General features: G+C 36.8%; 2 protein-coding genes across 4 annotated transcripts; one reads left to right on the forward strand and one right to left on the reverse strand.

Moving 5' to 3' along the window:
- Window positions 1-31,266: 31,266 nt before the first annotated feature.
- On the reverse strand, window positions 31,267-32,145 carry LOC148945799 (protein CFDP2-like). The gene has a single exon (XM_089097520.1). It carries the CDS (start codon window positions 32,143-32,145, stop codon window positions 31,267-31,269), a length of 879 nt encoding a protein of 292 aa, XP_088953646.1.
- Window positions 32,146-33,319: 1,174 nt separating this feature from the next.
- On the forward strand, window positions 33,320-55,988 carry LOC148945800 (uncharacterized). 3 transcript variants are annotated; one of them, XM_089098001.1, is made up of 2 exons: window positions 33,320-33,397; window positions 54,658-55,988. In XM_089098001.1, exon 2 carries the CDS (start codon window positions 54,675-54,677, stop codon window positions 55,506-55,508), a length of 834 nt encoding a protein of 277 aa, XP_088954127.1. In that variant the 5' UTR covers window positions 33,320-33,397; window positions 54,658-54,674; the 3' UTR covers window positions 55,509-55,988. The 3 variants fall into 3 exon arrangements, 2 of the variants coding, with proteins under 2 accessions (XP_088954127.1, XP_088954126.1); XR_016142535.1 differs by lacking the exons at window positions 33,320-33,397; window positions 54,658-55,988 and adding exons at window positions 33,985-34,113; window positions 52,266-52,490; XM_089098000.1 differs by lacking the exon at window positions 33,320-33,397 and adding an exon at window positions 34,038-34,113.
- Window positions 55,989-72,089: the final 16,101 nt, after the last annotated feature.

Genomic DNA, 72,089 nt, shown 5'->3' on the forward strand with positions numbered 1-72,089 from the left:
TAGTCAATGAAAAACGTTCACGCCAAACCTTATTTCGTTTCAGACGGATGGATAAACCCATCAAGGAGGCACACTTGTGCCTCTATAAAGAGGAGACCCACCACAATGTTAAGTGATTTCTGGTCCTAGCGGTTGCAGAAACACAGCGGTGATCGCATTTTGTAGCCTAGGTTCCAACTAAGAAACGTGCAAAATTTCATCCCCCTCCGACTGTATCTTCATGGGTAAAAGTGGACCGGAAGTTACTACTCTCAAAGCACAGCCCCCCTTCAACATTGTCCAATTGGGCGGAAATTTAGAGATTGAGCTTTCCTAGGGCCCGGGAGCTTATTCTTGAAATTTCAGCTCAATCCGATCACTTCTTTCCTGTTTTCCAAAAAAAACAAATATAGCCACTTAAAGTTCATTTCTCTTTTTTTTTATCAGCCACGCCTGCAGGCCACAGTTGGCAACGGATCCGGATGAATGAGGACTCATTCGAAGTGGAATTTGACTTGTTATGGCCTTTTGATATTTTCAGACCGAAAAAATTATCCCCCGAATTTACATTTACGAAAAACCTCGTTTTCCAATAAGAGCCCATGTTAATTTTTCCCACCACAGCCCCCCTTTAACGTTGTTCGATCAGGCTGAAATTTCGAGGATAAGCTTTCCTGGGGCCTGGGAGCTTATCCTCAAAATTTCAGCTCAATCCGATTCTTCATTCCCCATTTTCCAAAAACCAAATATCCAGTTTTGTGGGGATTTGCTTGCGTCAAAAATAGATACGAGAGACTAAAATAATATAACAAGTGTCTCTGTGGTACAATGGTCGCTGTTTCTGACTGTCAGGCGGAAGATCCGGGTTCGATTCCCTGTCAGAGAAAATTTCTTATATAGCCTACTGAATTTAAAGTTTAAAAAAGAAACTCAGTTTCTTTTTAAATCCAATCTATTAAATCCTTCGGCTCAACAGGCGTCTCCAGAAGAATATCACAGTCAGCCTTCAGGTTACAGGTAAGTCTCCACTGCTTTGATAACATGCCGTACACCATGCTCGAAAAAAAGTTGAAAAAAGAAAATCTTACTGTGCATTTGATTCGAGTATTCAGGAATTAAACGCAGCAAAACAAGAATCTTCAAAAGCAGGGGGTATGGGAGGTGGCATCCCCCCAACTTTAACTCCTGAAAATATCAGCTAACAGCTAGTCATGCAATAATAAGTAATAAACTGTAAAAAAACTTGCAGAAATTATTTGAAAAAAACTACGTTTTCTAAAGAGTTAAAGAGGCTGAGTCACAAGTTCGAACCTTATAACGTACAGGGATTAGAAGGTGCAGTTGGGGGGCTGCCGTCCCCCAAATCCCTGCTTCCGTATATGAAAGGGGCTGTGCCCTCCTAAAAGCCTCGCTCTTTACGCTAAAGTTTGACTTTCTCACAACTCTTTTTTTTAAACAATAAAAACTTTAGCGTAAAGAGCGAGGCGTTGAGGAGGGCACAGCCTCTTTCATATACGGAAGCGGGGGTTTGGGGGGTGGCAGCCCCCCAACTGCCCTTCTAATCCTTGTACGTTTTAAGGTTCGAACTTGTGACTCAGCCTCTTTAATTCTTTAGAAAACGTAGTTTTTTTCAAATAATCTGACAAAAATTTGAGGCGACTATTTTGTTAAAAATAGTTCAACCATCAGATATTCAAACTCCAGGGTCGACACAACCCCCCAGGGCCCAGAGACAGGAGTTGTAAGTTATACTCTGGGGATATATATGGTTCTTATAGAAGGGATACTCGTATAAACTTCAGAGAGGGCTCATATGATTGAAAATAGAAAGTTCTAGTTCACTTTTAAAGAATCAAAAGAGACCAAAGCTTAATTAGTCCCCACACACCCTTTTTCTCCAAACCTATCCGATAAAAATTTTAAGATGGGAATTCTGTTAAAACTAGATCAAACATGAGATAATAAAAACTCCGCTGTTGACACTGACTAATTTTTCCACTGTGAAAGTGTTGCTTTGATACCAGTTTGGATACTTTGATGAAAATTTGATTTTTTTTTAAGTATGATTTTTAAATAATGAATTTTTAACAACTTGAAATTTTTCGCAATCAAAAACGAACAAAAATTAATTTAAAAAAAAACTTTCCTAAAAATATGTTTTTCAAAGAAAAGTAAAGGCCATTTTAAACTTAAGTTCAACAGATACAAATACCTTTCAAAATTCAAGCTCAAAACGACCAGAAATTACCATTAAAGAATAAATGAAACCCAAAACGAACAGAAATTAAATAAACAATCATAGCAAAAACATACAACAAGTAATAATATAAATGAATAAATAGATCTTAAAGCGAGGAATTCTTAGACTGAATATGAAAATCGTCAGTAGGTTTTAGACTTTTACAGTGAGAGAAGAAGGTTATACCCAAACTCTTGTTTGTAGTGATTTTTGTTCGTTTCAAGGTTGATTTGCATATTCAATTTAAGTTTCACTCGTTTTAGAAATTTTAATTCATTTACATTAATATCTATTGTATGTTTGTTTGCATTGATTGTTTATTTAATTTCTGCTCGTTTTAAGTTTCATTTATACTTCAACTTAAGTTTCATTTATATATTTTTCAATACAAAAATATTTTTTTCGTTTTAAGCTTGATTTTCAAAGTTGTTGCAGTCACAGGTGCTAGTAAGTGCAAGCAGTCACAGTAGCAGTCTTACTAGAAAATGCATAAGCAGTGGCAGTTAAAGTTTCAAGTTGATAATCTTACCTGTTCCCTAGGCATTACAGATAGGCCTTTTTGATAACCTGTATGCACAAATTGTTTTTTAATTTGTATACAACATAATTTAGAAAAATAAATGCACCTGAGGGAAGTAAAGAGCAAAACTGAAACTTCTAACAAACAAATATTATTGCTTCAATCTTTATCTAACTTATATTAATAAAATTAGTAAACATAAGCCAACTAATTATATTTCCTTATGTTTGTAGGATTATAGAAAACTAGCACTTTACTGAAAACACAGAGCCTAGTATGAAATACCAGAATAATGATTTAAGAGTAAAATTGAATATGGAGCATAACACCAAACAAATCTATAAAGCTTTTCATGGTATTACACCAGCTTTGATACTAGGAACTTTCAGTACACAATTAAGATTAACCTTAAAAACATAAGCACGAAATAAATGTTTCAACACAAAATGAGCTCTCAACAATTTTTTAGCTATGTAATTTTCAAACTGTCATTACTTAGTTATTTTTTGGCAAAAAAAAGTTGGGATCAGCACTAATGCATCAAGATACATCTGATCTTCTGTAAAATGTAGCAATATTGGCTTTTTCTTGGTAAAATTAAGGTAAATTGGCAGCTAATTTTATATTGACAAAACTATGTTCCAAGTCATGAAAATTCTTGTAAGATGTAGTGGAATACCAGACTGACTAAAAATGTTCCTTCACCCAAATTCAAATGTAGATATTGGCTTTTATAATGAGATTCATTTCTTTTGAGAGTAACCATGTTGAAATTTATTACAGACAGCAACAGGCCCTGTTGAAATATAGGTGACTCTGTCAAAACTTCACTGAACATGTAAAACAGATGAGAAACAATGGGTATCGAAATTCAAGGGTCCTTTGACAAAAACATAGTTGTTGAATTTAAGGGTACTTTCTCAACATCAAGAGATTTTGATGATTATTATTTGTAATAATATTTCACATGAAAAAAATATTTTTAAAAGTTGTTTTTTTAATCATAGTTTTACTGATTTTATGCTAGATTTTTCCATCATTAGAGGAGCTGCCACTTGGCCTCATGCTATGTTCATATTTTTAAGCCTTTGACTGGGTTGATCACAACACCAAAATTCATCACTGAATAAATTTGAAGTAGACCCTCTCTTAATAAACTCTATACATGGTTTCTTTCAAATAGATCCCAAGCAGTAAAATACAAAATATTGTCTCTCCACCCCTCCCTAATTAGATGGAATTTCTATCCCACCCAAAATTTTAATGAAACATGTTAAACTCCTTGGTGTCACAAACTTCTATTAATCTTAAGTAGGACGTGCACATTTCAAGAATCCTGGACTTTCCAGACAAAGGATAGTCAAAACTAAAAATTTTTAAAGTGAATTAAACCGGTAGATTAACTTTGAAATGGCAAAATGTTAACAACACTTTAACAGTGAACAAAAAAGAAATCTTTGCTGGATCATTAAAGCTGAGACAAAGTGATCTTTTCCAGATATCAAGGAGGCACACTTGTGCCTCTTTAAAGAGGCGACCCACCACAATTTTAAGCGATTTCCGGTCCTAGTGGTCGCAGAGAGACGGCATTTTGTAGCCTAAGCTCAAACTAAGAAACATACAAAATTTTACCCCTCTCCGACTTTATCTTCATGGGGAAAAGTTGGCCGGAAGTTTCGACCCTCCCACCACAGCCCCCCTTTAACGTTGTCCGAGCTAAAATTTAGAGGATAAGCGTTCCCAGTGCCTGGGAGCGTTTCCCCGAATTTTCAGCTCAATTCGATCACTCCTTCCCTGTTTTCCAAAAACCAAATATAGCCACTTAATGTTCGTCAAGTTTTTTTTGATTGAATGTTCATCAATTTTTTTTAACACAATTAAACTCTATATGATTATTGGGTATATATTTGCACATTAGGGGAATGAGAGAAAGTTTAAACTTACCTCTCATTTACATCAGAAATAAAATTACCCCTACCCCCCCCCCCCCCCCAATGTGCAAATATAGATCAATTTTTACCAAATCATACTCTTGAGTTTCAAATAAACTGAATATACCATTCAATGCCTTTTTCTTATGCTGATTACGAATATAACAATCATTTCTAGGGTAAGACGCCCAGTAGTCGGACACCTGCCTATTCTCGGACAGAATCTTTGAGAGGAATGAATCATCGTCCAATTCCTGGCCAAAAGTCTCTAATTCCGGCCACCTGCAATGTATTAATCCCTTTAAAAACTTTTTGACATTTAAACTACTCTAATTACTGTATTATACCACCTAGAAACTTATTTTTTTTACCATTAAATTCCTCGTGCTTTTGTGAACAAGTAGGTTATTAATTCAAATAGTTTTGCTTGTACAGCGCTTCCTATTTTAAAATTTACTAAGAAGTGACAAATATACTAACATTCGGACATATAGGAATCGCTCATTGTACATAGTTATTACGCAATATTGCTTATTTCCGTTCATTGATTTCCTATTATCGGCCGGCAGCAAATGAAACGGGTTTTCGTCCACCTGTTGCTATAGGCAGAACTCAGACAAGATAATTTCAAAATAGCTACTGGTTGTTAATTCATCATTTGGCAAACGAAACATTAAATTTTAAAAGGTTTATTAATTTAACAAATTTTTTATTTAAATTTGATTTTCAGAGAAGTTAATTATTCAGATTAGAATTATTGAGGAAAGTGATTATCCTTGTTATTCAATGAGGGCAGGTGCGGATCAAGGATTTTTTTTGTGGGGGGGGGGGCAAAATAGGTTGATCCGATAAAAACAATTTAGGGGGCGCAAAATAGGTTGATTCGATAAACTTGCGTCAGGCGCAAGTTTAATTAACGCAACATTGAGTTAATTAAGTAAATTACACTACATCAGGCTACACTAGGGGGGCGTGCGCCCCTTCGCCCCCTCCCCGCTGGATCTACCACTGAATGAGGGGAACTGGTATTCCCCTGTACAATGTTTTCAACTATGCGAGATTTCAATGGTACACTTTTCATATTGATCTGACACTATTTTTGATGTTTTAGGCTTTGTTTTAGAAATCACCATAAACTTCTTTTCGGAATAAAATTTTACTTTTAAAACAAACCAAAATAATAGTTACCATTCCTGAATCAATTTCACATAGCAACTTTTTCTCAGTAGTAATTTTTTCAAAATGTTTTTAACTTTTTGTTACTCTGCGCTGTTGTTTGTTCTTTACTAGGTTATACATACCTCGGTAACCTTGACAGTGGTGGATCCAGAGGGGGGGCGAGGGAGGAACATCCCCCCCTAACGTAGTCTAAAGTAGTGTATTTTACTTATTTAACGCAAGCTTGCGTTAATTAAACTTGCTCCTAACACAAGTTTATCGGATCAACCTATTTTATGCCCCCCCCCCTACAAAGTACCCTGGATCCGCCCTTGAACCATAATGAGGGAAATTGTCTGGGTAGAAATCTCTACTGTGTTGAAGTTGTCTAGATTAACTCTAGGAAAGGAGATTTTTCACTGGAGAAATTTGCCATGGGAGTTTTCCAAGGAATAAATTCTCTAGAGGGAATTTTCTGCAGGAGCAAATTTGTACTAGGGGACTGTTTATGTGTGGGGAAACTTCTATAGAGGTTGGGATTTCTGGATTTTTTTTTCGTTGGGGGGGGGGGGGTTACACAAAGAAAAGCATTTAAAAATTGGGTACTTACGCCTTATTCGGGCATCACGAAAGAAGTCAAGTTTGGCTAATGCCAATAAAATAAAATAAAAAATGATGAATATATCATAGTTTAGAAACACATTTGGGCTCTATTTTCGCACATTAGGGGGGGGCCTGGGTAAAGCATAGCATATGTTAAATTCGTAGCCTAACCTAGGTACCTTTCCCCCTCCCCTAAGCCCCAAAAAACAATCGTTTAAATATCGAAACTCCATGAGAAACAACGCTTTGCAATCAATGTAGGTCTTGCAAAGAGCCGTTTGACGGGTTTTGTTGGGTGACTGTAGCCTTTTCCATTTGACATTTCACATACAGTATACCCGCATGATGCGTAAGTACCAAAATTTGTTTACATACATTTTTGTTACGTTTTACGAGTCAGACAAACATTTTTTGGGGGGGGACGGGGGTTCAACCCCCCCCCTCCCCTGGGTAAAGCCGTGCCCAAGGGAACAAATTTGATATTGTACAAGGAAACCAGTAACAAGAAACCTTTCGAATAGGCTATTTGCAAGAGACCGCTATAGATAAATGACTGCAAAGCCGTGTTTTCTCATTGAGTTACAATATTTACACAATTGTTTTTTGGGGTTTAAAGGGGGAAAAGGTACCTAGGTTAGGTTACGTATTTAAAGTTTTTTATTGTTTAAAAAAATAAAGTTGTGTGCCAGATTCAAACTTTAGCGTAAAGAGCGAGGCATTGAGGAGGGGACAGCCCGTTTCATATACGCAATAATTTCTGTTCGTTTTAAGTTTTAATGTCACTCCTTACTTTCAGTTAAAAAAAATTGTTTTTTTTATTTAATTTCTGAACGTTTTTGAATTAATGCAGCTTTGATTTTGGCTCACCGTACATGAATAATTATAACGAAATTTGCATATTAATTTTACTTTTTTGGCTAAATGGCTTTCTCGAAATTTTGTTCTGACATAAATTACGAATTAACTTACGTAACGAACTTCTATATTCGTATGATTTATAACGTATATTAGGGAGTTTGCCCCCTAGTCAATACCTTTCTTTACGCTAAAATTCGAGTTTTGTTTGAATCACAAACCCCTGAATCACAAAGGCCGGTTAATTAGAATATAGCTCTTTTGAAACTACTAAAGAAAACTTTGGCGTAAAGGGCGAGGCATTGACTAGGGGGTAAACCACCTCATATACGCAATGATTTCTGTTCTTTTTTAGTTTTCATGTTGCTTCTTATTTTCAGTTGAAAAAACAAGTTTTTTTTATTTCATTTCTAATCGTTTTTTAAATAATGCTGGGAAATCCGGCGCTCCCTTCATAGAAATGTCCCTTCGCCCAAGGAAACATCCTCCATGGAAGGACCCTCCCTCGTAACCCCCTCCTCCCACCCCCACCCCCTCATCAGAAAAAAATGCCTCCTGAAACGTCTTTATACTTCCCATTAACCAATACTATATGTAAACAGTGGGCAAAGTTCATAACTTCAGGCCCTTCCCTCGAAAACTGTGGGGGATAAAGTCATTCCCAATTACATATTTATTAGATTTTCGACTATGCTGAACAAAATGCATATCTCAACATTTTGATTGGGTTACTTTGCGAAAAAAATTAGCGTGTGAGGAGGCCAAGTTGCCCTCCAATTTTTGTGGTCACTAGAACTTTTAATTTCCGTTCAAATGAGCCCTCTTACGATATTCTAGGACTACTGGATCGGTACGATCACCCCTGGGGAAATAAAAAAAAAAAAATTAAATAAACACGCATCCGTGATCTTTCTTCTTACAAAAAATACAAAATTACAAAAAAATATTTGAGGTAACGATAATCAAAAGTGAAGAAGAAACAAAAAAATTTTGTTAATAGACATGCGATAATGAGGTTTAAAAGAAAATTGCAAAATGCATAAATATTGCGTTTAGATGGTAAGCAATATCGAGAATTTCAAGCAATAGGAAGAATCAGAACGTGTTTAAATTAGAACAGAAGAGTAAATGATTGTCTGGTTAACAGGCATGCAAAATCGAGTATCAGAAAATGTCAGATATGAAAGTGAAGAGCAAAGTTTGCTGCTTTAGAGGAAGAGTGGAAGCGATAATAGTAGAGATGACCCTATAACTCCCACGGGCGGACCATATATGGGCATAGAGTCCCTAGGGGAAATGGATTTCTGAGAAATTGATTGCGTAATCAAAGTGTGTCAATGACCTAAATTTCCAAAGGTGTTGATGTTGTTGTTGTTATAAGTGCACGCTCTCAGCGAATGTCAAGGTCGATGTTGTTGTTGTTGTAAGTGTACGCTCTCAGCGAATGTTATGAGTTTCCAGAAATAGAAAACAACATTTGTTGTTGTTTTGGACATGTACATGCTCGAGGCGAATGTCATGGTTTCCAAAAATAGGAAACAACATTTGTTGTTTCTGTTGTTGTTTCACGAGAAAAATGTTATGAGTGTCCAGGAAACGGATAGATCACGTGGGTCCTTCTCAGCCAATCAGAGGGCTGGTTACATATCCTCTCTAAGCCAATCAGAGGGCTTGCTTACATATGATTTCCCGTTACATAACAAATCGCTCTTTAGATTTCGTATATAACCGACATGTAATGTGATTCAATTATCAGAAAGCATTGTGACATAGTTCAAACAAAAATGGATAAATTTGATGAATTAGAAACATTGGCAACCTCAATTTACCATGTAAGTTCCGTTTTTATTTTCAAAATAAAATTATTTTCCGTGGTGACCCTCCAGTATATTCAGGTAAATCCCCCCCCAAACAATACAAACATCACTATACAATCTTTATAGTCGATAGAAAACATAAAAGGTGTTCTTTTACCCTCAAAACCTAACCCCCCTTCATCATTGTTTTTACAACCAAATTCTTGCAAAAAGAAATAATTATCCTTTCGAAAAATTTAGCTTTTCCATATTGCAATCTTTTCTCTATCAGAGACTTCCGTAACCGTTGTTATTAAGCGTTTTGTTTTGACATACCGCTCCTTTGCGAAGGCGATACTTAGCAATCTCTCTTTTCCCGTTTTTTCTACATTACCTGGTCTTACACAATCGAGGTGCTCTGTGCTTTTTCGTAATTCAGGGTTTCTCTGAAAATATCGATCAGCTAATTTTGTCTGCACATGAGTGCTAGACCTAGGGTGGGTTAATTTTCTTAAATTTAGGGGAGGGGGGCATGAATCCGTGAATTTTGTTGCGGAGGGGGTGAGCACGGTGAAGCGGGACAAAAGAGAAAGGAACCGAGAATGGGTTCTTACTTCAGTCTCTAACAATGTCTCTTAGAAATTTAGTGATTTTAGCTCTAACAATTTTCATAAAGTTAGGGGAGGGGGCATGAATCCAGTATTTTTGTTGGGGAATGGATTAACACTTTTTATTGTGATAAAATAGAAATGAAAAGATAATTGTTTCTTACTTCGTTGTGCGAACCATTTCTCTTTGATATTTTAGCGATTTCAGCTATAGCATTTGAATAAAAGGTAGTAAGATATATTGTTTATTGACATGCCTTTCGCTTGAATAAATCGCAAGATTAACTCAATGAGCTGGTAAACCAATATGCATTTTTACTTTTTGCTTTGCTGAAAAGGGGTGGAGGAGGGAGCTTCTTAGTGATAAGTACTTTTCTAGACAAAATTATATGGATGAGGGTACTAACTTTCTTTCTGTAAAAAGGGGGGAATTATTTTGATACTAACTTTTTTCTCTTCTTTAAGGCCAATTATGAAGAATGCTCGTCGCTGCCACCCAGTAAGAGAGCAAGAGAGGGTGAGGCAGCCCCATAACTGCCAGCCCCCATACAGTCTGGGCATAAACCAAAAAGAGAATGGGCCATAAGGACGGTGAACCCTGCTGGCTCATCTATGCAATCCCATAACATCGCAGTCCAATCTGCACAAGAACATAGCGACGCCACCCCGTCCGCCCTCCAACACGCACTACCTGGACCATTCGGCACCCAAGTGCAGCCAGGATTTGCAAATGTGAGCATTTTTTCCTCAAACTATCTTATATAAATACATCTTATATCTATTTCTTCCAATGTTTTTTTTTCTTTTCACTACTTTTCAAAACTGTGTAAAAGTGTATTTCTGAGATATTAGCCCCTCACCCCCCAACCAGGGTTTTCTCTGCTCCCCCCTCCCTCGGAGATATCTAAATATAATTTAATATTTGCAAAGAAACCGCTCCTCTATTTTATAATTTGTACTATTTTCTCTGTTGCTATTGCTTCGATATCTCATAAACGACTATTTTTAGGTACCTGTGAAACTCAAAATGCTATTCTTCACAATTGAATATCACATAGTTTTAAGAGAGAGATTATTCCATTTTATCCATCTGTCACATATCGGCGTTCTAATTTACACTGAATATTTTTAAATAGCTTTCAATATTTCCAAGATTCTAGTCAGGGGAAACCAGGCTAACGGTTCCCGGCATTTTCCTCGTCTGAAGTTCAATCTTTGGAAATTAGAACACTCGCGCGCAATAGGTTACAATAATTAAACTCATGAGTTCACTGAATCTGTGTGGAATTAGAGAGAGAAATAGCGACTTATGCAGTCTAAGCGAATATTTCAACTTTTGATGGACATTATGTAAAGGGAGGTCGGGGAGCGCTGTGGGAAGCGCCGCAGGAAGCGCTGTGGGAAGCACCGCGGGAAGCGCTGTGAGAAGCACCGCGGGGAAGCGCCGCGGGCCCGAGAAGCGCCGTGGGGATGCACCGCAGGCCCCGAGAAGCGCTGCGGGATGCGTCGCTGGCCAAAGGAGCGCCGCAGGATGCGCTGCGGGGCCCGAAACGTGCCGCAAAAAAAAAAAAAAAAATAAAATAAACTAGAACGTAATTATTTTAGTTTTAGTAGTTCAAATATTTGAATATCTCTTTTTGAAAAAAATGCTGCCTTCTATGTAAAGCTATGTTTTAGATTGTAAATATCTTAAGTTGGAAATTGTCTGATTTCAGTTGAATTAACCAAATGCTACTAAGTGTGTTTTAAGCAATAATAATCCAAATTTTAAAAACAGTAGTGATGATTTGAACACTTTGAAAATAAGCTATTTTTTCATTTATAGGTTGGAGCATTGGTCCCATATTCACCATCGAGTGAAGGAGAGGAAGAACTCATTGAAGGGGCAATGGAGTTTCAGGACAATGAAACATCAGCTATCAATGACTGGCATGGTATTATTAACTCTGATGAAATACCTTTTAATATTGATGAGTTTCTATGTAATTATTTCAAGGTAGAACCTAGCACAGTTGAACAAGGTAATGTTCCTAGTTCAGAGGCGGACTTGCCAGTGCTAAGTACCCAAACACTTTACAAATTTTTGAGGATTTTACAGGGAACCCTCCTCCCACTGATTACCTACTTCCACTTCAAACAACTGAAGTGGAGCATAGCCCAAATATTATTGAACAACTTGGGGGAGGGGGTAATATACAAGAGGGGGGTACGACTTTTCCAGACTTTCAATTATCAAATTCAATATTAAATAATATAGTTGTTTTCACTGCGACTTTTGGGGATCCTTTTAATTCACTTATGGGGGGGAAAATTGTTTTTGATCCCGTAGAAATTGTGCATGCATATGTAGATAAAATTCGTGCACTACTGGAGAAGCAAATTCAATTATGGGGAGGTAGGGATTCAATTAAAGTTTCTATTGTTTTAAAGTTTTTTTATTTAAATGAGGGGAAAAGTAAAGTTTATTATCATTATATACATTCCGAGATGCGCGTAATTTATCCAAATTTAGAAAATTTTGAGGGTGTTTTTAGCGAGTGGGTAGGGCAAATTATTGCGCATCTCGAGAACTATAACGAAAATGGGAGTGGGTCTGTAATTTTATTTATTGAAAATTTAAGTGTAAATATTTGTAAATTTAAGAGATTTTATTTTAAGAGGGGGGCATAGGGATGAGGGCATAGTTTTAAAATATAATCCAGATCTAGTAGGTTGTCGTGGTGTCCAGAAGATCTGTTTTGAAACAGATCAAAAGTGTTTCAAGTATGCTTTCCTCATATCAGCATTTCAGCCTCTAGCAGATGACGCTACCAAGACGAATTTAGATCATTGGGCTGTACATGGGAAGGAAGGGTCCAATTTCCCCATTGTAGATTTCTCGTGTTTAGAAGGAAAATACCCAGTAACGCTACGATCCATTGACATTTTTGAAAGGGCTAATGCCCATTTAAATATCGGCGTTACTGTGGTTCTGTATGAAACTGAATTTGAAGATGGGGTTCGTTCTAAAAAGAAGGGGGTGGTCTTCCCTGTAAGGGGCCCGTCAGTTGATTTGGTCAGACACTGGGTTTGGTTGTTATACACACCACCTAGTGAACCAACTGCACTTGGCCATTTTAATCCTCTTACAGATATTAGTAGAGTTCTGGGGAAGGGTAAAATGGGGCGGGGGGCATGTTTCTGCTGCCCAACATGCCTTTCTAGATTTTGGACTGAACTAAAGTTGCGAAATCACATGAGACACTGTAGACGGCATGGATATCAGACAGCGGAAACGGTTTCAGGGGATAAGGCCATTCTACTCTTTAAAAATTTCCAAAACACCCTCCTCCAATGCAACAAAATATCTTTAGACTGTGAAGCTAAGCTGGTGGAGGTGAACGATCCTCAATTTCCAAACCGTGTCAAAGGACATAAAGCCATTGCAGTGTCCCATGCACATGCGCAAAGAGACAGTTCTAACACCATGCGGTTGTTAGAAATAGTTGAGACATTGGATGAGAACGAGTGTATGGTCAAGGCATGTACTAAACTAATTGGCAAGGCTAATGGCGCTATTTCTCGTTTGAGAAATACGAATTATCCATTGGTGCTGTCTGCAGAGTATCTTCTCGCTATGAAAAATCAAAACAGAGGGGGGGTATGGAAGGGGGAGTGGGGCGCGGAGGATAAGGGGACTAAAGGCAACCGAGGGGTGCGTGTCACAGTCAGAGACCATAACCATTTGTGGCAGGAAATATACTCTGGGTGTAGTAATTTTAGGGGGGTAGCGCATCAATCGTGTAATTTAAATGTTAGCCAACAGTTTTTTATCCCTGTTTTTATCCACAACTAATTATGACTTAAAATTTATTTTACAGGCACTGGAACGTATGCATAGGGAGGGATGGGGAGTAGATATTCCATGGGTAATTAGTTCATTTACCTATAACATTATTCCCAAATCGGCCGAGAAGTTGTTGCTTCTCGAACTGAAATGGCAGGTAGTGGATAATGGACATACGTGCTGAAATAAAATCAGGTTTTTAGATTCTTTTAGTTCTTTTCCCAAAGCATTGAGTCAAGTGCAGAAAAGCGACAATTTTGATCGCTTTCCCTTGCTTAAACAGCACTTTCCACACGGTGAAATGTACGATCTATTAACCTGCAATCTCATATATGCAGATGACTAATACTGCCCCGGCATTCAATCAGGTGAAAATAACCGATAGTCGCTGGAAGCTTTTCACAGTTCACAGACCAGGAGTGAAGGAGCAGTCGAGCAGTATGAATTTACCCAGACGTTTTAGTCCATTATAGCTTGTAAAAATGGGTGGGATTTTTGTTGATTGTACTTGGCCAGATACATTCTAACTCTGTTGGATATAGTCTGTAAGAACACAGACCAAATCTATTCAGAGTTTGGGTTAGATATAGGCTATTATTTTTCTCCCCCCCATTTAGTGATAGATTTAATTTAAAATATTTGTTCGGAGGAAATAGGCCTAATCACAGATGTAGATCAACACCTTTTTGTAGAGCGTTCAATGAGGGGAGGGTATGTTTTTCACGGGGACCGGGTCTTATCAACCGATCCGAGCGGACAAAGCACCGGTGTAAAGTCAAATGCAGTGTTCTTGGACATGAACTCGTTGTATCCCTCGGCAATGTCCCACTACTCTTTGCCGTGTGGGGAGCATCAATGGCTTGAGAATCCTTGTGAGTTACCCGACATTAACACTGTCGAGGACAACGGGCCACAAGGAGGGCTCTTTGAAATTGACGGTCACATTCCGCTGGCACTTTACGATTCCGTCAATGATTTTGTTTGTCCCTTAATCAATTGACCCGTGAGCAGGGACTTGCTCAGTCTATACATTCAATCATTCGTTGTGGATATGAGGATGCACTCGGCCCCCTCTAAACACAAGCTGATCGCTGATTTGCACTCTAAGGAGAATATCGTTGTTCACCATGTGCTTTTGCACTGGATGGTGAACAATGGTTTCAAGGTCACCAAAATACATAGGGTCCTGCAGTTCAATCAGCGACCTTACTTGAAAATGTTTATCGACACTTTTGTCGATAAACACTCTAAGGAAAATTCAAAGGTAGAGAAGGAAACGTAAAAGCTCATTCGAAAGTCAGCGGTTGGCAAAAGGTGTGAAAGCGTACGTAACAGTTATCGCTGTGACATTAAGACTGACCTTATAGCGAGTGCACGAATTATTGCCGACCCCAATTTTACATCGTTCACGAGAATAGAGGCTGGCATGGTTCTTCTACACAGGAAAAAGCGAAATGTGGTACTGAACAAGAATATAGCGGGCGGTAGTTCAGTACTAGAAATTTCCAAAAAGATCATGTTGTCGTTTTTTTAAAAATTGTGCAAGGTGCAATAGCCACGGAAGGGGGCGGTTTAAGTTTAGTATGGTGATACGGATTCTGTGCTGTTAAAGGTAAATGAGACCAAAGATTTATTGGGTGACTTAGAAAAGGGGGAACACATCAGCTCGCGGATGGATTTCACCAACTGAAATCTATCCCTCTACCCCGAGTTGGTGAAATATTAAGCCCCCAACCAACTAATAATGTTAAAATCAGAGACGGGGAGTGATTTTACATCCAGGGGGTGTTCCCGGGTCCTAAAATTTATTGTGTTGAAACACTTAATGGGGATGAAAAGAAGACATGTAAAGGGGTGCCTACACATTTTGTAAAGAGCAATTTCAACATGAGCGTGTACAGAGACTGTGTAGAAAGTTGCCTAGTGCCGAGAGCACAAGTGCTTGCAATTCGCTCTCTACAGTATAGAAATTATACTATGAGAGTGGAAAAAAATGCAATGTCATGTATATCTGACAAAGTCTATGTGCTCGAGAATGGTGTGAGTGTCCTTCCTCATGGCCACTACCGTATTTCAGACCGAGTTGAATGCATAGACTATCGCAATCAACTTGGTCTGGATAAATTAACCTAACCAACTAACCCAACCACTAACCTAACTAGCCACCAACCTTTTCATAAATTAACTAACCCAACCTCAACTAACCTGTAGCAGTGACGACAACTATTGTTTTCACCTCCGCGGCCCCCCGGGGGGTGGGGAACCCTTCCCGCGGCCGGCTCCCTGGGGGTGGGGGCTGGGGGGGCCCTACCTTTAAATTCACTGTAATGTTCAACTGTGCTAGTTCATGTTCCAAGTGTATTTTTTGTTTTACAGAAAAGTGTTTAAAGACAATAACTCCTGTTGATGGACAAAACTGTTGTACAGAAAAGTGTTAGTGCTATTGATGGACAAAAGTGTTTATTTATAAAGTGTTATCATTGGTCATGTTGAACAAATACAGTTTTCATGTTCACCATGAAATTTTGTCAGCTTCTTGTTGAACAAGTGTTATCATTGTTCATGTTGAACAAATATTTGTTTTCATAGTGCCGTAATACATGCTGCCATGAAATATTGTTTTTGTTGTTCTTTAATAGACAGATCTATGGGAAAATTACTTCTTATTCATTGAGCACATATGATTTACAGTTAGTCATAGTCTGACTGTTGTCAACAGCATGTATCAATTTAAAACACCCTTCAAATAGTTTCTGTATGGGCCCTCAATATCGGGGAAAACAACGCTTTTAGCTAAAATAATTCAAAATTGCGAAAAAATGTTTTTGAAAAAACCGAAAAAAATCTACTATTCCTACAGTATTTGGCAGGAGTCCTATGATAAAATAAAAGCTATTGCCACAACCATACCAATACAATTCATACGAGGACTTGATGTTTTCAATAGTATTGAATCGAACTCGTGGCTGATCATTGATGATTTGGCTGAATCCATTGAACAGTTCTCACAGGAAATGCTGCAACTGTTCACTGTTCGCTCCCACCATGAACACATTTCCATAACCCTAGTTCTACACAATCTGTTTCATCAGAGCAAATGTATGCGAACCCTTGCTTTGAATTATACTAACTATATTATATATCGAGTCGTGCGGGATTACAACGCGCTAAAAACAATCAAAAATAAGATATAAACAGGTACCCCAAAAATTCTGTTATAAGTTTAAACACTGCCAACAATCAAGCCCAACGGCTACAATTTTCTAGATATTAATCAGAGCACGCCCGAGGATCAACGTGTTGTCACTGACATTTTCGACAACAAAATTACAGTATATCTTCCGGTTAACAGTAAAAAAGGCTATTATTTGCCATTATGACACTGAAGAAACTACATGAACAACGGCATTTGTTTTCCGTCTTAAGCACTTCAAAACCCTACCTTAGAAAGCCATACTTAAACTTGGTGTTGACAATTATTTCATTAATCTAATATCTGAAATTTGTTTAAATCTAAGTGCGGGCAATTTTCAACTGCCAGAAGTCGTTAGACAACAGACAACCCAACGTCTTTCCACTCTACGTGCCTTGGATTTTAAAAACGAGGGAAAAAAATTTAAAAGAAAACGGCTCCTTCAAGCAGGCGGTAGCTTTTTCACACTTTTACTGCCAATAATTGCAGGACTTGTAAACAGTTTTCTCTAGAAAGAGAATGACAAAACCCTGTAAATTGACACCATTTGAACGTTTTCTCTTGCTAGTCGAAGATATTGAAAAATAACTATGCAATTTCTTTAACGACGGGAATGGTCCCAGTGACAAAAACTAAATGAACGCCATGGTTAATTATGACGTTTGGAAAAGAATACAAAATGTCTCGAAAGGCCTATCGCTGATATTTCTCAACAATAAACATGTCCTCAAGATTTTATACAATCAAAGTAGAAGTACTTGAATTCGATTGTAACGAAATTTGGAAACCTAATACCACTCACCTATCGAGAACAGAGTAAAAGAATATTATCATATCTCATGTTGGAAACTGGTGATCAAGTTCAAGTCGACAGCATAATTCAGCGAATTATAATTCAGGGAAAGAGTTATAATCTAGTTCATGTAATTTGCGATATGGTAACAAATCTTAAAAGACTCTTATCATTGGACGATAGTCTAGACAATTATTCCAATGTATCAAACTTCCCAAAATCTATCTTTAGCAATAAGCAAACTATAAACATAATACGAGAATATAGACCTCCCCCAACGCCAACACCATTTAAAAAAGAAGAAGATTCAATGTTCGAAAATACTAGCAGCAGCAATGATTTTACAACACCTGTTGTTGCTAGTCAAAAGCGAAGACGAAATGATTCACCCTCCAGTGTGCACAAAGGGAGTGGACATTACACTACGTGCTTGCGTTCAAAATGGATGAAGTTCTGAAAGGTGTCTATGAAAATATTGGTGAAGCGGGAAGTTTAAGTTCTCCCAAAACACTTTCTGGAGTTGTCTCCGGCACCACATTGAAAAAATCAAAAGAGTATCCAGAAAATGAACCTAGTTATACCTTACACCAGAATCACAAGCTTCGTGGCAAACAATATCTACAAACTAAAGCCTTTTTCCCTCTGCATATAATGCAAATGGATCTTTTAACTCTAGATGCAATTCAAAGGTTTCACAAAGCACCCTACAAATATATTCTGGTGGCAATCAGTATCTTTAGTCGTTCTGCCTATGCAATTCCACTACGGTCAAAGAGAGGTGTTGAAGTTGCTCAGGACATTGAAAGTATTCTAGAACTGAATTCATATAGAAAAATTCAATCGGATCGTGTTAGGGAATTTGTTAATCCTCCTGTGCAAAGGGTTCTTTTAAAATATAATACGTCAATTTATAATAGTCACATTCTGATAAAGTTTGCATTGGCTGAACGATCGATACTAACGATTCGTAAATTAATGTCAAGATATTGCACTCTGAAAAATGCGTCGGCTTTAATTCATGATCTAGATAAAATCATGCAGATATATAACAGTCAACCTCATCAATCTCTGTCCAAATCAAGCCCTCGGAATGTTCATTACAGTGAAAACACATTTGATGCTTTTCTAAAGCAATACTCCAATGACAATGAGAAGAAAAAGAAGAAGAAATTCAATGTTGGTGATACTCTTCGAATTAATAGAACCACCAATATTTTTGAAAAGGGGAATTATTTATGGAGCACCGAACTGTTTAAAGTTTCCAAAATCCTGGACACCGAACCCACGACATATCGATTACGAGACACCAAAGATGACGAGATTCTCGGCGGTGTTTATGAATATGAACTGCAAAAAGTTAGAAACACTAGTGAAAGTTAGCAAATTAAAAATATATTAAAGAGTCGTACACGCAATGCTAATAAACAGGTGCTTTGTCACTTACTATGATATAAGTCAGATTTTAATTCTTTTATTATTGTTGAAGACATTAACAATTCCACATGATTTCTATTTGAACGTCATGTCCAATGTTTCCGATCCCCTCGACAACGATCTGAGTAGATCAAGGGATTTCTAGACAAAACTCTCCCCCACCACTAAAGTTAACAGGAGGTAAAAGGTGGCAATTGTCGATTGTATTCTCAAAAATACCTATTACATCCTGAGAAAGGATCGTAAATATGATATAAAAATTAAACCATATGATTGGCCACCACCACAATTTGATCAAGAAAAAATTCAAAAAATCAATTGGTTGGATTATCCATATATTGAATTACGCTACGAGGAACTCACCTGTATGAATGATTTATGTCGTACTATTAATAAAAGAATTTCCGCTCGTAAAAAAGGAGCTTTTCATTTCAACTAATCAATGGAGGAGGGCAAGATTTACATTAGTTCACCAATTGCCAATGAAAAGATTTTTGTCAATGATAATCTAAAGGATGTTCTTGGCTTTAAGCTCAATATAATCAATGGTAAAAGTGCCGGAAACACTAATTTCATTTTTGCTGACTACCCGCCTGCCTTCTCCACGGAGACTTGTATATTTCTCTACGCTTCATTTGTGGAAACATCCCTGGTCGGTAATTCAAATATTCCCCTCCTACGAGTTCTTGAACGAAAAAACAATCAAGAACATATTCACCACTACAATATAAAGCATTTTAAACATATTCCTTCAAGAACTCCTTATTTAAAACTCTATCAGTTAACACTATGAAACTGACATGGATGATCTTTTAACGATTTCAAAGGGTTTGGATGTGATACTATGTTTTCTCCATCGCCTCCTTCAAATTCAACCAAATGTCTAATAAAAAAGTGGTGTTCACTTGTCCTGATATTGACTGCTATGTTAATACTCTAGGTCCACGATAACAAGACACTGGAATGGACTGTTACAGAGGTTGCTAGTTAATGTCTGGCAACGGTCTTGGCAGTTGGTTTGCTAAGCTCTTTCGCCCTTCACTACCACTGGCTAGAAAATATCTTGTACCGGCTGCGACAGATTTTGCATCCTCTACGCTATACGATTGGGGCTCTGGCAAAGATTTTAAAAAAAGTGCTACGTAAAATCTTAGGTCCAGTGCGCGTACCCTTGGCGAGAAATTAAAACAAAATGGTAAAGGTTTAAAAAGGTCAAAAAACAACGCATCACTCATTAGTCTCTACTCAGGACGGAAACGAAAGACATCATCCCTTTTGTCAAAGAAAAGAAGGAAAAAGTCGACACTTAGTGTAAACAGAAGCCCCAGGAAGAATATTGTTAGATCAAAACTAGATTTCTTCTCCTAAGATGTCCTACCTGCCGCAAAAGGATTCCCAACCTTCAATAACCGCCTCATTGAATCTATTCAATGCTGAAAATGTTGATGTGAGTGTCAAGCATGGATACTATGAACAATTTTATCCACTACAGCCCCTCTCCGATGATATCCACTTCCAAATTTATTCAAATGATGACTAAATTATGGACTTGTCTTCAAAATTTATAGATTTACAAATGAAAGTCCGGAATTCCGATAACAAACTGCCTACTCGGGCTGATTGTATCTGCTATCAAAATTTTATATTACATAATTTATTTTGTCAAATTAGTGTCTACATCAATGGCACGCTGGTGAGCACAAGCAACAATCTCTCAAACTATGCAAGCTATATGCAATTCATGTTGATGACACCCAAGTCATACAAGGAATTGAGAGGCGCCTCCAATGGATATGAATATATTACTAATACTAGATAATTTCTTAAACCACATTGGCCTGACATCACATAAAGAAAGAAAATTCTTTTTAATTCTTTTAATTTTTGGCTTTTATTGATACATCGTTTCGTTTCGCGCTGAAGAAGAGAGGCGTTTGTCCTCTCAAAATATTCGCTTCGTTTTTTCAGTATCTTCATTTGGCCTATAAAAACCCCATTTTTGCTCGTTTTTCTTTCTTTATATTACTAATGCTGATAGTACAGATGCACTTAAAAATGCTACAACTCGTGAATTACATCTAGTTGGAAAAATATATCATGAAATATTTAATATACCCCAATGGCTGCCACCCAATGTTAAAGTGGATATAAAATTGAAGCTTGCACCCTCCAATTTCATATTGAGAAAAGAACTTGCTGCTATTCCTGATGAAAGTCTCTCCCTCACCTCAGCAATACTTCATGTACGCAAACAACAGGTCATGAGTTCTGTTGATTTGGCTGTGGAAAAGCTGAGAGCCAATGGGAATAATATTAAACTACTTTTTCGTCATACAACCACCAATCAACTTCATATTGCCACGGGGTCAGCACCTTCACTGATTCATCCTTTATCAATGGCGAAATCCCCTCGAAACTTGCATTGGCATTTGTAAAGAGCGCTAGTGCACTAGGATCATGGACTGAATGCCCACATAAATTCGAGATGTTTGGACTTTCATCTCTTGTGTGCAAAGTAAACGGCATCCCACTCTACAATCTATCTTTTGATAAATCCTATAGAACATTGTATGAGTTGACCATGCAAACCCTAGATCATGATTCGCAACTATTTGAAAATGGTATAACCGAAGATATGTTTGCTAAAACACATGGTATCATTGTACTGGATTTGTCTGGAACACAGGATATGAGTATAGTACGTAGGGGGACTGCGCGTTTAGAGTGTACATTTGCCGACCCATTGGCTGAGAGTATTGCACTAATCTCACTAAATCAATATGAAACCTATTGGGAAATCACTCCCGAAGACAGTATTCTACTAGACTTGGTACCATGAACACCAGTAAAATAATCAATGTATTGAATATGGACCCCTACATGTCCCACTACAAATCCTATTGTCTGCCCTCGGACTTTCTTGGAAAAATTCGAAGCGTGAACAATAACTTGATAAGTGTTAAAAGCTATTTACCAACTGAGTCTACTGTTTCTTGGCTGTGTATACATTTAGATAAGCGGGCAATTGAATTTTTTTACTGTATTGGCCTTCCAGACACATTTTATTCGTCCAACATCGACAACGACATCTCAAGGAGTTGGCACGGTCCTATTCAAAATCGAAAGAGGGTACAGAATCTAACGACTAAAAGCTGTGGCTTCCATGCACTACTATATTTTGTATTCCAACGTCGCGGCTATACTTACAAGCAGTTTTTCCACATTTATGGTGACAATCCCCGTCTGAACGACTTTCTAGTGGAAAATATCCTCTCGGACCTATATAGTATTGATTTCAGTGCCCTAAGAGTAAAGTGATTTAAAAAATTTTGTGAATTTATTTATTGATAAAATGTATATATATACAACAATGTCTTTACATCTCCACTTTTAGATTTTTTCTTCGATGTATAAACAGCTGTCATAAACCACTAACGCTGCTAAAGCATTTATATTCACTGTATATTGATATTGGTTGACGTCAAAGTCAGGGTAACATTTTCTACAGTACCATGTAACTTCTCTCTTGTCATATCTCTGTGTATAGTCAATGATACTATTTGCATTCATATTATGAAATTCACGAGTTTCAATCTGTCTATTTGAAGCAATATCACATACAGTGTTTTCAAGTGGTGAATCACATTCGGTAACTGCCAAATAAAAATCTTTTGATTTATAGTCATAGTAGGCAGTATTATCACAGCGATGACGTAGAAACCAGACTGTATTGTTACCCCAACAGTTGAATCGTAGACCAGATTCCTCTTCCCAGAATAATTTAAATCCACGACGATACTGATCTCGTAGAAATAAACTAAAATCACGTGTGGGATACTTTCCAATCATAGCAGGGTAAGTATTCTCCCACTGATCACATTTATCATGGTGGCAATTGTAGCACAGGTGCCTTCTAGGGTGAGAGTCACGCTGCTCCTCAAGACATGAATTACATCCTTTAATTTGTACTGCATAGCCTCTATGTAATTTGCAAGGATTACATAATTTACACTTTTCACTATAGTCATCAATAATTGTACAAGTCTCACATTGAGTCCAACTGCCAAGAGTGTACATGCACAATGGACATATATAGAACATTTTGGTTTCTAATGTCAACTCTCTCACAGCTAAAACGGAACTGATCATCCTCGTTCGATATATTCAAAGTAGAGGAAAGGGGGCAGGAGTAACTCTGTGATGTGACCTCTATCGAATGACGGATGATCCATCTCCATTGAATCCATTGGCAATATCTTCAAAAATATATTCACAATATTATTCCTTTATCGTCCAGTCAAACTGTACAAAAAATGAGTATAAGCATTCGATTCGCAATCTAAAAGTGTCTCGCACTAATACAATGGGGGGAGACTCACTTGTAATTATGATTTCAAGTACTTTCTGAGACACCACCCAATGATGGAGAGGAATTTTAAGTAAGCTGTTTTTCCAAACCGAATGTTTTTCCATAGAGAATAAGTTTTATCTAATTATCTCTTTTTCAAAGTTATTCATTTTTCGACCCTTTCACTCTGACTGCTGACTCTAGACTTACCCTGATTCGTCAGCCCTAACCAGAAAAGAAAGGGGGCATTTTCGATTTCGAAACAATTTTATTGAATAATTACAACATCAATAATACTATGCATGTACAATTAGCGATAGAGTTTATTGTCTTCGATATGTTCCACTAATGCACTTAAAGCACATTGAAGTCTATTCACATGTGCTATATCAACTTTTGCGGCGAAACATAATTGATCTTCCATTTTAAATTTGGTAAAGGATATCACATATCTTGCATATACTGCATCCCATTCCAGACAAAGCCGCGATCCTTTCGTGATTTGCACCGCAATGTTTGGTGCTCTTGTATTATTACCATCAACTCCACTATCAACTTCTAAGAGGGTAAACATTCCACTCATTATTACAAATATATATCCAAATGAGTATAGTCAAAACTGTTCTTCTCACTCCTTTGAATTCTATTCACAGACTAATAAAACTATAGCAAAAATCCTTTCCTTATATTCCCTCCGCCGCTAATATGTAAACCAGCCCTCTGATTGGCTGAGAAGGAAACACGTGATCTAACTGTTTCCTAGAAACTCATAACATTTGCCTCGAGCAACAACAACAACAACAACAAATGCTGTTTCCTATTTTTGGACACCATGACATTCGCCTCGAGCATGTACATGTCCAAAACAACAACAAATCCTGTTTTCTGTTTCTGGAAACTCATAACATTCGCTGAGAGCGTGCACTTACAACAACAATAACATCGACCTTGGCATTCGCTGAGAGCGTGCAATTATAACAACAACAACATCAACACCTTTGGAAATTTAGGTCATTGACACACTTTGATTACGCAATCAATTTCTCAGAAATCCATTTCCCCTATGGACTATATGCCCATATATGGACTCCCCGTGGGAGTTATAGGGTCATCTCTACCGATAATGAGAACAAGTCCAAAATGAAAATAAGTAAGTATATGTAAGTATGAAGGCACTAGACCCTTAGCGCCCAAACCAGCGGTCCTGATCTCTGTTTTGTAATATAACATAACAATAAAATATTTTTGGTACTTGTTAAATATTATCTTGTTACATGGGCGCCCATAAGGGGAAGGGGAAGGGGGGGGGCACGGGGGCGGCTGCCCCCCTGGCTGAATGACGGTGTCATATATTTGTATTAATTTAAAAAACTTTACACAGAATAAGTTTTCAAAGAAAAGTAAAGATCTCTTTTAATTCAAAAACGGGCAGAAATAAATTCAAATAATCTTCCAAGCGTAAAACTACCACAAATCACTATCAACAGCTAAACGAAACTAAAAAAGAACAGAAATTATTATAAATTGCCGAGTCGAACTGAAACGAGCAAAAATCCACCAGGGGCATACAATGAAAACACCCCCCGGGGGCATAACCTAAAACTCTTATCGCCATACTTTGGGGGATTGAGTCAAGCCCACAGGCCGTGGTATGAGATCTTTGGGCTATTATATAACCAATGGCGATCTGAGAAGGTCCATCGGAAACATGGGGGGAAAATACAACGGGGGGGGAAGGGGGTGGGGTTGTTGTATAGCTGCCCTCCGATAAATTTGACTCTTAAAAATGGCTCTTCAACTTCCGATTTCCACTCAAATGAGCCCCCTCTGAAGTGCATAGCCCGTTTCCATAAAAACCTTAAATGCCCTCGGCATAACTTACAACCCTTGCCCTGAGGACCACGAGGAGGTTCTCATCCTGAATGACATAATTTCTTAATTTATTTCAAAATTTTTAATTTATTTCACCTATTTTTGCATTTTCATTCTTCACTACCGAAAAAAAAAATGTGTTTCTTCAAACTGTAACAATGAGTTCACCGTTTTGCAAGGCCGTACCCAGAGGGCGGGCGGGGTTAGGGGGGTTTGAAGTAGTTGGTTGACCCCCCCCCCTCCAAAGTGTTTGTCTGACTCGTGAAAAGGTAACAAAAATGGATATAAACAAATTTTGTATGCGTTTTTTTGTGTAGCCCCCCCCCCCCCCCCCCAAAAAAAAATTTGATTAAAACTCCCTTCGGAAAAAAAATCCTGGCTACAGCCTTTCTGTATTGCAATGTCTAGACAACTCCTAATTAGTAGGCTAGTTTATGCAAAATACTTTTGTTTCCATGCTGTCTGTCTGTGTGATTCATGCTTTGAGTGACGACATAGTTCCGGTTAGCAAATCCTTTGAGAAGAGAATTCTTAATTGCTTTTGACAGCTGTTTTTGTTTGAGAAGTCTCAATTTGATTCTTTTTTTTCTTAATTTTTGCCGTTTATTAAATTGATGTGTGACATGTCATGTATTGAAGTGACATGTTTGACCAATATTGATGGGGCATGTGCACTTAATTTCGATTGAATTCCGATAATAAGAATGAATTTAAGCTAAATTAAGACATCAGGACGAAGGATTACGGAGTATTCTCTTCTATAAGGGGCTATATTTCAGTCACGTATACACAAGATTGAAAGCAAAGAAATAATAAAAGGCGCCTTTTCTAGGTAGAAAGCTCAATATTTGTCTTGAAGAACGCCAAAGCAAAAAAAAATTCGACATTGAAGCAAAACAAGCATATTTTGGGTGCAGTTGCTTACGAGGAGGGGGAGATTGAAACTTAAATTGGCCAGTAATTTCTTAACTTTTCTAAGTAATTTCAGTAAGTAAAAATTTAATCAACAGGCCCTCTCTAACGTTTGACTAGTTTCTGGTTTGACTAGTTTCTGGTTTGACTAGTTGACTGGTTTGTAGTCCTAATATTAATTATTCTAAAAAAAAAAGTTTTTCCAACGAAGTAAAGAACAAAGTTGAAACTTATAACGGACAAAAATTATTACTTCACAGCCTATCTAATACATATCAATCAAACTAGTACAAATAAACCAAATAATTATGTTTCCCTGTGTTTCTAGGATTATAGAAAACTAGCGCTTTACTGAAAACACAAAAATCAATTATTAAAAACTGGAATATTGATTTAGGACTGAAAAGTGAGCATGTAGCCTGACAAAAATGAACTAATCTATAAAGCTTTTCATAGTCTTACACAAGTTGTGACATCAGTAACTTTCCATATATAATTAATATTATCTTAAAAACATAAGCGTAGAATTAAATATTTTTTTAATAGCCGCAAAGTCTTTGAACAGCATACAGATTATTGGATTGATTTATCAGGTAGCATTTTGGAATAATATTCAATAGTGTCATAAGCTATAATATCAATAGTGACTAATAAACAATCTTCAAATGTAAGATATATGCTTTATTAGTACTTGAAATAAAGATCAAATAAGACATAATATGAATTCTGAAAATATGGTTATTTGTGAATTTCAAGCTGATACAAATTCTAAAGCAAGTCTATAGTCCTGATCCTAATGCTATCAAGATGGCTTTACTTCGAACTTGTCTACAAAGTAATCATGACACGTCTTTTTAAAACCAAAACGACAGCCAGGCATAGAAATGAGCCATCCTGCAGAAGTGATACCAAATCCAACGAGAAAAAAAACAAAGCAACAATCCTAAAATGAATTGTTATTATGCTTTTACTGTACCAAAGCTAATATTATTTTGTGTTTTAAGTAAAGCGCTAGATTTCTATAATCCTAGAAACACAGGGAAACATAATTAGTTGGTTTATTTGTACTAGCTTGTACTAGCAGTAATTTTTCTCCGTTTTAAGTTTCAACTTCGTTCTTTACTTCCTTGGAAAAACTTTGTTTTTTAGATTAATCTTTCCTCGTTTTTATTCAAATTTAATGTAGAAACAACCCTGCCATGATCTTTTTTATTTATATGGAATAATTTCTATTCGTTTTAAGTTTTAATGTCATTCCCTAGTTTCAGTTGAAAACTTATGAAGCTGTCTAAGGGCGCATTTAGAAGCTTATATTTATGCCTAGTCACTTTTTATAAATTTGACTTGATAGCACATTCCCATAAAGTACCTTTTTCAATGAAAGAACCAAAAAAAGGTGTTTTTCGAAACCTAAGGAGGAACAGAAACTAAGGGGGCAAGGAAGTCTCGTCATCTCAATTACTATCTTTAGAACTAGCACATATGCTTTGTCGCACAGTGAAGTTTGAAGACTTAATTCAAAAGTATTGATCATTCAAGCTTAACTTTTGATAGATTTTTAGTTGAAAAGCTTTTAGTTTGAGTTAATTTGTTTTCGCAATAATCTTTTACTTTTAAGATGAGTATAAGATTTATGAAACGTACACAGGGGGTTTGGAAGGGGGAGTATATGTAAGGGGTTCTTATAAACCTCCAGTTAAGGGCTTTGGACCATAATTGTTAAAATGGTACTGCCTTATGCTTCCAAACTCTTCCGCTTAAGAAGTGGCACCAAAAGTGACGTTTTTAGTGCTACATGGCACATATAGATGGTAAAATTGATAAAAATAACGTAGATATGAATAATAGCTCTAAAATGAGTCTTCCCGGGATATGCTTGGGAAAATGATGCATCACATATGCAAAAATAGTGGATTATCTAAAAAGTAATGCTCCCTAAACCCCCTAATAAGACTGCCAATGATTTGATTTTGTACCTTGCTTCCATCGTTCAAAGTCTCCCCCCTTTCACTGGCTCAAGTCCAACTATTCCTCCCAATACTTCCTTCTCCTTTGTTTCTCCCTCTGATGTAAATAAAATCCTAAAGCTTAGAAAATCGAGTATTGGTCCCTTGGACATCCCAGTTGACTTAATTAAAGCCTTTTCAGAAACAATTGCTGAGCCTTTATCAATTATTTTCAACCACATGACAAAATTTGGCAAATTTCCAAGTTGCTGGAAACAAGATTTTATTACAACTGTCCCAAAAAAATGCACCAGTCTGACTTTCGCTAACATTTGCCCCTTTACTCCCACTTCAGTTTTTTTTCCAAACTTTATGAAGGTTTCCTCTGTGACTGGCTTAAGGATAAAATTTGTCCGCGTATTTACACCCGGAAGTTTGGTAACTTAAGGAAAACTTCCACCACAAATAGATCTCAAGTTGTTAAATACAAAAATATTTTCTCTGACCCCCTCCCTATATATTGTAGAATTTCTCAAGGAACCTTATTGGGACCACTTTTATTTCTAGTCATGATTACCGATATTGGTAAGGATTTCCACCAAAGGTGGAAATATGTGGATGACTTGTCGATCCTTGAAGTATGTCGTAGAGATATTAAAAGAGATCCCCTCGAAATCCTAACCCACATTTTGGATGAAGCTAAGAACCTAATTATGAAAGTGAATTCCGCTAAATAAAAAATAATGACGATAAATTTCTTGCAATCTACTGCCGCTTTCCTTGACCCTATCCCCCAAAATATTTATGTGTCTTCCTTTAAATTACTTGGGGTTACAATTTCCTCCAATTTAAAGTGGGATATCCACGTGAAAGATATTGTCCATAGAGCTAATGCGTCCATGTCTCTCTTTAAACTCTTGAATAAATTTAACGTCCCCCTCATCCCATTCTTTAAGGATCTATACTTTCTTTGTCCGCCCGCATCTTGAATGTGCTTGTCTAGTTTGGCATCCTGGTATCTCCCGTGATGAATCAGAAAAAATTGAATCTATTCAAAAAAGAGCCCTAAGAATAATTTTTAAAGAAACTTTGGTACCATATTCAGTCCTTCTAAAAAAAGGCCAAGCTGGAAACTCTTGAGCACAGGAGAGGAACGCTGTGCCTCCGTTTTGTAAAAAATATAATAATAAACCTTCGCACGGAAAATATTTTTCCCAAAAGACACTCCCCATCCTGACACCGCCTGCCACGTACTGTTTCTGAACCAGTCCCTGTCTTGTCCCCCATCCGTTGCTTAACTTCCAGGTATGAAAAAACCTCTGTCCCCTTCATTACTGATCAAATAAACCACCAGTTTTTTTTTGGTACTTTTGATACACATGCTTGTGTCCATTAGGTTCTTCCGTTCCCTCCCCCTTGTTATATACTCTCTTTTAAACCTTTTTAACACTATTTTTATCTCAATTTTTTTGGTTTTGTTTTAGTTTTTGCCTTTTTAACTTTCTTACATTTGATACTTTTTTTTACTAATGAATGGCTTTTCCTTTCTGATATTGTTGTATTTGACATTGTTTAGCCAGTTTTTGTAGTTCTTGTGCTATTTTTATGTTTTTTTTATTATATGACCCCAAAATGTGAATTCGGCCCTTCGGGGCTTGTGATAGTCATTTTTTGAAATAAATATCTTATCTTATCTAATTGAGTGATACAAACGCACATGACCTGTTGGTCGAACGCGTCAAACCCCAAACAAACATAGTCAGAATTGCATTCTGAACACAAATCTAACATTCATTTGTGTCAGAAATGAACTTTACCCAGCCCCTATATATACCAATTGAGGGTATATATTTGTGCATTAGTGAGGGAGTAAAGTTAATTTCTAATGCAAATGAATGTTAAATTTGAATTCAGGATGTAATTATATCTATAGAAATAAAATTGAACTTAATCATTGCAACCCAGGGGTGTAATTTTGTCAAAATACTGGGAGGGGGGGCAAAGGTGAAGCTAATTTTCCCAAATCAAGTGAAAATGACAGTAAAAACTAAAAAAATAAGCTTTTTAGTGCCATAAAGGTAGTATTTAGTACTTTAAAAGTTTTTTGTCCTATATAAAGGTAGCTTATATTGCTATAAATGTAAATATGTACTAAAGAACCTATCTGTTTCTGTTGTTGCTTGAATTATGCAGGTTTATCTTAGTTTTTACAAAATTTTGGGAGAAACTAGATTTCAGCTGGGGGGCAAACTGGGGTTGGGGGGGGGGGGGCAACTAAGATGTGGGAGGGATAGTTGCTCCTCCCCACTGCCCCATAGCAAATTATGCCCCTGATACCCCCCCCCCTAATTTGCTAATATATAACCAACCCTGAATTAGTATACATAGGAGTGGGGGTAAAGTTAATTTCCAATGCAAATGAATATTAAATTTGGACTCAGGATGCAATCCGGACTATAGAGGTAAGGTCTTCCAGTCATCTGGGATGTATTCGTTGTCCCAGCCTTCGGTTATCACGCTATGAAGTTCATCCACCGCCACCTTGGGGAGAGCTTTCAGTAAATCGGCAGGAATCATATCTATTCCTGGGCTTTTATGTTTTTTTTTAAACTTGGATTGCCTTAATTACTTCATCCCTGGAGGGTGGGTCCGTACATACATTTTCATAAGCCTGATTGTGCGGGGGGTTCTGCGGTGCTGTAAGTCGTTGCTTTCGATTAGTATTGTCTCCTGGTCTCAATAGCTCTTGGAAATGAACTCGCCATCTTTCGATACGTTCCTCGCTGCTTGTGAGTATTTTCCCATCCTTCGCCTTAAGCGAGGGGATGGTAGTTTGGTTCTTCTTCCCACTGCATTCTCCAAGTATCTGATAGTTTTCGTGTATGGTTCCGTGATGCGGCTCTTTCCATATCACTGGCAACATTAGACCAGTAAGCTTTTTTGTCAGCTCTTGCTGATTTGTGACATTCTTGTCGTAGCACTTTGTATGTGGGGGACTTCTTGTTGATCATTTCTTTTTTCTTGGCAGAGAGTTTGAGTGTCTTTTCTAGGATCCATTTCTTGGTTTTACGCTTGACAAACCCAAATATGTTTGAGGCAGCTTCATTGATGTGGTCCTTGAATTTGCTCCATTTCTTCTCAATCTTTATCTTGGGAAACTGATCAGTCGGGATTGCCTCCTCAGTGTCATCTTGAAGGACAGCGAAGAGGTTTCAGAGCTCAAGGACAAATGCTCCTTGGTACTCATCTACTTTCAGCTTCGACATGTTAATTTTTGGCTCGGCATAGTAGTCTTCCATGAGTTAAGTCTGTACTTTAGCCTTGTCTTCAGCAAGAAGTGGTCAGATCCATTTTTCGATCCCGTGTCAGCACCTCTGTGCAATGTCGAGTCCAACACCATGGATTTCCATCGTCGGGATACAAGGAGATAATCTATTTGGGCCTTTACTATTCCATCGTGGGATTCCCATGTATACGTCTGACAAGGCTTGTGCCTAAACCAGGTACTAGCCATAGCGAGATTGTTCTGCATTGCGAACAGCGAAAGCCTCTTTTTATTTGTGCACCTGTTTCCAAGGCCGTGCTTGCCGGTCGCATGTTCCAAGTTATTCAGCTCTCCGCCGATTCTTGCATTGAAGTCGCCTCCAATTAGGAGGATATGTTTCCGGGGAATCTTATTGGTGACTGACGGCAGGTCGTTGTAAAACTGATCTTTTTGCTGTTGAGTGGTATCTCTTATTCGGCCGTAAACGCTAAGGACAGTCAGATTGTTTGTGCGACCTTTAATTCTTGCCCGTATAATTCTCTCAGACACAGGCTCATATTCGAGGAGCCCAGTAACTGCTTTGGGGTACAACAGGATACCTACTCCTGCTTTACCAGATCCATCCAATGGTCCACAGTCATAAAAAGAGACCGCCTTCCCAGCCGATGATTCAAGGGTCAAGATGTTACGTCCATTTAGTATCGTCTCAGAAACGCACAGAATATCAAGGTTATAAAGATAAAATTCATCAGCTACAAAAGCTTGTGTCAATGAACATTTAATCGAGCACAGGTTCCAGCAGCCGATATTCAGGCTTTGTCTTCTTGATAGGACGATAGCTAGCATACTTTTTGACGAGAGCTTCATTGTCGTCGCATCGCATAATACCGGGGATGCCGTAGCCAAACTTCATCATCATATTTGTCATCATCATTGAGCGTTTCTTGGGGATAGGGTACACCACAAGTTCCCCAGTCTTGAGGTCACCCGAAGAGCGTTGGCCATCACCTTGCTCGGCGTGGAGATCAGTGATGTTTACACCCCTACACCACTTTGAGGTGCGCTAGCGGATTTCCTATGCTGCCTAGGGACGTAGGGTCAAGTATCATTGCCTGGTTGCCCACCACCACCGCGGAAAATTCCAGGCTTAGCTAGCCCTTTGCTCCCACCTAAAATTAGCAATAGGCTTCAGAAGGGGAGTTGAATTGAGGTCTAAGAATGCACCGTCTACATAGTGGTGCATTTTGTCGAAACTTGGTTTCTGGGCAAGCTCAGAGCTTAGGAGTGCTATTTCAGAGGATATTTGCTTCACAAAACTGTCAACCCCGGCTATTAAGTCGTACAGTACTTGAATTTATGGAGACAGAGTTGGGGCGGGAGTGTTTGGTAGTCTAGTTGGGTTTTTCGCACCTTGCCGAGATCCCCCACTGGATGGAGTTGGATTTTTGCACCTTGCCGAGATACCCCACTGGATGGACTGTAGTAGTTAAGTGGGTTTTTGTTCCTGGTTTGTCTGTCGTTCATGATTTGTTGTTTATCTGAGGGGGACTCAAGTTATACAAAAGTAAAGTTACATACTATTGGTTAAAATATATAAACAAAACAGGGTAATATATACAATTTTGTTACTTACAAATCTTCCTGGGAGGTCCCCAATATATACAATTAATGTCAAAGCCAATATGCCTATATTTTTTTAAAATATATTTTCTCGGCCAATATGTTTTCTATTATTGTCTTGAAAATTCTCAAGGTAAACAGATGTGAAAAGTGTAATACTCAAATCACCTATTCCCAGCAGTTTAAGGATTAAAATCCAGCTACGAACTCGGCCTCTTGTTTGTTTGATATAGCTCCCTTCTGCACAAACTATCACCAAAAATCTGCAAAACGGATGAGCCAACGTAATCTGTTGCGTTGTTAATATTTAACGTTTAGTAACTGCGCACTATTGATGGCTGCAAATTCGGAAGAAGAAGAAAGACATTGAATTTAGCCTGGCTTTGTTTACAGACAACATCTGTGTTTTATTTGTTGAAATTATAATTTAAACTCTAAGCAGACAAAGGAAAAGTCCCTTGGGAATAAGAAATAAGAATTCACCAGCTTCAAAATTCGAGTAAGTTTTATTATCAGAAAAGGGTACAAAACTCAGATTTTCTTAAATTGGAGCATTTTCACGTACAAATTTGACAGAACAAAAAAGTTCCTGTTTTCAACATAAGTTAGTACCCAATTCAACACATGTTGAAATACTTTGGGAATACGTTTGGGTGGATCCTAGTGGATTTGACATGCCTATACTTTTTACTTTATTTCTTTGTTTCTCCTCAACTTTTTAAATGTGCAAATGTAAAAAGTATAGGCATGTCAAATCCACTAGGATCCACCCAAACGTATTCCCCAAGCATTTCAACATGTGTTGAATTGGGTTGTTGGTAGGTGAAAATGGTCCAATTTAAGAAAATCTGAGTTTTGTACCCTTTTCTGATAATAAAACTTACTCGAATTTTGAAGCTGGTGAATTCTTATTTCCTATTCCCAAGGGACTTTTCCTTTGTGTGCTTAGAGTTTAAATTATAATTTCAACAAATAAAACACAGATGTTGTCTGTAAGCAAAGCCAGGCTAAATTCAATGTCTTTCTTCTTCTTCCGAATTTGCAGCCATCAATAGTGCGCAGTTACTAAACGTTAAATATTAACAACGCAACAAATTACGTTGGCTCATCAGTTTTGCAGATTTTTGGTGATAGTTTGTGCAGAAGGGAGCTATATCAAACAAACAAGAGGCCGAGTTCGTAGCTGGATTTGAATCCTTAAACTGCTGGGAATAGGTGATTTGAGTATTACACTTTTCACATCTGTCTACCTTGAGAATTTTCAAGACAATAATAGAAAACATATTGGCCGAGAAAATATATTTAAAAAAAATATAGGCATATTGGCTTTGACATTAATTGTATATATTGGGGACCTCCCAGGAAGATTTGTAAGTAACAAAATTGTATATATTACCCTTTTTTGTGTATATATTTTAACCAATTGTATGTAACTTTACTTTTGTATAACTTGAGTCCCCCTCAGATAAACAACAAATCATGAACGACAGACAAACCAGGAACAAAAACCCACTTAACTACTACAGTCCATTCAGTGGGGTATCTCGGCAAGGTGCAAAAAATCCAACTCCATCCAGTGGGGGATCTTGGCAAGGTGCGAAAAACCCAACTAGACTACCAAACACTCCCGCCCCAACTCTGTCTCCATAAATTCAAGTACTGTACGACTTAATAGCCGGGGTTGACAGTTTTGTGAAGCAAATATCCTCTGAAATAGCACTCCTAAGATCTGAGCTTGCCCAGAAACTAAGTTTCGACAAAATGCACCACTATGTAGACGGTGCATTCTTAGACCTCAATTCAACTCCCCTTCTGAAGCCTATTGCTAATTTTAGGTGGGAGCAAAGGGCTAGCTAAGCCGGGAATTTTCCGCGTTGGTGGTGGGCATCCAGGCAATGAGACTTGCCCCTACGTCCCTAGGCAGCATAGGAAATCCGCTAGCGCACCTCAAAGTGGTGTAGGGGTGTAAACATCACTGAGCTCCACGCCGAGCAAGGTGATGGCCAACGCTCTTCGGGTGACCTCAAGACTGGGGACCTTGTGGTGTACCCTATCCCCAAGAAACGCTCAATGATGATGACAAATATGATGATGAAGTTTGGCTACGGCATCCCCGGTATTATGCGATGCGACGACAATGAAGCTCTCGTCAAAAAGTATGCTAGCTACCGTCCTTTTAAGAAGACAAGGCCTGAATATCGGCTGCTGGAACCTGTGCTCGATTAAATGTTCATTGACACAAGCTTTTGTAGCGGATGAATTTTATCTTTATAACCTTGATATTCTGTGCGTTTCTGAGACGATACTAAATGGACGTAACATCTTGACCCTTGAATCCTCGGCTGGGAAGGCGGTCTCTTTTTATGACTGTGGACCATTGGATGGATCTGGTAAAGCAGGAGTAGGTATCCTGTTGTCTCCCAAAGCAGTTACTGGGCTCATCGAATATAAGCCTGTGTCTGAGAGAATCATACGGGCAAGAATTAAAGGTCGCACGAACAATCTGACTGTCCTTAGCGTTTACGCCCCAATAAGAGATGCCACTCAACAGCAAAAAGATCAGTTTTACAGTGACCTGCAGTCAGTCATTGATAAGATTCCCCGGAAAGATATCCTCCTAATTGGAGGCGACTTCAATGCAAGAATCGGCGGAGAGCTGAATAACTTGGAACATGCGACCGGCAAGCACGGCCTTGGAAACAGGTGCACAAATGGAAAGAGGCTTTCGCTGTTCGCAATTCAGAACAATCTCGCTATGGCTAATACCTGGCTTAGGCACAAGCCGTGTCATACGTATACATGGGAATCCCGCGATGGAAGAGTAAAGGTCCAAATAGATTATCTCCTTGTATCCCGACGATGGAAATCCATGGTGTTGGACTCGACAGTGCACAGAGGTGCTGACACGGGATCGAAAAATGGATATGACCACTTCTTGCTGAAGACAAGGCTAATGTACAGACTTAACTCATGGAAGACTACTATGCCGAGCCAGAAAATAGACGTGTCGAAGCTGAAAGTAGATGAGTACCAAGGAGCGTTTGTCCTTGAGCTCTGAAACCTCTTCGCTGTCCTTCAAGATGACACCGAGGAGGCAATCCCGACTGATCAGTACCCCAAGATAAAGATTGAGAAGAAATGGAGCAAATTCAAGGGCCACATCAATGAAGCTGCCTCAAACATATTTGGGTTTGTCAAGCGTAAAACCAAGAAATGGATCCTAGAAAAGACACTCAAACTCTCTGCCAAGAAAAAAGAAATGATCAACAAGAAGTCCCCCACATACAAAGTGCTACGACAAGAATGTCACAAATCAGCAAGAGCTGACAAAAAAGCTTACTGGTCTAATGTTGCCAGTGATATGGAAAGAGCCGCATCACGGAACCATACACGAAAACTATCAGATACTTGGAGAATGCACTTGGAAGAAGAACCAAACTACCATCCCCTCGCTTAAGGCGAAGGATGGGAAAATACTCACAAGCAGCGAGGAACGTATCGAAAGATGGCGAGTTCATTTCCAAGAGCTATTGAGACCAGGAGACAATACTAATCGAAAGCAACGACTTACAGCACCGCAGAACCCCCCGCAAAATCAGGCTTATGAAAATGTATGTACCGACCCACCCTCCAGGGATGAAGTAATTAAGGCAATCCAAGTTTTAAAAAAACATAAAACCCAGGAATAGATGGGATTCCTGCCGAGTTACTGAAAACTCTCCCCGAGGTGGCGGTGGATGAACTTCATAGCGTGATAACCGAAGGCTGGGACAACGAATACATCCCAGATGACTGGAAGACCTTACCTCTATAGTCCGGATTGCATCCTGAGTCCAAATTTAATATTCATTTGCATTGGAAATTAACTTTACCCCCACTCCTATGTATACTAATTCAGGGTTGGTTATATATTAGCAAATTAGAGGGGGGGGGGGTATCTGGGGCATAATTTGCTATGGGGCAGTGGGGAGGAGCAACTAACCCTCCCATATCTTAGTTGCCCCCCCCCCCCCCAACCCCAGTTTGCCCCCCAGCTGAACTCTAGTTTCTCCCAAAATTTTGTAAAAACTAAGATAAACCTGCATAATTCAAGCAAAAACAGAAACAGATAGGTTCTTTAGTACATATTTACATTTATAGCAATATAAGCTACCTTTATATAGGACAAAAAACTTTTAAAGTACTAAATACTACCTTTATGGCACTAAAAAGCTTATTTTTTTAGTTTTTACTGTCATTTTCACTTGATTTGGGAAAATTAGCTTCAACTTTGCCCCCCCCTCCCAGTATTTTGACAAAATTACACCCCTGGGTTGCAATGATTAAGTTCAATTTTATTTCTATAGATATAATTACATCCTGAATTCAAATTTAACATTCATTTGCATTAGAAATTAACTTTACTCCCTCACTAATGCACAAATATATACCCTCAATTGGTATATATAGGGGCTGGGTAAAGTTAATTTCTGACACAAATGAATGTTAGATTTGTGTTCAGAATGCAATTCTGACTATGTTTGTTTGGGGTTTGACGCGTTTGACCAACAGGTCATGTGCGTTTGTATCACTCAATTAGATAAGATAAGATATTTATTTCAAAAAATGACTATCACAAGCCCCGAAGGGCCGAATTCGCATTTCGGGGTCATATAATAAAAAAAAACATAAAAATAGCACAACAACTAAAAAAACTGGCTAAACAATGTCAAAGACAACAATATCAGAAAGGAAAAGCCATTCATTAGTAAAAAAAAGTATCAAATGTAAGAAAGTTTAAAAGGCAAAAACTAAAACAAAACCAAAAAAATTGAGATAAAAATAGTGTTAAAAAGGTTTAAAAGAGAGTATATAACAAGGGGAGGGAACGGAAGAACCAAATGGACACAAGCATGGGTATCACCAGTACCAAAAAACAACTAGTGGTTTATTTGATCAGTAATGAAGGGGACAGAGGTTTTTTCATACCTGGAAGTTAAGCAACGGATGGGGGACAAGACAGGGACTGGTTCAGAAACAGTACGTGGCAGGCGGTGTCAGGATGGGGAGTGTCTTTTGGGAAAAATATTTTCCGTGCGAGGGTTTATTATTATATTTTTTACAAAACGGAGGCACAGCGTTCCTCTCCTGTGCTCAAGAGTTTCCAGCTTGGCCTTTTTTTAGAAGGACTGAATATGGTACCAAAGTTTCTTTAAAAATTATTCTTAGGGCTCTTTTTTGAATAGATTCAATTTTTTCTGATTCATCACGGGAGATACCAGTTTGCCAAACTAGACAAGCACATTCAAGATGCGGGCGGACAAAGAAAGTATAGATCCTTAAAGAATGGGATGAGGGGGACGTTAAATTTATTCAAGAGTTTAAAGAGAGACATGGACGCATTAGCTCTATGGACAATATCTTTCACGTGGATATCCCACTTTAAATTGGAGGAAATTGTAACCCCAAGTAATTTAAAGGAAGACACATAAATATTTTGGGGGATAGGGTCAAGGAAAGCGGCAGTAGATTGCAAGAAATTTATCGTCATTATATTTGATTTAGTGGAATTTACTTTCATATTTAGATTCTTAGCTTCATCCGAAATGTGTGTTAGAATTTCAAGGGGGTCACTTTTAATATTCCTGTGACATACTTCAAGGATCGACAAGTCATCCACGTATTTCCACCTTTGGTGGAAATCCTTACCAATATCGGTAATCATGACTAGAAATAAAAGTGGTCCCAATAAGGTTCCTTGAGAAATTCTACAATATATAGGGAGGGGGTCAGAGAAAATATTTTTGTATTTAACAACTTGAGATCTATTTGTGGTGGAAGTTTTCTTTAAGTTACCAAACTGCTGGGGGTAAATACGTGGACAAATTTTAACTTTAAGCCAGTCACAGAGGAAACCTTCATAAAGTTTGGAAAAAAAACTGAAGTGAGTGTAATGGGGCGAATGTCGGTGAAAGTCAGACTGGTGCATTTTTTTGGGACAGGTGTTATAAAACCATGTTTCCAGCAACTTGGGAATTTACCAGATTTTGTGATGTGGTTGAAAATATTTGATAAAGGCTCAGCAATTTTGTCTGAAAAGGCTTTAATTAAGTCAACTGAGATGTCCAAGGGACCAATACTCGATTTTCTAAGCTTTAGGATTTTATTTACATCAGAGGGAGAAACAAAGGGGAAGGAAGTATTGGGAGGAATAGTTGGACTTGAGCCAGTGAAAGGGGGGAGACTTTGAACGATGGAAGCAAGGTACAAAATCAAATCATTGGCAGTCTTATTAGGGGGTCAGGGGGATGAAAATCCATTTCGGAAGGGCTTTTTCCGCAAATTTCTTTAATTTTTCTGTACCATTGCTTTGGCTTGTTAGAATATAGATCTTTGACTTTACTATTATAATAATTAGACGCTGGTTTTCTTAATTTTTTCTTTAGGAACTTCCTTAGACTATTAGCCTCAGTAATACGACCTGCCTTGAAAATTTTTTTTTTCTTATAAGTTTTTTAAAAGATTCAGTAACATAAGGCTTATCTGTGGAACACGCTTTATGTGCCTTCTGTAATCACTAGCTTCCTTGGCTGTCACATCAGTCAATACTCACTGAACCAGATCATGCATCACTTACATTGATATGGGTACGGGGTTATTCACCTGCAGCTACTGCCTGCGTTGAAAAACGGGAAGCAAAATAATTATAGGGAAAAAAAAACTTATAGGGAATGAACCAAACCAGTAGCCTTAACAAATCTACCTAGAATATTTGTGCTTAGTCTTCTAGCCCAAAGAGGAGACGTATGATGTCCCAGAACAGAACGCATTGTGAAAGCCTATGCGTTTTCACAGCAATTCCTTAGTATTTCCCACTCTGTTTCATAGTTTCTACAGTTGAAGATGATGTGACGTATGTCTTCATACACTCCACCTGTGTTGCAGTTCGGGGAAGGGGTCATTTTCCAATGTAATAGTGTTGATTTTGTCTTTGCATGGCCACATCTAAGACAAAAGAGACAGGTTGAAAGGATGCGAGATGAAAGGTACATTTCTTTTGATGGCTGCTTATAATCATAGAGATCCAGGAGCTGGGTATGAAAGAAAGGAGCCAAGCCTCTTCTTCCTCCAAAATTTTTGAACTGATTGAAGACAGGGATTCAAGACCAGTAATAGGGGTTTGAATGATCAGACCAAGATGGGAGGCTTGTTTTGCAGCCTGGTCTGCTAATTCATTTCCTGTTATACTGCAGTGTGCTGGAACCCATATAAATAGGACTCATATACCCAATCTTGCAAGTTGTTTAGCCAAATTTTCAATCTCAATAGCGACATTTCTTACTTGGTGTTGCTGGTTTGAAAGGTAATCCAGAGCTGATAGTGAATCAGTGCACATAATATACTTCTGATGTTTGATCTCTGTTTGGCTTGATATGGCTTGAAGAGAAAATTTAATTGCAATGAGGTCTGCAAAGAAAATTGTCTGGTAGGGGGGTTAACGATAAGAAAGAGACAGGCTCTTGGAGGGTATAACTACTGCACAGCTGCATTTTGTTTCTATCTTTGAGCCATCTGTGTAAACTTTGATGTAGTCCTGATATTCTGCCAGCTTTCCCAGGAATATGATTTTTATCAGTCCTTGGGTAAGGTCCTCCTTTTTTCCAACGCTGATCTTAGGGATAATCAGTTCCCCAATTCCTTTGGAGGCGCTAGGACAATCATCATCCAAATTAACAGTCAGCCTGCCATTCTCTATGAACTCTTCCATGTCAGGAAAACAAAGGAATCTCTGGAAAGAGGGCATCCCTGTTGGTTTTTAGCAGACATCAGTGTTGTGGTGGCCAATGATTCCATTGTAGACAATGTGGTTCTTGAGTCTTATCTTCTTTGCAAAATATCTTGCAAGGAGATATTTTCTTATGGAGTGAAGAAACTGGATCCCTACTTTACAGTACATAGCTGCAATAGGAGTAGAATTTAGGCAACCAAGGGTTCTTTGTAAGATTGCATGGAGGGTAGTGTCAAGTTTCTTCAGGAGACATCTCTTAGCAGATCCATATATAAATGATCCACCGTCTATCATGGACATCACCACCGTCTGACTTTATAATAGTTGAAGCAAAGGCTGTGGGGGCTCCTCTTCTTCCAAGGCAGAGAGCATTAATGAAGTTTTGTCTTTGTTTGAGACTGCAAATCAGCTCATCCAGATGGCTTTTCCATGTCATTTTTTGGTCAAATACAACTCCCAGAAAGCGTGCTTGTTCTGCAACCACAATCCCTTGTCCATTCAGTTTTATGAGTGGTTTGAAAGCAGCCAGGTTATGCATTTTGTGGAAAAACACACTAACTGACTTATGGTTTGAGAAAACCATGTTATTACTTTTTGCCCAAATTGAGAGCATATCTACAGCTTTTTGGGAGGCTGACTGTAAGCATAAAGGATATCTCCCTACAACTGCAACAGCAATATCATCAGCATACAGAAAAAGCTCTGCTCCAAGGACATTTTTCAGGCTTATATCATGACAATAAACTGAGAAGAAAAGTGGAATTAGAACATCCCCTTGAGGCAGTTCAATGCAGGGGTGGCCTGAGGCTCATTTTATTTGGGGGGGGGATCTTCGTAAATTTTTCCGAATCACTACCTGATTTATGCTGAATCTTCTGCAGAAATCAAGAATTTTGCTTAATTTCTGCCGAAATTTTACCGAATACCAAAAAAGTTGCCCCCCCCCTCGGGACGCCCCTGGTCCAATGTCATAGGCTTTTCTCTCAAACCCTGAGTAGGAGCCGCTTAAGGAGGCCTGTACTCTCCTACCCATCAAGAATTGGTGGATCCAATTTACCACTAGGTCTGGTAAACCCATTATAGATAGCTTTCTCATTAGTTGCCCCATATCTACTCTATCAAATGCTGATTCCATATCGAAAATATTACATGAACTGCTTTTCCTTATTTGAAGCTTTGTTTTATCAGATGCTCTAGTCTAACTATAGCATCTCGGCTCTGGCAAACCAAAAGGCGGTAAGTGACATTTTGTAAGTTTTACAGGAGACGCGAAAAACGTTTTAAACAAATAACCCAATTTAAAACTAGGAAAATAAGTTGCTGGGAATCATTTCTAAACATGAGAAGACGTAATTTTTCGTGCTGAATCACGTGGTGCTTTCCAAAACCCAACTTTACATTTACTTTTGGCACTTTTGTCACTTATCTCCTTTTGTCACGTTTTTCAGCAGACCAAAAGGAGGTATGTGCCACTTTGTCGTTTAAATTTAAATGCGAAGAAAATTAAACTTTTTACAATGGTTTCAGCTATTAAACTTTTTTACCGACATTTTTTACTTACTCACTGAATAGATCGTGTTGAAAATTACCCTCTCTGATGTCACCCACGCCTGTGAAACGCAGAAAACAGGGGTCAAAATCGTGCAGAAACTTCTCCTATGTATTGCATTCTCAGAACCATAACGTCAACTATTTTAAGGTAAAAGAACGTATAAAAGGATTGCTCAGTTATTTGGAAACTGACCAGATAACAGGAACAACATTCGACTTCTATTAAACTTTTAGGAACTCAAAAAATCAAAGATCATTATAGTCCATCTTGTTCTTATCATCCCCCAAAAGTGAGATCAGCTGATGCTTTGTCTTCCGTTGGTATCTTTTTCCAGAATTCTCTGGATCTCTGGTCTCTCATGTGTGGTACCAGCTGTGTCATGATCTCACCTTTTTTTGAGGAATTTATTCCCCTCGGTCGTTTCAGAGACTTTGGCAATCCTTTACCAAGTTCTTTCTTCGCTGCAACTGTAAGGAAATCGTCAGAGACAAGCTCCTGATCAAAATCCTCACGATAAAACATAGAGGATTCACCTTTTTTTTATCACAACTTTGACTATTTTCTGTAGCGGCACCGGTTGGTTATTTTTCTTCTTTTTGGAGTACTTTTCGTTTTTCCACTCGCAAAAGTCACTGATGCAAGTCCCGGACGTGAGTATTTTCCCTGGAATCTTCCGTCAGCTTCTTGAAAGCGCCAAAGTTCTCAACATTTCTGTTCTTCCTAATTTTAGCCTCGATAAGTCCATGGAACCCATTGGCAGACATATGAGCATGACCTTTCGTCAAATACTTGATGGTGATCTTGGCGGGTGCCCAAGGTTCGTTCGAAATCCTCACTAGCATAGAAAACAGAATGTAATTTTTGTTTTGTCCACTACAGCTGTCGGCATAAAATATGAAATCATCTTTGTCCCTATGCTCGTTAATAAGTGCAGGATAGGCTGAAGCAACTGCGTCTGCACTTCTCTCGTATGTTGCCTCGTGCCAAACAATATAATATGCTGGAAGAGGAGCCGACCCTGTGGTTCGGCTTTTTGCAGGCACAAACGTTTCGTTGAAACATACCAAGTGGCTCATGAAAAAAGACTCCTTAACAGCAAGCATTATTGGGAGTATTAGAACTTTTTGCATATCGACAGTGAAAACCAAAGTTCTCGGTGCATAGCTATCCTTCACATCTGTCTGGAGCTGAATTCGTACCTTTTCAGCCATCTGCCGATAAAACTGATACTCCTTTTTTTCTAAATCTCTTGCGGAGCCTTCGCTATCCTTCAACTTAAAAACATCGCAATACTCACACACGTCTGACTTTGGCATTTTGTTGATCTTCATCGCTCTCAACATCTCTCCGTAACTGCGCAACGAACAATTCTCTTCTGGGAATCGCTCCCGAAAACCTTCCCACATACCTTTAACTGGAGTTTCTCTTGATATATACCTAGTATATGGTGCATTGTATCGGAGGTAATGAGCGACACAAAGCTTAGAGGACTCGATGTGCATCCTTAAAGACTCTTTATCCACATCTTTGTGCATGTTTCCACCCCTTCTTTCTTTTGGAAAGTATGATACACCGTCTCGAAGAATTCCTTCAACATCAACTTCGAGAACCTTGGTTTGCTTAAAGCCAAAGGTGGGTAAAAATGTTTTTTGACACACAGGGATCATATTTTGTCCATCATTGGTAGGTAACCTGTTCATAAGTGTTACTTTTTGTTTTTTCATCCCGTTAGGGTTTTTCTTTCTCTGGTTTGGTTGCATTGTCGTTTTAAATAGTCTATTTTTCTTATTTTCTTCAGACAGTAATGAAAGTGACGAAAACATCCCGGCGTGGACGACCAAAAGGCGCTAAGTGACAACTTGAAAAACTTGTTTTACTGGTATCCACGGCAGCCCAAAAGGAGATAAGTGCAGGATTTGCCCGTCGGTGAACTTAAGGCCTTTTGGCCTTCAAGACAGCCCGAGAAATGCACATAACGCCTTTTTAACGGATCACAAAGCTTTGAATATCTCGGGAACGAAATACGTACATTCTGAATAGATCAATCGAACGAGCCTGATCTGTTTGGTGGGGATAGGGATAAAATTAATTTTTCGAGAACATTTGAATTACTACCTTTTGGTTTGCCACAGCCTATCTGTGGTGCTCCTTCCAGGGAGAAAGCCAAGCAGTTCAATTGGGATGTGGTCTGATAATGGGGTTTAAATTCTTTGTTTTATTACCCTCTCAATTAGTTTTGCAACACAAGAGGTGAGTGATATGAGGCGGTATGAATCAACCAGCTTAGGGTCTTTTCCTGCCTTTAGAAGTGGGATTACTGTTGCTTTATTCCACTCAGATGGTATTGATGACTTTTATGACAGATCTGTTGAATAACTTTGTCAGTAGCTCAGAAAATGTAGGATAGACCATTAGCATCTCGGTGTGTACATAATGGTCATACAACTCGCTTTTGTCCTCATTTAAATAAAATATCTTTAAAACAATTGAAACCTTAATAGAGTCCCTCCCCCCCACAACTGAATCTGGTTTTCTAACAGTGCACTAATTTTTTCTACATATACATGGAAAATATCTATAGGGTCAAATATAAAATTCCCCCCCCCCCCCCATAAGCGAATTAAATGGATCCCCAAAGGTTGCACTATAGACGACTATTGTATTTAATATTGAATTTGTTTGATAGAATTCAGGTAGTGTTGTAAATTGTGTATTGTTACACTGACCCTCTTGTATATTATCCCCCCTCCACTCCTACTTTGTTCAACAATAGGACTGTGAGAATTTATCGAAGTCATTTCATTTGTTTGAATAGGAACTATGTTCATGTAATCCGAGGGAGAAAGATTTCAGTTAATTCACTGACAAAATCACATCGAAATTGCAATGTATTTAGACTTAGTAATGGTAAGTCCCCCTCTGAACTAGGTACATTACCTTGCTCAACTGTGCTAGGTTTTACATTAAAATAATTACTTAGAAAATCGTCAATATTAGAACGTATTTCAAGAGAGTTAACAACACCATGCCATTCGTTGATAGGTGATATTTCATTGTTCTGAATGGCATGAAACTCAATAGGCGCATCAATTTCTTCTTCTTCTTCTTCAACTGATGAGGGGGGAGACAAAGAATATGGAACCAATGCAATCTATAAAAGAAAATAGCTTATTTTCAAAGTGTCTAAATCACCCTATTTTTTTAAATTGGATTATTATTTACGTGTTATTTAAAACACGATTAGTAGTAGTAGTAGTAGTAGTATCACTATCTGTATGCATATAGTATTTCGTTTAATTGAAACTCCCCCTAAACATTCCCTAAAACTTTTACCTTAATACCCTTAGTGTCATTAGTTACAGTAGTTGTAATGGTAATATTAATACTATACACATAGTGCCTTCTGGATATTTCAAAATTTACCACAATTTTCCCTGAAAGGTCCAACTATGTCAACTTTCTGAAAATATACATGCTCATAGTAGGTTTTGCATAGTATACTGCACAACTGACGCCTTTGCAGGGGTTTTATCATTAATCCTAGCTCTCTTTTCAGGAGGAGGAGGGCATTTGTCGGAATCGTCCTTAAAATGGAGAAAAATAACCTTTTGTGTTGTTTGAGTAAAATATTTCTATAATTTCTCTTTGATTGATCTATTAAACCATTCACAAATTTAAGCCTTCAATTCACTTTCAGATGAGAACCAATGAATATCATGACTCTCAAAAAGTACAGGAACATTTTTCATTACAAATTCTTTATCTTTATCTGTTTGTAATTTCTTAGGTTTTCTATTTTTAAATAAATCCGTAGAACATTAATAATTTTCTTACCCATTTTATCTTTTAAAGGAATACACAAAGCATATTTACTAAGACAATCAATGACTGTAAAATATAATTAAAATTATTATTTTCACTTTTATAATGCTGCATATAAACAAATCTGCTTGCCATTGGTCATCGAAACTATGAATGTAAACGCGTCTTCTTTTAAATGTATGATAAGCTGAATGATGTAAAGAATAACTTTTTTGATTTAGCAACACTTCTTTGGTTTTAGTTTTTGATACAACCATGTTCTTTTAATTTTCTATTTAAATTCCAACCCCTGAAAAGTTTGAGTAATAGAGTTCTAAAAGTTTGTTTTCTATGCTACTCTTGCCAGTACAAACACCACTTCCTTTTATCCAGGGTTTTGCTCATTGCTTCTTTTTTTTAAACAATTATTTTTTAAAACAACAAAGGGTACAAAAACATTTAATCATTCGCACATCAGTTCTTTTTGAAACTTTCCGAGTTAGAGACTCGGTTGCAGTAACCTTTTTACATTGCATACAATTAATCTCCATTTATTATAGATTTACATTATTGAACAAATTTAAATTATTAATCATATTAATAAACACTAACAGATTTCCACGTTCTCAAGAACGTCTCAAGAAAAGTAAATAGAAAGCAATAACATTCCTCAAGCTTGACTGTTTCTTAAGATTTGGAATTTTGTTTAATAAAATCAGCTCCTAATAAATGACAAAGATTGAAGAAGTGATTAAAAGTCGTTTACAACGAAAATCCAAATTTGTCAGACTCAAACTCAAAATGGGCAGAAATAATTTGAGTAGGGTTCAAAACCCCGATGCTTTCTAAAAGCCAGAATATAACTTGTACTTTACTGGAAAAATTCAAATGAATTTTCTGAAAAAATGTGCATTGTCAGCTTAAAATACATATGCTGATATTTATTCCATAAAGTCTCAATTAATTTTTGATTTTGTAAAGTTATAAAAATGAAAACATTTAAAAGATATTTTTTCAGTAAAGTTCAAATTATGTTCTGGCTGTTAGAAAGCATAGGGGTTTAGAACCTTACTCATATTAATTTCTGCTCGTTTCGAGTTTGACTCTGTTATTTATTTTAATTTCTGTTTGTTTTGGGTTTCATTTATTTATTGATGCTGATTTGTGGTAGTTGTATGCTTGGTAGATTGTTTGATTCTATTTTTGTTCATTTTTGGTTTAATGGAGCTCTTTACTTTTTTTAACTTATTTTGTGGAAAAAGTTTTTTAAATTAATTTCTGTTCGTTTTATATTCTTTTTCGTGGAAAAATACTGAGCCTCTTCTAAAGTTAAACAACCATCCCTTCCATAGAAACCTTAAATACCCCTTGGGCATAACTTACAACCCTTGCCCCTAATCTCTGGGGTTTGTTTCAAACCCAAAAGCCTTGTTATATGATATTTAGACTATTTTGAATAGAATGACTATCTCAAAATTTCGATTAGATGTATTTCGGGACATTAAGACGTGTGTGTGCGGGGAGGTAGCTGCCATCCGATCACTTTGACTCTTAAAAACAGCACTAGAGTGTCTGATTACTAATTCAATGAGCCCCCTCCAAAGTTTATATGACTATGCTTTCTATAGAAACCTTGTGTGCTCCCAGGATATAACTTACAATCCTTGCCCTGAGGGCTGAGGGGATTTGTTATCCTTAAAGACATCATTTCCAGACTTTTTAAATACGTTGAACAAAATGGCTATCTCAAAATTTTGATTGAAAGTATTTGGGGAATGATGGACATGAGGGGAGGGGATTTTCCCTCTGATCACTTTCAACTAATAAAAGAGGCAGTAGTCATTTGAATTTTCAATCGAACAAGCCCTTTTTGAAGCTACTACGACAAAACTTCCTATAAAAACCTTATACTTTCTACATACATTCCAGACCTTTCAACTATGTTGAACCAAATGTCCATATCAAAATTTTGATCGGAAATGTTGGGGAAAATGATGGGCGTCGGGGGGAGTGATTTTCCTTTTGATTACTTTCAACTGTTAAAACGACAATAGCCCTTTAAATTTTGAATCGAATGAGCCCTTATTGAAGTTTTTATGACAACACTTTCTATAAAATCTTGTATGTCCCCTGGACAGAACTTGCAACCTTAGCCCTGAGGGGTGTGAGGGGAGGTTGTCATACTCAAAGACATAATATCCAGACCCTTCAACCATGTTCAACAAAATGGCTATATCAAAATGTAGATCGGAAGTGTTTGGGGAAATGATGGGCTTGGGGGGGGGGAGCATTCACCATCTGATCACTTTTGACTATTAATAAGGGCACTAGCCCTCTCAATTCCCAATTGAAGGAGCCTTTTTTGAAGTTTCTCCGACAACGCGCTCTATAAGAACCTTATATGCCCGCAGGCCATAACTTAAAACCTTTGCCCAGGGACTGTGGTGCATTTTTCATCCTCAAAGACATAAATTCCGGATTTTTCAATTACATTGAACGAAATGGAAATCTCAAAATTTTGATTGAATGCGTTTGGGAGAATGGAGGGCTCGAGAGGGGGTTAGTTGCCCTCCAATCTCTTTTGACTATCAAAAAATGCACTAGCCCTTTCAAATCAATCGAATGAGCCCTTTTTGAAGTTTTTACAACATTACTTTCTATAAAACCTTATATGCCCCCAGGGCATAACTTACAACCCTTGCCTTGAGGGTTTTAGGGGGTTGTCATCCTCAAAGACCTAGTTTTCAGAACTTTAAACTACGTTTAACAAAAAGGCAACTTCAAAATTTTAATTGGATGTGTATGAGGAAATGGTGGGCTTGAGAGGGGGGTTATTGGCCCTTCAATCACTTTTGATTATTAAAAAGGGTATTAGCCCTTTCAATTTCCAATCGAAAAAGCTCTTTTTGAAGTTTCTATGACATCACTTTCTTTGAAAACCTTAAATGTCCCCAGGGTATAACTTACAACCCGGGCCCTGAGGGTTGTGGGTAGTTGTCATCCTGAAAGACCTAATTTCCAGAACTTTAAACTACGCTGAACGAAATGGCTATCTCAAATTTTTAATTGGATGTGTATGGGGAAATAGTGGGTTTGAGAGGGTGGTTAGTAGCCCTTATATCACTTTCGACTATTAAAATTAGCACTAACCCTTTCAATTCCCAATTGAATAAGCCCTTTTTGAAGTTTCTACAATAACGCTTTCTATAAAAATTTTATATGCCCCCAGGGTATAACTTATAACCCTTAACCTGAGGACTGTTAGGGGTTTTTCATCCTCAAAAATTTAATCTCCAGAACTTTCAACTACGTTGAACAAAATGGCTTTAGTAGTAGGAGGGACCCAATAGATACGAACAGTACATAATTTATGCATGTTTTTGATCTGTTATTTGATGTTTTTTCATGGTTTTGTTCTGTTTGATGGTTATTTGATGTTTTTTTCATGGTTATATTGTTGTTTGATGGTGATTTTATGTTGATTCTGTTCTGTATGTTGATGGTTATATGGTTATTTCATGGTTCTATTCTGTTTGATGGATATTTGATGTTTTTTTCATGGTTATATGATGATTTCTGTTCTGTTATTGGATGGTTGTTTGATGATTATGAGTGTCGGTCAATTTATTTGTTGTTTTCATGGATGTAGACATATGTCCAACAGCAATTGCTGGATGTTTCTTGGATGTCAACATAAGTCCAACAACAATTGCTGGATCATTGATCCGCTAACGGGAACAGGATCACATGTCTCTTTCTAGGCCAATCAGGGAATGTTTCTAAATGTATTGATCCGCTAACGGGACAGGATCACATGTCTCTTTCTAGGTCAATCAGTGAGTTACGTAAGGTTTCCTTTACTTAACAATTCGCCCTTGAGATTTTGTTTATAATGGACATGCGTTGAAGTTAAATTATCATACAGTCTCAAGGCATCATGGAGAGTACATCTGATATTGATAACACGGAAGTTTTAGCTACATCAATTAATAATGTGAATTCTGTTTGGTAAATTTTCTTAGTTTATTTCCAAATAAAATACTTTTTGTAATCCCTCTCCAGTATATTCATATTCAGGGTATACCCCCCCCCCGAATACAAAAACTCCACTATGCGATGTTTATAGTCGTTAGAAAGCGTAAAATACGCTCTTTTTTTACAATGTAAACCTCCCACTGTTAACGATTTTAATTCTTTCATTGGAAATAATTTCTTTTTTCGAAAAATTTTTACAATTTTCATGCTTTCTGTATTCTAGCAAAAATGACAACTTACAAGTGTCAACTCTTAGATACTGATCCCCTTATGACATTAAGCCGCTAACTTGACTTAAACATTTCCGTAATGATTTAAATAGGGGTAATTATTGGCAGACCGTCAAGTGCACATCCGACATGCTAATTCTCATGAATTAGGATAGTAGCTTAGCAAAGGTTTCGCTGAAAAAGATACTTTTTTATCCCCGTCATATTGTCTAGAGTAAATCCTTTGAATTGCAAGAGGGGATGGGTGTTAGCTATAATAAATAGTTTCATATAGTATTAGTTTTCCATTTTGAGTACTCAAGTGCTTATATGAGCGGGAGGGGTAGAGAAAAAGACACACACGTACTATGAGAGGGTTTATTGAAGCGCAGGTCATTTTAAATTATATAAACCTTTGACCCTAGAGGAATAATGTGCAAGTACTTGCTATGCTTCTCCAGGCATGTTTTAAAAATTTTTTTCTAAATGGTAAAAATAAGATTTCTATGTTTTTCGGATTTATTTCCAACACGGAGTGTATTTAATTTTTCTCTAAATGGTAACAATAGGAGCTACTGACTGTCGCGGTATATTTCTCAAAAATTTTACTTTTTGCTTTGCTGAAAAGGGGGGAGGGGCTTCTTTGAAACAGTGGCAGATGCTTTCTAGACAAAATTATACCTTACAATAAATTCTGTAGAATTTATACTAATTTTTCTTCTGTATAAGGGGAGTCGTTATTTTTTACTAAAATTTTCTCCAATTTAATGAAGATTACGACAAATGCCCTCCTCCTCCTGAAAAGAGAGCTAGGATTAATGATAAAACCCCTGCAAAGGCGTCAGTTGTGCAGTATACTATGCAAAACCTACTATGAGCATGTATATTTTCAGAAAGTTGACATAGTTGGACTTTTCAGGGAAAATTGTGGTAAATTTTGAAATATCCAGAAGGCACTATGTGTATAGTACAAATCCAATCTTAAGTAAACTGATATTCAACCGGAATTTTGAATTATCATAGGCAGATATATATATACATATATATATATATATATATATATATATATATATATATATATATATATATATATATATATATATATATATATATATATATATATATATATATATATATATATATATATATATATATATATATATATATATATATATATATATATATATATATATATATATATATATATATATATATATATATATATATATATATATATATATATACTATAACATTTGCCTCTCAATTACTTCCACTATCTGTCTTGGCTTTTCTCTGTCTACAATTAGCCGTGTCTTGATGCAACCTACTGCAAAATATTTTTCTCCATGACCACACTACCTTTTCTATGACGAAATCAATAAGAATTCCAAATAGGGATAGGTCATTTTATTAGGCAGTGAAACGAAAATATAAAACAAAGACTCTAAATATATCGATGATACAGTCGGTCATCATCATCAGTAGAGTTACTAATATATCAAAATTCGAACAAACTGCTTTTATACTAAACAAAATAATCACTTCCGGGTCAAAGTAAGTTACCGGTCTTAAAAAGTTCACTAACTGTTCTTGAATTTTTAATACTGCGTTGAGTAAAGGTGGTACAATTTTCTTCGAAATTGCAGGTCACAGTAGGTTACCGGTCCATTGACTTAGAAAGTTCACTAACTGTTCTTGAATCTTGTAATATTGTGTTGAATATTCTTCTAATTAAAAATGAAATAATGCTGAATTTACAGGTGCTAAATTTATCATTTTATTCTTCGAATAGCAAATGAAATGTTGCTGTTTCTGAAGTTGGTCTCTCATCCCCGTATATAAGACGGGGAAATCAGAAGTTCTAGTGTCTTTTTCAATAGTCGAAAGTGATTTGAGGGAAACCAAATACATTTATTGAAAACAATATTAGATTTCAAATGTTTTAACTTTTTTTTACTTAATAAATAAAAAAATTCTTTAATTTGTGCTCTGTTTTTTGTAGAAGCTGAAGATGAATCCTCAAATTATGATAAGGATATATTTAGAAGTACACATACCATGCTATTAATGAAACAAGAAGCCAAACTTTCTGCTATTTCTACTGGCATCTCTGATGATTGTCATCATAATGCTGACCCGGTTAAACTGGAGTTGAAAATTGACGAGGGCGAAGGTATGCTTCAGATATTCTCATCTTATGTATATCCAAATTCAGAAGGTGTATCTCAAAGTTCTATTGAAATTGTGGCAGGCAGGAGAGATAGGTGTTTGTTGCATCTGATTGGATCTGATTAGATTGGTTGTATTTGAAAAACAAGACATTTAGTAAGTAATAATCCAAGATGGTTTTTTATTAATAAGAAATAAAATTTTATATCCCAATTAAACTTCTGAATAAAACGACAAACTGAATTTTATTTGGAACTTTTTCTTGCTTTTAGGACTCATTAGAACTTTAAAATTTAAAGATATTGGTGTAGGTATGCGGAATAAAAGTAATATGCCTTTTATAGCATATACACCTCAATAATTAGCCAATAAACAACTCCGTAGCTTAGTAATTCTTGTATAGAAACACCTTAATTTCCCTTGATTGTTTTTTGATTTTTGCTGGCAGTTTGGGAACACAGTCTCCAAAAAAGTGGTTAATTTACATGGAGCTGAATCTTCAAGGATGATTTCAAAATCTTTGCCTTCTACATGTTTACGACGGCTGTAGATTCCAGAATGGAATCCATTAACTTAATTTCCTGGCATACTTTCACTGATTATTGGATAGTCCTAACGATTTTCTTAAAACATTTACAATCAGATAACAATCAACATATGCTAATAATAAGGGTGTTCTTTTAAGATTATTATCATAAACCTGTAAATTGTGGCTTACAAACTATGTTTCAAGGGACAGTTAATAAGAGTATCAAATGATAAAATGATATGCCTTATTTCATATTCTTTTAAGGGTTCTTCTAAAAGCCCTCTTTGGCCACCCGCAGCCTTATGACTTTATGTTACCTGCAGTGTTTTGTGTAAACTATTATTTGAACAAACTGTTAATTGATAAAAGTAGGTGGTTTATAGTTCAATGATGTTACAGCATAACAATGTTTTTTTTTTGACAAATCCACCCTTAAGTAAACTGATATTCAACCAGAATTTTGAATTATTACAGGCAGATATATATATATATATATATATATATATATATATATATATATATATATATATATATATATATATATATATATATATATATATATATATATATATATATATATATATATATATATATATATATATATATATATATATATATATATATATATATATATATATATATATATATATATATATATATATATATATATATATATATATATATATATATATATATATATATATATATATATATATATATATATATATATATATATATATATATATATATATATATATATATATATATATATATATATATATATATATATATATATATATATATATATATATATATATATATTAAAGACTCTTTTGATTGGAAATTATAAGTTCCAGTGCCCTTTTTAATAGTCCAAATTGGTTCGAGGGTATCCAGCCCCCTTCCCCACGCTCATCATTTCCCCAAATATATCCAAATACAATTTTGAGATTGCCATTTTGTTCAGCATAGTTGAAAGGTCCAATAATTATGTCTTTGGAGATTATAAATCCCCCACCCCCATTGCACTCAGGGCAAGGGTTGTAAGTTATGTCCTGAGGACTTTTAAGGTTTTTTTTGGAAAGGGTGGTCGTATAAGCCTCAGAGGGGGTTCATTGGATTAGGAATGAGACAACCAGCCCTCTCCCCACGCCCATCATTACTCCAAGTATATCCAATAGAAATTAAACTGACAATCCCCGGTCATTTTTTTCAGTAAAGTCCAAATTATGTTCCTGTCTTGGGAAGGGATGGGGATTTCAGCCCTACTTATGTTACTTTTCGCTCGTCTTGAGTTTGACTGGGTCAATTATTCTAATTTCTGTCCGTTTTGAGTTTCATTTATTTATTGATGGTGATTTTTGGTAGTTTTCCCAATGGAAGATTAATTTATTTTTATTTTTGCTCATTTATGACTTAATACAGCTCTTTACTTTCTTTGAAAAACTTGTTTTGTGAAAAAGGTTTTTTGAATTAATCGAATAAAGATAGGAATAAAGGATTCAAAGTGTTTTCAGAATAATGCCTTGAATTGGCTTTAATAAATTAAATAAAGCGGTAAAGGGCATTAAAATTAATTTTTATATTAATCGTTTAAGGCTAAAAATGTTAAATGCTGATTTTGGGCTAGATAAAAAATACAAGTCTTTGTGATTTTGAGTGAATTTTAATATTATTATAGTTCTTCTTCTTGCAGCGTCCTCTGCTAATGACATGAGCGAACACATACATGGATTACATAGCATGCCCGATCTTGCAAGAATATGTCTGAAAAAGGAAATGAATTCAAACTGTCAAAGTGAGATGTCGTGTCACATATATGCATCAGCTGAAAATGATGTGGCAAAACAGGAGGTTTCTTATACTGAAAAAAGGCCCTTCGAATGCGATATATGTAAGAAATGTTTTACTAAAAGTGCCAGTTTATCTCGTCATCAAAGAACTCATACGGGAGAAAAACCTTTTAAATGTGATATAAGTGACAAAAAATTCAGTAGAAAAGCCCACCTATTTGATCATCAAAGAACTCATACAGGAGAAAAACCTTTCAAATGTGATATATGTAAGAAATGTTTTACACATAGCAGTCATTTATCTTATCATCAAAGAACTCATACAGGAGAAAAACCTTTTAAATGTGATATGTGTGACAAAACATTCAGCCAAAAAGCCAACCTATATATTCATCAAAGAATTCACACTGCAGAAAAACCCTTTGAATGTAAAATATGTAATAAATGTTTTACTTATAATTCTGTTTTATCTAATTATCGAAGAACTCATACTGGAGAAAAACCTTTTGCATGTGATATATGTGACAAAACATTCCGCCAAAAAGCCCACCTATTTATACATCAAAGAAATCATACTGGAGAAAAATCCTTTGAATGTAACATATCTGACAAAACATTCCGCCGAAAAGCCGACCTATTTGTTCATCAAAGAACTCATTCTGGAGAAAACTCTTTCGAATGTAAAATATGCAAGAAATGTTTTACTTTCAGTTCTGGTTTATTTTATCATCAAAGAACTCATACTGGAAAATAACCTTTTGAATGTGATATTGGTTAGAAAATGTTCCTCCTAAAATCCACCCTATATGATTATCAAAGAACTCACACTGTAGAAAAATGTTTCGAATGTAATGTATGTTTAAAAACCTTTTACTTCGAGTACTGGGTCTTATCATCTAAGAAGCCACACTGAGAGAAAAGCCTTTGTGTATGTCAATTTTTACGGACGTTATATGTTTATTAAAATTTTGCCTTTGTGTATGTCACGTACACAAAGCATATGTGTATGTGGCATATTTTATTAAGCCATTGTGTATTCACATATTTTATTAAGCCTTTGTGTATGTCAGTGTGTATAGGCATTATATGTTTATTAAAGTTTTAGTGTTTGATTTATCTAACAATTTTTGCCAGAGAAAAACTTATTTTTGTCTGGCAATTTTGAGAGTAAGTTACATTTTGTCGGCCATTCATCAAAAAAACTTTTTTAAAATGCCCACAAAGCCTTAGCGTATTTATAAATACCTAATAAAAAGATATACAATTTTTTCCAGCTTTCGTTAAACAATTGATATTATTTTATAAAGCAAAGGAAAAATGACACAAGAAGTACAGCCCTTCTTTGAAAATATACACTAGAACATGTGGGATTTGGAGTTGAATTTGACAGTCGGCTCAAGCCTAAAAACTATGTCCTCTGAGCTGTCTTCTTATCCACGTTGGTATTTTATCTGAAATGTCGTTTTTCTTTTCAAGAAAGGAAAAGCTGTTCTGTTGTTTTGCTTTGTATATATTTTTAATATGGTTTGTGTGTTTTTGTTTTATTTCCTTATATTCAGAAAAAAATATTAAATCCAAAAAAAATTGCTGTAATAGACCCTACTAAGATAATAGTATCACCTTTATAACAGCTTTGTCAGGTGACAATTAATTCAGATAAGCTCAAGGAGTGTGTTATTCTGTCATATTTTTACTTTGATTTTAGTTTTGAACCAGAGCTCCTCTCAGTCCATCCCTTAAATCAAAATTTCAGGTCAAATTGACATCCAACTATTCTTTGAAGCTTCAGCTCAGTCTCCCCAGCAGTTATAGAGAAATGGCCTATGTACGTAGTCTTTAGATTACTCCACTGTGCGTGTCTTTTCCAGACAATACCTTTTGCAACTTCTTGATGCCTTTGCGTAGCTAGCGATCCCTAGAAGCTTAAATCTGTTAAGACAACCATGACAAAACATGACTGCCTTTCCTGCTATTAAACAAGCAGTACCGCAACAAGTACTGTCACATGAAATCAAAGAGCAGTTTTGAACCCTACAATGAGCAGAATTCATTTTGTAAAAAAAGGCTGCCCCTCCTCAATCTCTCCCTCTTTTGGTCTTTCAAAATTCGGAAGATTCTCATTTGGTTTGAAACTGAGAGTTTTTTGTATCTTTTTTAAAATTCAGAATTGATTAGTGAGTAGCCAGTCCCTATCCTTGAACATTTGTTTTTTTACTCCAAGTATCTACTACTACTATTAACAACTCACCCCAGCACCAAGCCGCCTGAGGCCAACAGAGCTACGCCCGCTCCTCCACCCCAATCTATTCAATGCCTCCCTTTTTACACCCCCCCTCAAGAAGTTCCAATATCCTTTAAATTTTTGTTTATGACGTCCTCCCACCCCAGACGCAGACGACTTGCTTTTTATTTAGCCCTAGACGGTTGGCCGAAAAGAACAATTTTTGGCCTTTTTCTGTACTACGTGCCCTAGTCACCTCAACCTTTCTTCCATTATAGCCCTAGAGAGCGGTATTGAACCACACTTTTCGTATAGCCTATTGTTTGACGTATGGTCAGTCAGCCAGGTACCCAGAACAATCCTTAAACAATTCCTCTGGAAAAGATTCAGAAAATCTTCATCTGCTTTTCGGAGCGTCCATGCTTCAGAGCCATATTTGACCACTGTCATCACTGTAGCTTCTAATACTCTAATCTTGGTTTGCAGACTTATCTTCCTATTCTTCCAAACTTTTTTTAACTGTGAAAAAACACCCCGAGCCTTGGCTATTCTACTTTTAACATCTTCACTGCTCCCACCATCATTGCTAATAATACTACCAAGGTAAGTAAAGCTGCTCACCTGATTAATCTTTTCATAACCCAACGTGTCCTTTTCATCTTCACTTGTTCCTAGCCTTAGTAACTTAGTCTTCTTAACATTTATTTTCAAACCTATTCTAGCACCCTGTTCTCGCAAAACCTCTAAAACTCCATTCATTTTGCTCACGCTTTCATCTAGGATGCTTAAATCATCAGCATCATCTATGTCCAGGAGACTTTTTCCTCGCCATTTGATTTCGTGGTAATTGCCTTTCCTGTGCTCCATATAAAGGGGGATAGAACACAACCCTGCTTAACTCCTGATTTAATACAAAACCAGCTGCTAACCTCATTTCCTACCTAAACCGCAACAGTTTTATATTCGTTCTTAGCACTATTCACTTTAATGTATATGTGTGGTATACCAAACAAGTATAAAACCTTTACTAAAGCTCTTCTATCAACAGAATTGAACGCTAGCTCATAATTTATAAAACTGAGGACCAAAGGTGTTTGAAAAGTTAGGCACTTCTGAATTATTAGCCTAAGAGTGAAAATTTGGTCGACGCATCCTCTACTTTTTCTAAAACCGCACTGTTCTTCTCTTAAAACTTTGTCAACGGCATCTCTCAGTCTAAAAAGTATCATATTACTAAGTAATTTACTACCTAAAGAGACCAGACTAATGCCTCGATAATTACCACACTCACTTTTATCACCTTTCTTATAAAGTGACTTAATTAATGTTTTCCTAAAATCCTTCGATACTTCCCCTTTTTCAAAAATCATGTTCATATTCTCCAGCAACTTATTTCTAACCTCAGAGCCACCATATTTAAGAAACTCATTTACCACCCTATCAGCACCTGGAGCCTTATTATTTTTTAATATTTTTAGTACTGTCACTAATTCCTCCTCGCAAAACAAATCTTCCTTCACATCCAAGGTATCACAAACTTTTTCATTCTCCTCTGTATCTTTTCCTGTAACTCTATCTCAGTGAAGCAAATTCTCAAAATGTTAGGCCTATCTCTCTTTAGTTTTTTCCTTATTGCTAATTGCGGCCCCATTCCTATCTTTAACTGGGCCAAGTCCAGATTGACTACTCCCTCTCAATTTGTTAGCATGCCAGTACATTATTTTACTATTGTACAGTCTAGCTGCATCTTCCAGATCCTCGGCAGTTTTATCTATGGCCTCCACTTCACAACTCCTAAGTTCATATTTTAATGCTTTCTCCACTTTCTTTACATTCCTTTTGTTTTCATATGATCTACGCCCCAGATCTGGTTTAATTTTTAGGATCCTTAAATCGACTAAAAGAGAGTACCAGAAAACTTTACAGGTCTTCAAAAAGTATCTATTCTATCTCGTGCTATCTGAAATCATCCGTAGATACTAAGGAACAAAGTTCACTTCATCGTCAATTTCGCGTTGTAATTTGAAGTAGCTTCCTAGGGAAAACGCTTCTCCTCGTTATTTACTTCTCCGTTATTAGCAGGTACTTGATCTAATAAAATTTTCATTTCTATATCAGCAGTTGATCTACCTCGATAAATATTCGATTTATGCTTTGAAACATCAAAACAAAATAAAGGATATACTTTTTTTTCCATCCGAGAAATCACATTTAAAATCTTCTTGTGGATATTTATATTCATTTACTCACACTTTAATTCTATGAGTGTTCATATGGTCAAATGCCATATTGTTTTGCGTATAACCGTTTTTTTTTTAGATTTCTGTAGCACAACAACGATTTTAGTTGTATTATAGCGTTCACTGACTACCCTCCATGTTAATTTTTTATACGTTTTATTGTCACTTTAATAGGTATTACACTGGGCCGTATCCAGGATTTTTGTTCAGGGGTTTTTTTACTAATTTTTGACTTTTTTTTTTGGGGGGTGGGGTTACTAATTTTTGACTCATTTTTCGACTAATTTTACTGATTTTTACCTAGGTTTTACTAATTTTCGACTTATTTTCGAGTCAGTCAAAAAATTTCGGGGGGGGGGGGTTCAAACCGGGTAACCCCCCCCCCCCTCCCTGGATACGGCCATGGCATTACACGCTTCCCATCTTAATTAAAATGAATTCTTAATTAATCCAGCTTCTCCTAATCCAGCTTTAAATTATTCTGCTTTCTTCGTTAATCCAGCTTCTAATTGAGTTGCTATTGGTAGACTGAGATATAATAGGCCTACTAGTACAGTCCATCATAAATGCATTACATCTACTTTAAAATTTTGAGCTCTAGATTTTATAATCATTTTGGAAAAATCGTTTGTTTTTAATATAATTTGATGTGTAACGCCTCTAAAAACACAATTAATATCTTTACATAATCCAAATAATCGTGATAATGGTAAATACATACTAACCACTTGCTTTCTTTTGTTTTATCCAATCTTTTAAATAAACCCCTATTAAAAGCGATATTTAGTTTTGTCGTAATTGTTCCACCACCTGCAGAAATAGGTGTAAAAGTGCTTTCAAATTCGTCATCTGCTTTAAAGGAATCAACGGATTAGTTTTTACCTTCATACCAAAACATATTATTAGCTGACGCTTTGACTATAGTCATCTGAAAATTCTAGTAAATCTTTAACATTAGTCGTTATACCTGCATAATCAATACTTTCAATTCATTTTCGATCGATAATATATTCAGTATTTCAAAACAAATTAAATACATTATTTATTAAAGTAGCTTAATCGTTAATTCGCATATTTGTTCCATCCAATTGTGTTATTTTCACTTTGGTATAAAGGCATCTATCACTTGGAAGAATTCCAGATTCCACCTCTTTTAAAATGAAACTGTGATTTAACTGTTAAGATACGTTCACACTGTTATCTCTAATTCCCTTACATTCATATTTAATTGTAGAATCCTCAATAATAGGCTTTAAATAAGAGTGAATCTGCCCTTGGCTGTACACATAGAGGAAAGGACGCACAAAGTGGTGCGGTTCCTCTCAGTCCATCCCTTAAATCAAAATTTCAGGTCAAATCGACATCCAATGCTTCTTCGAAGCTTCAGCTCGGTCTCCCTAGCATTTAACAAGAAATGGCTTTTGTACGTAGTCTTTTGATTACTCAAATGTGCCTGTCTTTTCCAGACAATACCGTTTGCAACTTCTTGATGCCTTTGCGTAGCTAGCGATCCCTAGAAGCTCAAATCTGATAAGACAACCATGATAAAACATGACTGCCTTTTCCTATTATTAAACAAGCAGAACCGCAACAAGTACTGTCACATGAAATCAAAGAGCAGTTTTAAACCCTAAAATGAGCAGAATTTATTTTGTAAAAAAAAGGCTGCCTCTTCTCAATCTCTCCCTCTCTTGGTGTTTTAAAATTCGGAAGATTCTCATTCGATTTGAAACTGAGAGTTTTTTGTGTGTTTTTTTTTTAATTCAGAATTGATTACTGAGTAACCAGTCCCTATTCTTGAATGTTTTTTTTTACTCCAAGTATCTACTACTACTACGAACAACTCACCCCAGCACCAAGCCGCCCAAATCCAAGAGAGCTGCGCCTGTTTCTCCACCCCAATCTGTTCAATGTCTCCCACCCGCCCACGAAGTTCCCATATCCTTTAAATCTTTCTTTATAACGTCCTCACACCCCAGACGAGGACGACCTAATTTTCATTTAGCCCTTGATGGTTGACCGAAAAGAACAATCTTCGGCAATCTATCATCCTTCATCCGCACAAATAGCTCTAGCCACCTCTATCTTTTTTTTATTATAGCCCTAGAGAGCGGTGTTGAATCACATTTTTCGCATAGCCTATTGTTTGACATACGGTCAGTCAGCCAATTACCCAGAACAATCCTTAAACAATTTCTCTGGAAAACATCTAGCAAATCTTCATCCGCTTTTCGGAGTGTCCATGCTTCAGAGCCATATTTGATCACTATCATCACTGTAGCTTTTAATATTCTAATCTTGGTTTGCAGACTTATCTTGCTATTCTTCCAAACTTTTTTAACTGTGAAAAAAACACCCTGAGCCATGGCTATTCTACTTTTAACACCTTCACTGCTCCCACCGTCCTTACTAATAATACTACCAAGGTAAGTGAAGCTTCTCACCTGATCAATCTTTTCATTACCAAACGTGACCCATTCATCTTCCCTTATTCCTAGCCTTAGTGACTTAGTCTTCTTAACATTTATTTTCAAACCTATTCTAGCACCCTGTACTGGCAAAACCTCTAAAACTTCATTCATTTTGCTCACACTTTCATCTATGATGCTTAAATCATCAGCATAATTGAAGTCCAGGAGACTATTGCCTCCCCATTTGATTCCGTGGTCATTGCCTTTTCTGTGCTCCTTAAGACAAAGTCCATCAAAATAATCCATATAAAGGGGGATAGAACACAACCCTGCTTAACTCCTGATTTAATACAAAACCAGATGCTAACCTCATTTCCTACCTTAACTGCAGTAGTTTTCTCGTACTTAGCACTAATTACTTTAATTTATTTTTCTGGTATATACAAGGATAAAGCCTTTACTAAGCTCTTCTATTAACAGAATAGAACGCTAGCTAGTAATATATAAAACTGAGGACCAAAGGTGTTTGAAAACTTAGGCACCTCTGAATTATTAGCCTAAGAGTGAAAATTTGGTCGACGCATCCTCTACCTTTTTTAGAACCGAACTGTTCTTCTCTTAAAACTTTGTCAACAGAACCTCTCAGTCTAAAAAGTATCATATTACTAAGTAATTTACTACCTAGAGAGACTAGACTAATGCTTCGATAATTACCACACTCACTTTTATCACCTTTCTTATAAAGTGGCTTAATTAAGGTTTTCCTAAAATCCTTAGGTTTCAAAAATTCTAAACAATTCTGTTTCAAAATTATATTCATAATCTTCAATAGTTTATTTCTAAGCTCAGAGCCACCATATTTAAGAAAAACATTTACTACCCTATCAGCACCTGGAGCCTTATTATTTTTTTAATATTTTTAGTATTGTCGCTAATTCCTCCTCACAAAACAAATCTTCCTTCACATCCAAGATATCACAAACGTTTTCATTTTCCTCTATATCTTTTCCTGCAACTCTATCTCGGTTAAGCAAATTCTCGGGTCGGTCGGAAACAGAATCAGCCGCTTTGTGGCGTGTTTGAAACAGGTTTCCTGCGGCCTGGCCGCTTCGAAACAAAAATGAATTCTTGTCGAAAAGGGGCATGTATAAGAGCTGACGTCACAAGACTTGTTTTGTTTCTTAAACTAATACGAAGGTAATGACATGCTAATTCTAAACCGAAAACGACTATGGAAATGCGGCACGTTTAGGCACTACGTCAAAAACTGCTTTCTGTCACAAAACTTGAATGTCTCTTGTTTTGGCTTTTGGCAAGGATACAAAGACATCCATCGCATATATGGGACTACTAATTACGAGTTATGGAGTTTGTACTTCGAATACAAGATGGCATATGAGACGCGAATCTCTTATTTTTAAGTGGTATTTTGACGTCTAATTTTGGATGTGTCAAACGTTCACAGGTCTAGATAAATATTTGCAGGTACTGCAGATTATCCCATATACAGGTTTTAATGTATCCTTCACAGTGAAAATCAGTGACCGGTAGCACTAATTTATGAAAATTTGGGTGGGGGATTTTTTCCACTGTTTGTGTTGTTCCAATAAATTACCAAAACAGGTTGTTTCAATAAGAATTCTTGCAAACGGTATTTTTATTAATCTAGAGGGTGGGTTAAAAAGTAGTTCTTAATTAAACATTTGAATAAAATTGCCCTGAAAATCAGGAATGTTTAGCAAACTTTCACATGTCATACACTATTAACTGGGAAATTTGATTATTCCCTTAGTATTTTAGAAGGAGTTTAGAAATGTATTTCAAGAAGTTTAAAATTTAAAATTTTGTAATTTTCTTTAACTGAAAATATGAGCAAGATTAAAACTTTAAACGAACAGATATTATTCCGCATTTAGGCTGCCTCTTCCTCAATACGCCTCTTTTCACGCTCAAGTTTTAACCACTTTAAAAAAAGGTAATTATTCTAATTAAACGGTCGTTGTAATTCATGAGGCCCTTTTTAAGACTTAGGAAAAAAGGTTTAACTTTAGCGTAAAGAGCAGGGTATTGAGGAGGAGGCACCGCACAAATATATTAATTTCTGTTTTTTTAAGTTTTAGTGCTGCTCCTTGCTTTCAGTTGAAAAATAGTTTTTCTTAAAATTTAATTTATGACTGTTTTTCGAATAATAACGGGACACACACCTCCCCATTCATGGCAATTTCCCCAAGGAAAACTCCCCCAAGGAAAGTTCCCACGTGCAAGGTAGTACCCCCATGAATTTTACCTCGTAAAATTTCATGCTCACTGCAAATGCCCATCCCCCCCCCCCAAAAAAAAAAATCTTGTTAACTATTCTGGACGAAAAATTCTTCTGAACATAATCTAACTCGAAAAAATACTTGTTTTTAACTTTATTTATGATTGTTTTTTTTTTAATTCATGCCAAAAATAGCCTCTATGTTGAAAATTTTTCAAAGGCCCTTCCACTCCAACAGGAAGCTTCTTATATATATATATATATATATATATATATATATATATATATATATATATATATATATATATATATAAGTAGAGATGACCCTGAAGGTCCGAACGGGAGTCCATATATGGGCAGAGTCATTAGGGAGAACACGTGGTTAATGGGGTCAATGACCTAAATTCAAAGTGTGTCAACAACAACAACATCGACCTTGACATTCGCTGAGAGCATGCACTTACAACAAACAACAACATCGACCTTGGAACACCTGTGCTGTCGACCTCAATTCACCTATCGTGAATCAATAATTCCCCTTATAAACAACTAATTAATTCCTCTTTCTTGACAGATCAATCAACCAATGACATCATCGGTCAGACTTTAAAAATTTTCATATGGAAACGATTCTCCAGGAATAGATCCAAGTCATTAATGTCTTTGCCTCGGAAACAACTCTTTTGGTCAAACTCCGAAGGATATTAATAGCCACAGACCATGCAAACAACTCCCCGAGAAGCATCTTAGTGATGAATTATTTTAGCGCGGGAATCAGGTTTCTTATTCATTTGAAATGCGTGAGTGCAGAGATGCCAAAAACAACAGGAATACGCTGAAATTACGTTTAGGGATTATTTGGGTGAAACTGTTTTAGACAGGTAATGGAACTATTTCGGTGAAACATTTAGAGACATTTTGAAAGAAGATTTTTGGAAAGGTTTTAGAAGAGAATTTGAGGGTGAAACTCTGTGGTCGTTATAATACACAAGTTCCATTTGAACAGTGTCGTGAGGTCCTCTACCCCAACCCCAAAGGGTTCCGATCCCCCTAACCCAACCCCGAAGGAAGCCCCCGGTCCACAAAGGTCCCCCAAGCTCCCAAAGGGCCACCGGTGCCCCCAAAGGCCCACCCAGACCCCCAAAGGCCATCCCCGGGCCCCAAAGGCCCATCGAGCTCCCAAAGGACCAACGGGGTCCCAAAGGCCCTCCACCGGTCCCCAAATGTCCCCCAGGCCCCCAACTGCCCCCCGACCCCCAAAGGCCCTCCCTGTGCCCCAAAGGCCCTCCCTGTGCCCCAAAGGCCCTCCCCGGCCCCCAAAGGTCCCCGGACCAGAGAAGCTCTGCCGGGATGCGCCGTGGGCCAGGAAAGGGCCGCAGGATGTGGCGCAGGGATGCGTCGCGGGTCAAGACAGCACCACAGGGGATGCGCCGCAGGGAGGCACCACAGGAAAGCGCCGCAGGGATGCGCCACAAAAAAAAGTAACTAAAAGTAAAATTTCGAAATGTTATCCCCAAACGCCCTCCTCAGACCCCCAAAGGCCCTCCCCTGGTCCTCAAAGGTCCCCCGGGCTCCCAAAGCCACCGGCCCCAAGGGTCCCCCGAGCCTCCCCAAAGGTCCCTGCCCCCGGTCCTCAAAGGTCTACTGGGTTCCCTAAGGACCACCCAATCCTCAAGGGCCCCCAGATCCCCAAACGCCCTCCCTGGATCCCAAAGGTCCTCCCCCGGTCCCATACATGCACACCAAAACTTACACACACACAACAACTTACACGCACACACAAAAACTAACACACACACACGACAAATTACACACACACACTAAAAATCTAAAAATAACGCCATACATTACACACACACACACAAACAAATACACACACACACACACACAAAATAATACACAAGCAACCGAAAAAAAAAAAGCACTCAAAATATATCAAGCACACAAAAACATACACACACACACACACACAAAAATACAAACCACAAACCAAAACGAAAACTCACAAAAACAAGAACACACATACACACACACAAAAAATAACACACACACACACACACAAAAACTTACACATGAACACAAAAAAACTCACATACACACACACAAAAACTTACACACACACACACACACAAAATACACAAACACACAAAAAAAATAAAACACACACGTAAAAACTTACAAACACAAAAAAATACACACACACACACACACACACACACACACACAAACTTATACACACACACACACACAAAAAACTAACACACACAAAAACAGAAACACACACACACACACACACACAAACACACACATACAAAAAAAAACAACCACACACAAAAGCTTAGACACACAAAAACTTACACACACACACACAAAAACAAACACCCACACTCACAAAAATACAACCAAACACAGACAAAAAATAACAAAAACACTTACACACACAAACAAACTTAAACACACTCACAAAAACTTACACACACACACAAAAACTTACACACACACACACATGAAAACTAACACACACACTGCAAAACTTAAACAAACACTCAAAAAATTAAACACACACAAACACAAACTTACACACACACACACACAAAAACTAACACAAGCACAATAAAACAAACATGAACACAAAAAATAACATTCGCAAAAAAAAATAAAAAAAAACACACAAAAACTTAAAAAAACAAGATACAGAACACACACACGCAAACGCCAACTATAAATAAAAAAAAAAAACTTACAAAAGAAACCAAAAACAAACACACACAACCACATGAACACAAAAAAAACACAAATAAACATGCACACAAAAAAGCACACACACACACACACACACAACTTACACACACACACAAGAAAACTTACACACTCACTACAAAACTTACACACACAAAACTTATACACAAACACACATACACAAAAAATTTCACATGCACAAGAAAAATTAGATACAAAAAAAATAAAAATCACAGAAAAACATACAAGACCAAAAAAACTGACACACACACACACTCGAAAACATACACAAACAAGCAAAAAAATAATATAAATAACTCAATTACACACACACACACACACACACAATAAATAAAAATTGAACACAAAAAAAACAAACCCGTACACGCAAACTCAAATAAAACAACAAAAACACACACAAAATACACATACACACACGCCCAATTACACACACACGAACAAAATAAAAAAAAAACACAAAAAAAAAACCAAACGAAAAAAAACAAACACACAAACGAAAACATAAAAAAACACGCAAAAACTTACACACACACACACACACGCAAACTTACACACACACACACCCACACACAAAACTGACACACACACACACACGAAAACTAACACACACACTCACAAAAAATAACACACACACAAAAAATTAAACACACACACACAAACACAAAAACTTAAACATTAACACAAAAAAACTCACACACACACACAAAAAAACTTACACACACACACACACACAAAACAAAAACAAACACACACGAAAACTAACACACACACACAAAAACTTACACACACACACACAAACACACACACTTATACACACACACACACACAAAAAATTACACACACACACAATAACACAAACACACACTCACACAAACTTAAACACACAAAAAAAACTTACATCCACACACAAAAGCTTAGACACTCAAAAACTTACACACACACACACAAAAACTTACACAAACACTCAAAAACATACATGCACACAAAAACATAAAAGCACACAAAAACTAACACACACACAAAAACTAACACACACGCACAAAAACTGACACACACACAAACAAAATTACACACACACACACACACAATAAAAATTACAAACACATGCCAAAAATTACGCAAACATTCAAAAAATTACACACACACACACACAAACTTACACACACACACACAAAAACTTACACATGCACACAAAAACTTACATTCACATGAAAACTGACATTCAAGAAAAAAAAAATACATACACAAAAAACCAAAAACTTACACACACACACACACGAAAAAATAAACACAAAAGCAAAAACTTACACACACACACAAAAAAATACACACACACACACACACACAAAAACTAACAAAAGAACACAAAAAAAACACACACACACACGCACAAAAACTTACACACACACACACACACACAACACATAAAACAACACAAAAGAAAAATAACAGAAAACCGAACCCCCAATCCCAAAAACACAAATACACACACACACACACACACACACACACAAAAACTTAAACAAGTACGCGAAAAAATACAACAAAATAAAAACTTACATACAAACAAAAACTTACATGCACACAAAAACTTACACACACACACACACGAAAACTCACACACACACGCCAAAACTTACACACACACAAAAACTTACACACACACACACATAAAAAAAAAATTACAAATGAACACAAAAAGAACTAGCACACAAACGCACAAAAACTTACACACACACACACTCACAAAACTTACACATACACACACGAATACTTACACACACACACGACAAAACTTACACACACACAAAAACTAAAACAAGCACACCAAAACTTACACACACACACAATAAAAATAACACATACACGCAAAAACTTACACAACACACACATAAATTCAAAAAATAACACACACATCCAAAAAATTACACACACACACACACAAAAACTTACACACACACACACACACAAACACTTAAACAAGCAAACTAAAACTAACAAGCACACAAAAAATAACATGCACACAAAAACTTACACACACACACACACACACAAAACAAACACACACAAACACACTAACACAAACACACACACCCAAAAACAAACACACAAAAAAAAACTGACACACACACACACACACACAAAAAATTACACATGAACACAAAAAAACTCACACACACACGCACAAAAACTTGCACACACACACACACACACACAAAAAAAACAAACACACACACGCAAAATTACCCACGCACACGAAAACATACACACACACGCCAAAACTGACACACACAAAAACTTACACACAAACACAAACACACACAAACATACACATCTAAACGAAACATTACATTAACACACAAAGTATAATTCACAAAAAAACTAACACACACACACACACACATAAAGTACACACACAAACAAACGAACAAACTATAACGTAAGAAAAAAAATGAGCACACAAACCAAATTACACACACACACACACACACACACACAATATATAGAAAATGAACACAAAAAAAACTAGATATCAAACTCACAAAAACAAAAAACAACAAAAAAAATCACAAATTACAGAAACAAACACGAACAAAAAAACGAACACGCACAAAATATAATACACCCAAACTAACACAAGCACACGAAAACATACACACACACACACTAAAACTAACACACACACACAAAAACTTACACACACACACACACACAAACACAAACACACAAACACACAAACAAAAACTTACACATGCACACACAAAACTTACATGCACACAAAAACTTACATGCACACAAAAACTTACACACACACAACACTTACACACACAACTTACACACACAAACACACTAAAACTCACACACACACACCAAAAGTTCAACAAACACAAAAAAATACACACACACACACACACACACAAAAAATTAAAAAAGAACACAAAAAAAACACACACTCACACGCAAACAAAATTACACACACACACACACACAAAAATTAAAAACACACAAACTATATCTCACACAAACACGCCAAAAAATTAACCCGAAAACAAATACACACACACACACACACACACACAAACTTATCCACCAACACACAAAAAAAACACACACAAACACTTAAACAAAAAAACACACACACACACACAAACAGACAAAGAAACACACACACAAACTTACACAAACACACAAAAAACTTATATCCACACACAAAACATTATACACACAAAAAATTACACACACACACAAAAACTTACACACACACGCAAAAACTTACATGCACACAAAAACTTACATGCACACAAAAACTTACACACACACAAAAACTGATACACACTCACAAAAACTGACACACACACACAAAAACCAACACACACACACACAAAAACAAAAACACACACTCACACACTAACACACACACACACATACTTACACACACACACACACACAAAAACTTACAAATTCACAAGATATATAACATGAAAAAAAAAACTTATACACACAAACAATAAAACATACACAAAAACGTAAAAACTTACACACACAATATCTTAGACACACAAAAACTTACACACACACACACACAAAAACTGACACACAAACGCAAAAAATAACAAACACACGAACACACAAAGACACACAAACAAAAATACACACACACACACACACACAAAACAAACTCTTAAGAGAAAAAAATTACACACACACAAAAATACAAATTCACTAGAAAAATTACACACACACACACTAAAAATTACACACACACTCCAAAAATTACACACACACACACACACACAAACTTACACACACACACACACACACAAAAACTTACACAGCCACACGAAAACTTACATGCACACAGAATATTAAATTAAAAAAAAATATTACACACACACACACACACAAAACTTACACTCACATACGAACATACTAAATAACTAAAACACTCGAAAAATCATAAACAAAATCACAAAAATACACACACACACACACATACAAACAAAAATAAACATGAACACAAAAAAAACTCACACACACACGCAAAAAAACATACACACACACACACACACAAAACATACACACACACACACGAAAACTAACACACACACCCCAACACTTAAACACACAAAAACTAACACACACACCCAAAAACAACCAAACACACTAAATAACACACACACACACAAAAAAAATTTAACACACAAAAAAAAATACACAAACACACACACTCAAACACACAAAAACTTACACACACACACAAAAAATATATATCAACACGAAATATATTAGACACACAAAAACTAACACACACACACACAAAAATACAACCAGACGCAAAAAATTACAAGAACACAAAACCTTACATGCACACAAAAACTTACACACACAAAAAAACTTACACAAACTCAAAAAAAATTAAACACACACACAAAAAATTAAAAACAAACACACGAAAGAATAAAAAAAAGAGAAAAAAAATACACACACACAAAAACAATTACGCACATACAAACTTAAAAAAAATAATAAACAAGAACTCGAAAACATACAATCAAACACACTAAACTACACACACACACGAAAACTTGAACAAAAACGAAAAAACTTACACACACAAAATCTAAGACACACAAAAACTTACACACACACAAACACAAAAACTTACACCCATACGCAAAAACTTAAACACATACACACAAAACTAACACACACAAAAACTAACAAACACAAACACAAACACAAAAAAAAACACACAAACTAAAACACTTACACACACACACACAAACACAGACATACCCACAAGAACAAATCAGAAGCAACCCACTAATCCACACACGACACAACAAAACAACCAACACACACACACTTACACACACACACACACGAACAATAACGCACACACACTCACACTTAAAACCACTAACTAAAAATAATACACACACACAAACAAATACACACACACACAAACACAAAAACATACACATGAACACAAAAACTCTATATGGTGATCCATTCAAACTGAACTATTCATGTAAAGAAGTCTCTATTGGTATCCTTATTTTATACATATCTAGTAGGAGAAAAAAAAAATAGCAGAAATAAATTTATTGTATGATTACAATATAAAACTCATTATGCATATCAAAAATGGGATTAGTCCACCAGCCTGAATGGTGGAAATCCACTAGCTCAATATTGGGGTATCAGTCCACCAGCCTGAATGGTGGAAATTCACTAGCTCAGAATTAGGGTCTTAGTCCACCGGTCTGAATGGTGGAAATTCATTAGCTCAGAATTGGGGTCTTAGTCCACCAGCCTGAAGTGTTGAAATTCACATTAGATGAGGTTACGTGCGCACACACACACACAGAGAGACGACTAACGCACAGAGACAACAAACACAAAGAGACGACACCTAACCTTTTCCGGCGCGTATGGTTAG

This window comes from Artemia sp. Qi Xiang Cuo, chromosome 12 (assembly GCF_049724085.1).
Source record: "Artemia sp. Qi Xiang Cuo chromosome 12, ASM4972408v1, whole genome shotgun sequence".
Taxonomy (NCBI): Eukaryota; Metazoa; Arthropoda; class Branchiopoda; order Anostraca; family Artemiidae; genus Artemia; species Artemia sp. Qi Xiang Cuo.

Coding starts and splice junctions, on each gene's coding strand:
- LOC148945799 (XM_089097520.1), bottom strand. CDS start 32,145: ATGAAGCTCTCGTCAAAAAGTATGCTAGCTATCGTCCTATCAAGAAGA.
- LOC148945800 (XM_089098001.1), top strand. CDS start 54,675: ATGAGCGAACACATACATGGATTACATAGCATGCCCGATCTTGCAAGA.